This window comes from Microcebus murinus, chromosome 23 (assembly GCF_040939455.1).
Source record: "Microcebus murinus isolate Inina chromosome 23, M.murinus_Inina_mat1.0, whole genome shotgun sequence".
Lineage (NCBI taxonomy): Eukaryota > Metazoa > Chordata > Mammalia > Primates > Cheirogaleidae > Microcebus > Microcebus murinus.
In genome coordinates this window covers 27258762-27326718 of record NC_134126.1, presented here as the reverse complement: position 1 = coordinate 27326718, position 67957 = coordinate 27258762, and the positions used below count along the sequence as shown (strand labels likewise).

Genomic DNA, 67957 nt, shown 5'->3' with positions numbered 1-67957 from the left:
GGGGTGCAGAGGCCTTGGCCCCAGAGTGACCCAGCCCCTCCCCAGGATGCTGAGAGCTGTCACCTCATCCAAGCCCTACTGAAGTTCTACCTGAATACTGTTTTCAAACACTACTACAAGAGAACAGTGGAATTCAGGACGCTGAAGTCCTTCTCTACTCTGGCCAACAACTTTATCGCCATCAAGTCGCAACTGCGGCCCAGTGTGAGTAGAACAAAGCTGGGACCAGGAGCCATGGGCGATGGTGTGTTCTGAGACTGCGCCCCTCCGTTTATGCGGTCCTGGCTTAATTCCGCAACAGGGAGTCTCGGGTGTCGTGGGAAAGAGGCTGGGCCTGCTTCTATTCGTCGTCAGCTACGTGGCCCTTGGCAAGGTCCTGAACCTCTCTGGACTTCAGTTTTGTTTTCTGGGAAGTGGGGATGGTCACGGTCACTCCTGCCCAGCGGCGGGACTGCTGTGAGAATCAAAGGAGGCAGCCCCTGCCACAGCAGGGCGGGGGCTTGGCACTGGCTGCCCCAAGGAACTGGGGCAGTTCCTCTCCGGACTTCGGAGCCCCTCTGGCATCTCCGGGAAGGGTGAGGGGAAGGCTTGCCTCTGCTCTTCCCTAACACTTGGCGCAACTTTCCCGCCCCTGTCATCCAGCAGGAAAATGAGATGTTTCCCGTCACTGAGAGGGCACATGGGCGCTTCCTGCTGTTCCAGAGAGCATTCAGACGGGTAAGGCCAGGAGCCGAGAGCTCGCCCATCTAGCCCGAGCTGTCACATGGGGGCGCCTCGGAAACCTCATGCAGAATCGAATGCAGGGGACCCCACTAGCCTTGCCCCAAAGCCACCTGATTTGGCAGGAACACAGGCATATTTGCACCAATGGCCATATGCTTTGTACAAGCATCGCGGGCTAAGTGGTCGTGTTTCCTGCCAGCTTGCAAGTTAAAGTGCTATTATATTTCCCCCCAAGACGATTCACTATCGAAGACTCTCCCTGTGAGAGTGTTTTATGGGTACCTGGGCTGAGGAGCGGAAGTCAGAAGTGAGGGAGAAAGAAGGCAGACGCTCCACCCCCATACCATACCCATCTGCGGTATTTGCCATGATGTGCAAATGGTCTGGTTTGTGGAAAAAAAAAATTATGGGAAATTATGTCGCCTTTTCCCAAAGTAAGACAACAAAGAAAACCCAAATTTCATTCCCAGGACTCCTCCAAAAACATATGATTTTTGATCGCTTTTTTGAAGCAACAGATACATCGGCCTGTAAATAAATGGTGAAGACAGTAGCATCCGACAGGAAGGGGGCACCTGGGCTTATTTCCTCGTGGGCACGGGGGACGCAGGTGGTGGGCCACATGCGCCCCATGCCAGAGGCTGTGGCTCTGTTGTTAGGGCCACCGTATGCTGTCCCCATGCTCGTTGCCCTCTGCTACTCACTGGCCCATTGGTCCTCACCCCTGAAGCAGATAAGCATGTATAGATGGGGGACAGGTGATGGAGAGGCCAGTTCATTAAGGTCATCCCAAAGGCGACCCAGCCCATGATCTCGAGCCAGACTTGTTTTTTAGGGAACACTGTTCTCATAGTGAACATGTGTGGCCGCCAATTCTCCTTTCCTTTTAGCTGGACAGAGAGGCAGCTGTGACCAAAGCCTTTGGGGAAGTGGACATTCTCCTGACCTGGATGGAGAGATTCTACCGGCTCTGACGCCCGGACCCGCATCCTCTCCTCACCTGTTCCCTGTGTCATTTCAAATGGGCGTCCCTTCCCCGCTGCCCTCTGGGCACTCCACCCCCTTGGAACAGGCTTGTTATCAAAGACGTTGTTCTTCAAGCAGCCCCAGCGACAGTCCTGGAAGGCCCCTTTGGATGCTGTGAATGGTTTACAAGGTGGATTCCCGTATTTATTGCAACTCTATTTAATCATTGTCAGTGTTTGAAGTTATATTTATTTGTGAGACTGTAAGTTCCAAGAAGGCAGCAGAACACAGAGCCCCATGCTTCTATTTTAGCCCCCTGATCCTTGCCACAGTAGGGGGCAGTGGACGGGCACTCAGCAAATACTTAATAAACTGGGTTTTTTGCTCATCTTTGGATTGTGGAGGAATGATGGGGGATGCTGGGATGATGTAACATTGAATGTTAGGACATGGAAACCACACTGTCTTGTGACATCGGCAGGGATAGCACTGGGGTGGGGATGAGGGGCAGCAATTTGAAAAGTAAACGATGAAAGACAAAGTATAGGTTAAATGGCCCAGCAGGAAGCGGATTCCCACTAAACCTTTCGTTTCCTGCCCACGCTCACCAGCCCACCCACCGTCCCTTTCCCTTGGGTGCCCTCCTTTTCTCATTCTAGTCATTCTCCCCTTGTCGGCCACTGGAGAGGGAGCCAGTGTCAAGCTGGCATGGCTGATGGGGTCACTGTACCTGGACGCACTGTCCAATGTGTGACGGTGTTTCCCGCTAATAAAAGGCAACACAACTCAAGTCTGGCAGCCTTTCCTTTCTACTTCCGGGCAAATGCCCAGGGAGACTGTGTTGTCTGTCTGGCAAAGGCCTCCTTCCCAGTGGCAAGACTGGGCATTCTCCAGCCTCAGGCTCTGGCTGAACTTTGTAGCTGACATCAATCTAAAGCTATAATGGCCGACTAGGACCTTGCTCCAAAATCTTAAGCGAAAGCGTCTATGTAGGAAGTGAGATATTCTTCTTCTAGGGCATCGGTGCTATGGCAGAGCCCTGGCCCTCCAAAAAACCCGGATTGCACCCCTTCCCCACCTTGCTATATGTTGTCTGCAACTGGCAAAAAGATAAGGCATGCTTCTGAAAGCAGAGAGATGTAATGGTTTGGGATGGTTAAAAATAAACCAAAATTGAGTTAAGTGCAAAAATGTCAATGCCAGGCTGTGGAAGACGGATAAGGGGATGACCAAGATGATTCCTAAAAGAGGGGAGATGCCAAGGTCAGGGTACTTATGTGCATCAAGGGAGGGGGACAGAGTAAAGAGGGTTTATGGATGTATATGTATATCTCACTAACACTAACAAGCCTGGTTCTGAAAATTTACAATGCGTCATTACATCAGAATAGATTGCCCTTACCATAGAAACTTGGCAGAAGCTCACTAGCAAGTGCCAACTTTTGGATCAGGGCAAAGATGTTCCCAGGAGTGTTTTCATACCAGACCCCTGCCTGGCTCGTGGGGCTGGCCCACGTCCTCATGATGCAGACCGAGAGCCTTGTAGTTGTGCAAGGCCTGGGAAGGGTCCCCGAAGCCACAGCTATGCCTGTGCTCCAGCCTGTCGCCATGTGATCTAGAGCCAGGGCTGCAAAGACCCTGTGATGAAAGACATTGAGGAAACACTCTGCGAATCCCACAGCCTGTCAGATGGCTTGGAAAGGGAGCCAGTGGCCCTGGGACAAATGCTCTGCATGCCGAGAACCCCCACCCCACCTCCCGACAACCAGAGGGGGCTGCAGACGTGTGTAAGAGGAGCTGGAGGCACAGCCATGCTCAGGGCACAGAGACATGGGGGTGAGAGTTGAGATGGGGCACGGGATGTGATGAGGGCTCTGAGGACAAATGCAGCGGGTATCGGAAATCGGCAGAGAGACAAGAGTCATTGGCGTCACCGTCCGGGCTTGGGGGGCCATCCGGGGAGGTGAGTAAGGCAGGAATATTGATATAGTCATCTGAATCACTGTCCTCCGTCTTGGCATCAGGCCGGTGGTAGAAACTCACATATTCACAGCTGGTCTTCAAAGACGAGGCGTGGAGCCAGGGAGCTTCAGAGTCCTGGGAAAAACCAAAGAAGCGTCACTGGATCTGGGCTGGGTGATTTGTATCTCTCCTGGTGGATTTCCACAGTGGGCAATGGGGGGGGGGCATGGGCGTGGTGGCTGAGCTCCAGAAGATACAGAGGTGGCTGAGCTCCACCAAGCGGGCCAGCCCTGAGGGTGTTCAGCGTGGTGTCTCACCCTAGATAACTGGAAAATACTTCGATCTAACGTGGGCAGGAAATAGCTTAACTGGGGCTCAGACTACAACCATGCGTCTAAGCACAGGTCTGAAGGAGACCCAGCTGCCAGAGGAATATCCCCTCGGGGATAAGATGATGTGACTTATGGGATAAATATGCATCTTCTTAGGGAGTTATTCCAAAGCAGGGTGAGTCACCCTCTGCACCTCTGTAAGGGCTCAGAGAGGCCATGATGAGGCAGTGCATTCCAGGAAGGGGCTGGGTGGTGAAAGGGAGGAGGATGGCAGAGCACGTGGACACAGTGGCGTTCCTCTTCCCCAGACAGAAACTTCAGGGTCCTCCACCTTCAGGATGGTCAGTTCTCAGACGACAGGGCTGTGCCAATGACCCCAACATGGCTCAATGACTGTAACAACGTCCACTGAAGGCCACGGTGGGCCCCATCATGTATTTAAACACAAGCTCTGAGAACCGGGAGTCCGGCACCCTGAACGTCGTAGGCACTCAGTACGTACCCATTGAAAGGAGCTTTTACATTTTGTATTTTACCAAAGAGGGAGGCAGCAGCGGCTTGCTTAAAAAAAAATGTATCTTTCCATCAGCCAGGGAAATAAGAAGCCACAGAATAGAAAGGAAAAAGAAGAGAAAGTTGAAAAAAGAAGTAACAGTGAGAGTAAAGAAAACCGGAAAATATAGTCAGATGGAGCTGGTGAAAATGTCAGAGAGGATGGGGCTTAGTTAAGTAATGAATGAGAGAAGCTAACAAGCACGAGTGGGTACCACTCTACGTGATGATGTTGGACCACACGGTCAAGGAAGACCTGGATCCCGGAACAGCTCGAGCTGTCAGACTGAAGCAAACACACAGCACATAACAAGAGGGAGAAATGGCACACGAAGGTGGAGGAGAGACAGAGAAAAGAGAGATGATCAAGATGGAGTTTCCAGGGTGACAGGTGAGGGTCGTAATATCCGAGCTTCCTTTACAGGCCGAGGATGGGGAAGAGGATGAGGCAGAGGAAATCCTTGATGTATGATGTGATTTTTTTGTTTTGTTTTGTTAAATTACATGAATGTTGAACAAAAACGAGCAGGCCCTCTGTTGGCTTTTCACACTGTCCTCTACCATGTTTTAACTAATTTTTTTTTTGTCTGATAATAAAGATGGTTTTAGATTTGTTAAAACAAACAGAAATCTATCTTTCACTGTCAGTTGCAGTTCGTCATTTGAGATTAATGTATTTGGCTTAAAAAATGAAAATACTCCCTGTGAAGGCTAAAATAATCGGCCATTAAGTGTATGTACCATGTTGTACATTTGTTCCATCAAGTTGTTTTTTTTTTGCCTCTAACAGTGGGAATGAGAGTTTCAGGGAGGGAGGCAGGGTTCAGGCCCTGGTGAGGGTCTGTGGTCACAGGTGTGGTCACAGAGCATCCCAGAGAAAAGGGTGGTGGGAGGGAAAAGTAGACAGGCACCATGCCCAAGCTGGGGTGAACCTTCTCTAGCAGGGCTGGGGAAGGGCAGGCTCCACAGAACTGCTACTTGTTGCTGGGTGTCACTCTCCCCTCTTTAGCAAGGCAAATGATTGCCCAGACAGGGACTACATTTCCCAGCATCCCCTGAAGGGAGGTGTCGCTAGACGGCTAAGTTACCCGGTGGGATGCGAGTGGAAGTGATGCGTGGAAGTTCAAGGTCAGGACTTAAAGAAGCAGCTTTCTCTTTCTCTCTCCTGCTGGTGACTGAGTATTGACCATGGACCAGGCCAGACTCCAGGGGATGGTGGAGCAACAAGGCAGAAGGAATTTGGGTCCCTGGGTGACCACGTGGCTCAGGCCACCTCTTCCTGTCCCTCTGCGTCTGAGCGCCTATTTATTTGGGAGGAAAATGGGCTTCCATCGCGACAGCCCTGTCTTTTAGGGTCTGTCGCATTAGCTTAGTCCACACTCGAATTAAAACAGGGGTTTTGCCACACTTTCTGGTTCTTTAGGTAATCGTGTTTTAGCCACTGCGGGCTACTGTAGAGAACAGAACGCTTTCTCTTCTTAACTCAGGAAAACGAAGATGAACGGATAAGGGCTTTTCCCCCCATCCATCAATGGCTGTTGATAGAAACACGCCTTCCCTATGTCCATCATAGATTTCAAGACGAATCTCCCTCCCCCAAGGTGTCGAATCCCGTCTGTATCTCTGCCACATCATCCTCTCGCCCAGGCCTACCTGCCTCCTGAGATGGGCAAACTACCTCCTCTCATCCTAGACAGTTTACTAGAAAGTTCTCCCTCGTATGTGTGCAGGTGGAAACTGTCCCGGCAGCTTCCATCCCCTCAGGACCTCCTAGAAATCCGCTCTCTCCCACGGGAAGCCCTTCCCGCAATTGCAGAGTCGCCGTCCAGCGCGCTCCGCTAAGCTGCCGGCATCCAGCACCCGTTTGCCCCAGGACAACTGCTCGGCTACAAGCCACGCAGCCACGTCTCCCCGGGTTCCTGCTAGTCGGTCTCCGACGAGGGAGGGAACTGACACAACTTGTCGCCGGGCTCCCAGCCCAGGAGCGGCGGAGGAAGAGCCTGGAGCGGCCTGGAGCGCCCGGTGCACGCCCAGCGCGGGGCCGCCCCGTCGGGCGGCGGCTGTCAATCAGGGGCAGGCAGGGGCGAGGGGGGGAGGGGAGCTTACCTGCGGCGGCGCGGGGGGCGCGGGGGGCGCGGAGGTGCCGGGGCCTGGGACCGGGGCGTCCCCGTCGCCTAAGGGAACAGGAGCGCGGAGGTGAGGGCGTGGCCGAGGCCCGGGACCCCCGCACCCGGGCCCACCCCGCCCACCCCGCGTTCCCGGGGCCTGGGCGCTCACCCTCCGCGTCCGCGGGCCGAGCGCGCCGCGGGCAGGCGCTGTAGACGTTGTTTTGGGAGCGCGGCCGCCGCGCCGTGCCGGGCCGCTGCGCCAGGGGCCGCTGCGACGCCTCCAGGGCGCGCATCCTCAGGGCCAGGCGGCGCACTCGCCTGGAAAGGGCTTCGCGGCAAAGCCGCGGGGACAGAGGGGGAGAGGAACATGGCATCAGAGGCCCGTGGCGCCCCGGTCCCCCTCCCCGAACTAAAGGCTGCTCCCCTTCTTCAGGCTCGCCAGTGTCCCGTGTGGCGATGCTGCGTAAAAGCGTGCAGAATGTGCGAGGCACGGCCTTGCCTTCCAGCAAAGACCAGAGGGCCCTGGCCGGTCTTCTCCTCTCCCCATTTGCAGACCACCGACCCCCATCCACTTCCGCACACCCCAGGCTGCTCATCAGAACGCCCCTGGCTTTCCCCTGAAGCCCCAGCGGGGGTCTGAATGCTCTGGGCTCTTCGGGCAGCTCAGCTCTCATACCAAGGCCCGAGCCCAGGCGCTCACCTTTCCTCCTTTGAACGGCCCTTTTCACCAACAGCCCCAGAAGGACCAGCAGGAAAAGGCCCAGGGTGGTCGGGATGAGGATGTGAAACCCCGGGCCTTCCGTCCCGCCCGCTGAGCCACGGTTGGGTGCTCTGGGGAGAGAAGGAGAGGGAGAGAGGGGGGAAGAGAAGGTTAGCCAGGGAGGGAGGTTAAGGACGCACCAGCGTTGTTTGGAGGTGACTCACAGGCTTGTCCCTTTGTTAACAGAATTTGCCCCATTCCCTCCCTCAAAAAACGTGCCTATGGAATCAGGAAACTTGGGTTCAAATTCAGGTTCTGTCTTTTACTGGCCTGTGTGATCCTGAACAAGTCTCCTAACTTCTTTGGGCCTTATTTCCCCACAAATGGATAGTAAAACCTATTTCACAGAACTGTTATGAGGCTGACACAAAATAGCAGATATAAAGGATTAATGCACCCGGCCCATAGCAGGGTTCAATAAATACCGGGTCCCCCCAAAATGTTTGGTTTCTTCACAAGATTATCGCCAACATCGAACGAGCTAATTCCTTTCTCATCGTGCTGCCTCTGCCTAGAAGGTCTCCCTTCCATTGCATTTTCTCTGCATATTGAAATCTTACTTTGCTCAAAGTAAGGGACAATGCATACGTCCACTTTTCTTCCCCAACCACGGTAAACCAGAATCAATTTTTTCGTGCTCTATGTTCCCAGTTCTTCTGCTCGTGCCCTTACAAACCTCATCACAGTCAGACGTATGTTAGTAAGCCCAGGATATTGCATATTTTCATTTTTTCACATCTTCAGGAAATAGCACAGTGCTGGGAATATAGTGGAGACTTAGGAAATGTTTGTTGAAATTTTCCTGATACCTTCTCCACTGTTAGGTTGGTGTGATTTTCTGAACTAGGAATCAGGAGTCCTGGTTCTGTTTGAAACCACTAGCTCTCAGGACTTCAGTTTCCGCACTTACAGAACCCAAATGATGTTGGAGGTCCCTTTCCCCAATACATGTTTGTCTTTGCTTACACACCAATAATTCCTGCTATTTTATTTGGAGCCTGCTATGATGCTGCCCCCTAGTGGTTTATTTCAGTACTTCCTGAATTGCACTCCAGCCTTGGGACCAGCGCTGTCCAATAGAAATATGTGAGTCAGGTATGTAATTTTAAATTTCCTGGTAGCCACATTAAAAAAGTGAAAGGAAACAGGTGAAAGATAATTTTAATATTTAAGAGTTTAAGAGTTAATTTTGGCCGGGCGTGGTGGCTCATGCCTGTAATCCTAGCACTCTGGGAGGCCAAGGTGGGAGGATTGCTCAAGGTCAGGAGTTCGAGACCAGCCTGATCAAGAGTGAGACCCCATCTCTACTAAAAATAGAAAGAAATTAATTGGCCAATTAAAAATATACAGAAAACATTAGCCGGGCATGGTGGCGCATGCCTGTAGTCCCAGCTACTTGGAAGGCTGAGGCAGATGGATTCGTTGAGCCCAGGAGTTTGAGGTTGCTGTGAGCTAGGCTGATGCCACGGCACTCTAGCCTGGGCAATAGAGTGAGACTCTGTCTCTCTCTCAAAAAAAAGAGTTAATTTTACTTTTATCCTCACTTAATTCTTCCCTATAAAAAGAGATTCGAATGAATCTGAGTGAGTGAAAGACTCGGGTCTCACTTCTTTCTGCAGGGTCAGTGCTTGGGCGTGGACGAGTGCCTTCTTGCTAATGAGACTAATGAGTCAATGTGCTACACTCATAGGTCGTGTGTTTTGCAGAGGCCTTTTAGAGACAACGCTAAAGAGGCTCTCTAATGGTGGTCTCTAGGGGAAGATGTCAGTGGATCTCCCAATTGCAGCCTGCTTTGCCTGGGGTCTGGCCCACCCTGCGTGTGGACTCTTACCTCTGCCTGTGCAGCCTGGTGTGGTGGCCGTAGCCGGCCGTCCGCGGCCCGAGCAGCCTCTCCCGGGCTGAGATCTTCGAGGCTGCGGTGGATGGCGGGAGGGTTGGGGGCTTGGTAGCCGCTACTGAAGATGCTCTGGAAACTCGAGGGTGGCGGATGGTTAGGGTGGTGGGGGAGGGGCGGTGGGCTGGAGGGGCCTCCGTCCTTTGAGCCTGCGTGGTAACTAGAGGAAATAACAGGAGAAAGTGAACTTCCATGTATAAGCTCTAGTCTCCAGCAGGATTGAGTCACCGCCTCTTTCCCCAGTACACCCTTCCCTTTTATGCAGACTACCTCTGTTCTTGCAGTCTTCATGGCCTGAAACACCTAGTCAATTCCAGGCATATTTGCTTCCAATACCATTTCTTCCAGGAAGCCTTCCCTGACTTCCCAGGCAGAGGAGCTTGCCCTCCTCTGAGCAGGGGTTGGGGGAACCTTGTTTGTAGTTCTCTTCCCACTCTGCCTTGTGCTGTATGTACGTGCTTATCTATTCTCTCCCTTCCTACACCTGTCAGCCACGACCCTGGCTATAGGATCTGCTAGGTACACCATCCTTATTGGCCCCCAGCAGAGCCCCCTAGCATAATGATGTTCAATCAATGTGTCTACTTCGCAGGGCATATGGGAGGATGTGATGGAAATATTGCCTATCAAAATGTATTTAGAGCTGGAAAATGATATCTAAATGTAAAGGTATGTTAGAAGCAAGACTTGTCAGTAAAAAAAAAAATAAATAAATAAAAAATAAAAAAAAATAAATGTAAAGGTATGGTTAATATGATCGTCGTCAATCTTTCAGTTGCAAAATAGAGTTGTTAAGATCACTAGGCACCAGCAGGTACGAGACAGCCCTAGAGAGAGCAGGAGGCATGATGACCTCCCGCTGGGAAACGTCTGCCCAGTGTTGGTTTCCACATTCATTCATAAAAGAGCAAGATTTTGTGAATGGAGCACAAACTTCATTGCTTATGGCGCCACCTGGTGGTGATATGTATGTTCTGCGACCAGGGAGGTACCCTCTCTGGAAGGCAGGGAAATACACATCTGAGACTCGGCTCAGCTCTGCCAGCCACTGTGTGAACTGAACACGCCCTGTCCTCTATTCTCACCGTGTCACAGCATCTTCCCCGCCTCTCCCGCCCTCGCTGTGTGAACTGACCTTTGGATGTGAATTTGGAAGAACTGGCGTGTGTAGGCGCCTGGAACCAAGGCGGCACGTGCAGATGCAGAAACTTATAAAACCATTTTGGAGGCTCAGGCATTATCGGCTCCTCTTCCCAGAATGGCTCATACTCTACTGGAGGCAAGAGGAATATGTTGGTGGTTTGAGGGGAGACTGAGGCTTGAGGAAGGGACTGTTGGTGTAAGCTGAAGCTCGCTCAGCCGGGGTGGATGGCAGTGAGGGCAGGAGGGCAGGGGCCACCGAGAGGGGCAGAAAAGGAACTGAGCTGGAGGCTTCCCTGAAGGAAACACTCTTCCCCCCAGCCCAGTTGACATTCCCTGGAAAACCATCAGAGGCCGCTGGGATTCCCAGGGATAAGCAGACACTCGCCTGGGTTGAGTGCTGCATTGGTAGGGAGGTCAGCGGAGGAAAGGAGGAAGGCGGGTTCAGGGAAGGAAAGGATCAGACCATAAAGTAACTCACAAATGTGGCTTGCTATATGGGCGTCTTTCCTTTATATTCATCCCTGGTATTTCTCATGGGACAATTACATAGGACGATAATGTCCTTTTACTTCCAGTTTCCTCCCATCTCAGAGCCTCTCCTCGACCTCAAGCCCGGCCCGGAGCAGGGTGGGCACTACAAGGAGAGCACCCATCTTCTTCCTCTCATCCGCTTTGGATAGAAAATTCTGTGGACCATGAAATTAATTGACTATGAGGTTTCAACAAGGTGGATCCCAATTTGGGGGCCAATATGGCAACAGCGTAAGAGTCTGGGGACTGCTACAGTGACACGGCTGAGTGGACACGTTTTTTGGGGGGGAAGGCGCTGAGCCCGCCATCGGCTGAGGCACGTACCGCTGTGGACGTTCAGGGTGACTTTCTGGGTCTTCCCCCGGTCTGTGTTTGTGCCCGCCCCACAGGCGTAGTCTCCGCTGTCACTTTCGGCCAGCTCTGTCACCTCCACGAGGAACAGATTCTTGTCTGGGCACAGCTGCAGAGTGACCCGGCCCATGTATTCCTTCTTGGTGTAGCTGGTGCTGGACACCACGGTAGCACACATGCCGGTTCTACCTGTCTCCCGGCACAGATAGAGCCTCACTTTCGTTTTAGGAAGTGGACACTCGATGACAACGGATCCGCCCAGCACTCCCTCCACGTGGACTTCCGGGAGGATCTTCAGAGCCGCCGATACTGCAGGGAGAGGAAGTTAATGCAATGGAAGCTGCAGCGACAGCCATGTCCCACCCTCTTCTGCTTCCCCCCAGCTTCAGCCCTTTCTGCAACCCTAGCCCAGCCCCAAGAGCCCTAGCCTCAGCCCTACCTTCACTTGTCCCCTCAGCCTCAGCCTCAGCCTCTTCCTTTCCCCAACCCTACTCGCAATCTCGGGCCAGCTCTGCGTCCATCTGCAGTCCCATGCCCAAGCCCTAACCTAACATCAGCCCGTCACCAAACCCAAACCCGTGTGGACCCAGACACCAGCCCCCTGAGATGACAGTCAAAACGACAGCGCCCACTCCAAGGAGAGGTGATAGGTCTCGCGTGACCCCACACAGCACCTGGCCCCCGCGAGCCCTCAGCGTGGTGTGTGTGGGGGGCGCGTGGCACGGTCCTGCTGCGGCAGGCTTTCCTTCCCAAGTTGGCTTTGCTCACTTCTATCCCTCCGGCTGTTCATCTACAGTTCCATTTACTAACTCAGTCTGCAGGTATTCACTGGACGCCTGTCCTGTGATAGTGAGCTAGCGGCATCCCTCCCCGGCGGCGTGCATCACACTGTGGGCGATGCCAGCAGATGGCCACCGCGGCAGTGGATAATCCCGTGACAGGTGTGGCCGGGGCGCCTCGAGCGAGCAGGCACACCCGACCCCGCTGTAGCAGGTGGTGTAGTTGGAGAAAGGCTTTCTGGAGGGGGCGCGATATCGGAGTTGAGAGCTGCGGAGGGGGCTCACAGGCCAGCAGGGAGAGTGACACAGCTCGTCTCGGAGGCAGGGAGCAGAGGAGGGAAGCCTGGCAAGTCAGCGTGCGGGCGCGCGCATGCGCGGATGTGACACACCTCATGCTCCTGGGAAGGACGAGGAGCCGGGAGGGATAAACCATGTGGTTCCCGAGTCGCAGACATCAAAAAGCTCGTGCTTTGGGTGAGAGAAGGGGGTTCTAACAGACCTGAGCCAGCTACAGAAGAGGGTAAGGCCATGTTTGATCAATTGCCAACTAAGTGGGTCACAGTTAGTGTCTGCTTATTTCTGGGAAGAGGGTGCATAGGGCAGAGCGTGTGTGCATTGCCGTGGGGCTGGAGGGCTGGGGTGGAGGAGGAGAGAGTCCTCCAGACAGCAAGAACAGTCCCCAGGAAGGCTGGGACGTGGGAGAGCACATAGCATGTCCATGGGTGGAGAGACGATCGCAAACGTGCTGAGATTTATCCACAGACCACGCATCGAGAATAGCTGCAAGGGGTGCAGTCCCATGAGAGCCGAGGAAAGCTTCAAGAAAGGGGCGGCTTGAGGCTTTGGGATAAGGACGTTGTCGGTGGGGGGAAGAATGCTCGTGATGGTAAAGAGCTAGGAACAACCGTGGGAGCCGGGCGGGCCTAGGGGAGGGCGGAGAGGGGCTGGAGAGGGAGCACTTGCAGGAGCACGTCGAGATCTAAAAGTGGAGCTGGTAACAACGTGGTAGGGGGAGGCCAGGCGGAAACACGGCTCTGACACGGATACCAGCACTCGAAATCCCAGCGCTGCTTTCCGCCTGCCGGACACTGAGTCTGGTGGCAGCCTCACAAGTGGAAGTGGCAATGCAAGGGTGACCTGTTCACAAGTGTCAATCAAAGGCCAAAGACCCAATCATGGGGGTGGATGGGGGAATCACCTTGTGCGTCCAGACAGCCCGCACCCGCGTGGGAAGGTGAGCCCTGAGGGTGGTGGCGCATGGAGGTTTCTGAATGAGACTAACCCCGCCAGGGAAGGGGTGTGAGCGCTGCTTTCCCAAGAGCAAGGTGTTATCGAGAGAGCAAGGGCAAGACAGAGCAGAGATGGGGGCATCGCCTACGCAGACGCCTCCAGTGGCCTCAGTCTACTCAGGGTCGAGCTCTGGGTGGGTGCCTGGCTTGTCAATCCACATCCTCTGCAGAGCATGAGAGACTAAGATGCAATGACCTGGTCCTACCCTTAGGCATGGTGATAATTAAATCTGTCTAGGGTGGGGCCTAGGAGCCTGATTTTAAATGAGCGGTCTAGCTTCCCTTGCATTTCTGCAATCCTGGGCTGTAGAACTGCATTTACAAATGATCTGGCAGAAGAAAGGGAGGAGTGAGAGTAGGTATCTAAAGGAACCAGCCTGTTCAATATTAATATTTTAGAGAGCCTACTAAGTAAGTGACGTTAATGTCTAAATTGGTGACTTGGTTTTTAGGGGTAATGGTAAGGAAGAGGGAGATATGGGGTTTCAAGAGTCACTGTCTATATATAACTGGATGTAAATATATGTTTGGGACATAAAAAATCCTGTGATTTTCATAATGCAGAATAAGGTCAAGGTCCACAGGGCCTTGGCGGCTGGGGTTGCTGTGGAGATAGACTCTGGCTTGCATGTGGTGCTGATTTTCTAGAGGACCTCATCAACTCAGATCAGAGCAGAATCTTGCAAAGAGGAGAGGTGGCCTGAGATTTTTGTTTATCGAAAGGGGTGTGGCATTTTTTTTTTCCAAAAAAGGATGAGGAACATCCCACTCAGCTTCCCATATCCATATACAGCAAGCTGGGCCCGCCCAGGCTGCTGCTCCGGACAATGAATGAAGCGTCCACCTCCTTTCAGAGGCCGATCCCTCCCCGTGTCCTCAGTCTGTCCGTCCTGCTCACCTGTTTGAGAACTTCCCGTCTGCAGTGTTCCCTTTTGTCTCCCTGACCACTGGATGCTCCTCTCTCAGCATTGCCATAGCTTACACGCATGCTCCAGTACTGCCCCTTTTTTAAAGACCCCTCAGTGACCTTTTCCCTCCCCTCCACCTGACACCCCACCTCTCTGTTCTCTTTCTCAGAGTCGTCAAAATCACTAAATCAGACTCACTTCCACAGCTCCTAATTTCTCTTCAATCTGCTCCCATCAGAATTTTGTCTCCAACATTCCATTGGGATTGCTCTGGTCAAGTCCCCAAAGTTGCCCCGTTGCCACCTTCATTGGTCCCTTCTTCTGTCTCCACCCCACTCGCCCTGCCAGCAGCATCTGGCAGGATGGAGCCCTCCCACCTTGGGACACTGCCTGTCCCGGCTCCCCGGGCGCAGGCTCAGCGGGCTGCTGCCGGTCAGAGTCGGTCTTCCTTCTCCTTCTCTCCCACCTTGCGATGTTGGGCTAGCTCAGTGCCTGCGGCTTGGGCCCATTCCTGTCTCTGTCCTCCCTCCCTCTCCCGTCTCACTAGCTAATGTACTCCCGTGGGTTTTAATGCCAATTCTCTATAGATTTCACCAAAATGCGATGTCTAGTCTTATTTTACACACTCTGAGCTCCAGACTTGCCTCTCTGACCTCTCCACTTAAATATCTCAGATAGATTCCAAACTCGCATGCCCAGAAAAAACCCTTTTGATTTCTCTTCCCAAACCTGTGCCTTCACGTACTCTTCAATGGCACCATCATCCACCCACCTGCTGATGCCCAGAACTCAGCCCCATAATAAATTTTAGTGGGGGGTGTGTGCACACGCGTGTGCGTGCTGGGTCATGACGTGAATCGTATGTGTTAGGTGTTATTATGTATGCATGTATTATTATTGTGGATCCAGGTGAAAGGGTTCGGAAGCCCACACTGTGACATGCTTCCCTGCTTTATTATGGAGCCCCACATTGGGTCCCAGGCAGTGTGATCTACAGCTTGGGGACCAGGCCCTCCCCAACATTTGTAGGACCTGGGGCAGGAGTACAAATGAAGGCCCTGACATCATATGTCTAAATATTTTAAAAGTATAAATCAAGCTAATAAACTGTTGAATAAAATATACTTCACTCCCCTATCCTGACAATTGCACACACTCCTTGCATGTCTGCTCTAATACATAGCCACGCAGGGAAAAATGGCTCTAAGTTTCCTGGCCCCGGTCTCTGCTTGTCTCTCTTCTCTTTCCATCCCTGGCCCCTGCCCACACGAGGGGCCTGGTGTGTCCATGGTAGACACCCAGCTGGCAAATACTGTCTCTGGCTCCTTCCCAAATAGCCACCTGTGGCCATGTTTTATAGGCCAGGGGTCAGCCTCGAGAAGACCCAGGATAGAAGCTTGCACCATCGTTGAAAGTGGGCCCAGAGTCCACTGGACAAGGGATTCCAGTTCTAGAAGAGGGGGTGTGGGTGTGGGCCTGGGGTGTGTATATCCCCCTAAGCCTGCAGACTCCCTACCGTATGGGCGAGAGATGGATGGGGGCCAGGGCAGGGCCCCCTGTGGCCCAGCTGGAATGGTGGTGCTTCTCAGCACAGACTGAGGTGGTGCAACTCAGGGACCTTCACTCCTTTGAGTCTTCCACTTCCCACCCAGCCCCTGCTCAGGGCCAAGTGCAGATAACCACCCACTGGGCACGCCTATGTCCTACCTCCTATCACAGTGTCTGACATTTCAGTAACACTCTGCTCCTTTGGGCTTTTAGGACTTTTCAATCTCCAACTCAACAAATGTTTGAATTTCTTCCACACTCAAGACACCACAAAGAGGCCGGGCGCGGTGGCTCACGCCTGTAATCCTAGCTCTCTGGGAGGCCGAGGCGGGCGGATTGCTCGAGGTTGGGAGTTCGAAACCAGCCTGAGCAAGAGCGAGACCCTGTCTCTACTATAAATAGAAAGAAACTAATTGGCCAACTAATACATATAGAAAAAATTAGCCGGGCATGGTGGCACATGCCTGTAGTCCCAGCTACTTGGGAGGCTGAGACAGAAGGATCGCTTGAGCCCAGGAGTGTGAGGTTGCTGTGAGCTGGGCTGACGCCATGACACTCATTCTAGCCTAGGCAACAAAGCGAGACTCTGTCTCAAAAAAAAAAAAAAAAAAAAAAAAAAAGACACCACAAAGAACGCAAATATGAATAAGAAATCATTTTGACCCTCATTGAATAAACCAGGTTAAGATGGACACACATGGAGCCACCCCACCAGGCAGACTGTGATCAGCTATGGGGGCTCGGAGAGGGGGCTCTGGAAAGTCTACAAGAAGGAGGTGAAGTTCGAGATGCACTTTGAAGAACATATAAGAGGTGAAGGTGGGAGGAAGGATGTTCCCAGTAGCAACCAAAGGCACGGTGGCAATAGTGCGTGGCCTGCGTTCACAGAGGAGTCCTGTTTAGCTGGAGGTTAGGAAAGTTCCGGGGAGTGTGGTAGGCTCAGAGTGTAAAGGGGAATGCAGGGAGGAGTGTGTGCTGAATTCAGTAGGCAGTGGGAGCCATTGAAGGTTTGGGGGAAGGGCAGTCCTTTGATTAGAGTTAGGCTTTAGGAAGATTAACCTGGAGCTGCACGCAGGCTGAGGTAGAGGAAGTGGGAAAGCTAGTTGAGAGATGATTGTGTGATTTTTTTCCTTTTCGTTTCCTCTGTTACCTCCCTAGTAGAGACTGACGCTGCTTCTCATCCCAGTAAATGTGGATCTAGAAACTACATAAATAAATTGGCCATCGGTTGGATCAAGGTCTGGGTGAAAATAAATGGGAAGAGTTGACAAAAAGCCATTCTGGCTGATGTCAGAGATACTTCAGACAGATGGAATAGCTGGTTTGGATGGTGACCGGCGGGCAGTTTGAGGTAGGGTGTCAGGCAGGTCGTGTTTCAGATCTTGGTGGCATGCGGAAGCAGGGAAGCCCAGGAGACACTTGGAGATCGAGATATGGAATTCAGGAGATGGTTTAGGGCTACTGAACGGATGAAGGAGTTTTCATTTAGAGTTGAAAGTTGGAAATTCAGGATGGAAACAGGTCTACAGAAAGAGAACGCAGCGGTAAGAAGAAAGAACTATGGCGGCACCTGCTTCAGGACCCCACGTTGGTAGGCAAATGTGTCTGGGAGAGGTGACACCTTCATCCCTTAAGATTCGACACCTGCCTTGAGCAGGAGCGTGTCCGGAGTGGAGAGAGGGACATTAGCAGGGACAGGGAGGGCCTCCCTCCATGCCCCGGGCCAGGTATTGGTGCGCAGCCGAGTCCCTGCAGAAACCTCAGAGCTGGAGGTGCCCGGCAACTCCCCTCCCTGTGGCCAGTGCAGACCTCCCTAGAAGCCTGGCATGTTTCCCCGTGGCACTCACCTGGCAGGAAGTAAAGCGACCAAAGCCAGAGGCCCATGCTTCCGTCCAGAGCAAGGTCCCGTCCAGGAGCCCCCGGAGAAGGGGGGCAGAGACCCGCCGCTCGCCCAGCAATCCTTCTCAGCCCGGAGCGCCAACGAGCCTGCGTGGCCCCGAGAGGAACGAGGCTTGAAAATGAGGAAATGACAACCTGGCATGTTTGCTAGCTCGCCTTAAGCTAAAACAGAACACGGGCAAACCACAGCGGAAGTCAGGAGTTGAGAAAACATGTTGTGTTCAGTGAGAATGGGTCACCCGGTTCAAAGGGCCTCTAGGAAGTTCCTGAAGACTCTTAGCGACTTCCAGGCCTGAAGTTTCTTTGCCTTGGCACTTTTTCTCAGCGTGGCCTCCCACGCTGCATATTAATATATATATGTATATAATTATTTTTATTATTATCAGCTCCCCACCTGGGAAAGGCTACGGACAGAAGCTTGGCCCTGAAGTCAGGAGACACTAGATGGAGTCCTCGCCAGTCACCAGGGAACTCATATTCACAAATGTTTTACGTACCCTATGGGGTTACTGTATTTTGAGAAATTTACTACTTTTCTCTGAGCTGTGATTTCTGTATCTAGAACATAAACGAAGGTGGGAGTAGCTGATCCTTGGCCTCCCTCCTGCAGAACATCGATCTTCATCCCTGATCTCCCCGGCTGTCTCCGTAAGGGGCTGCCCTCCGCCAGGGGCCCAGGCCAGGAGTCGGGAATGGCAGGTCAGGCGGCAGCTCTGCCTGAAGTCACAGCAGCTGGGCAGTGCGGGACCTCAGGACCCTGAGGGATCCAGGGCGAGGCTCATTGCCTGGTGAAGGGGGACGTGTTGGGGCCACAGGGTGTCACGGAAAGAGCTTTGGATTCAAGTCAGGAGACCTGAGTTCTTGTCCTGGCTTGGCACCTGCCGGCTTTGGGCAGGCTCCCGTGGCCTCTGTTTTCCCATCAGTGAGCTAGGGATGGCCGCTGCCCTGCCGGCCTCGCCTGGCTCTCTAGAGAGAGAGCCCAGCAGAAACCACGTGCGTGGAGGGGCTACAGACCCTCTAACGTGGAGACGCACAGGCTGCTACTTAGCGGAGGATGTTTCCTTCCTGGGCCTCGGTTCCCGGGGCCCCGTGCCCAGGTGCCGCAGCCTCTGGTGCCCGTGCCGGGCTCAGGCTACTCCCACACTGTCTCTGGGGGGCTCTTGCTAACGGAGCGTCCGGGCTCCCCGCTGGTTGCATTGACCACTCCCCGCTCGCCCCCGCACGCCGGGTTTGTCACATGCTCTCCAAAACACACAACGACAACATCCGGGGCGGAAGTGGAGTGCGGGGCGCTGAGCAGGTGCAGAGGAAGCGAGTGTGGGGGCGGGTGGCCTGCCCTGTCCCCTCCCTCGCTGGGTCTCCCGGGGCCCAGGGCAGCTGTGGCTGTGATGTCTTGTGTCAGAGGGCAGGCTCGGGACCCTGTGGTGGGAGTGACTGTGGGCCAGAGGTTTCGGCTGGGATCGGCTTCACCCTCCCCTGCTCAGAGGGCTCTTCCCAGCGCCCTGCAGCTGTTGCACAGCTGGGCTCTGACATTCACTAGGCTCCAGGCCTGGGACGGCCTTGCAGAGAGCGGGTGGAGAGAGAGAGAGAGAATATGAAGGAATGAATGGGATATGTACGTGACTGGGTGTGTGAGTGTGGATACGTGTGAATTCTGGGTGTGTGATGTGTGAATGTGTGGCGTGTGACATGGGAGAGCATGGACGTGTGCGTGTGTCTTTGGAGGTCAGGGCTCGGCCGTGCCGAGGCGGGAGCCTGCCAGGCAGTGCAGAGGGTGTGTGGGAGGACCGCGGGCAGCTGAGATTTCCGTGAAACATGCAGCCCAAATGCACCCCTTGTTTTTTGTTTTGGTTTGTTTTTTGAGACAGAGTCTCACTTTTTTTGGGGGGGGCCAGGATCTCACTTTGTTGCTCAGGCTACAGTGAGTGCCATGGCGTCAGCCTAGCTCACAGCAACCTCACACTCCTGGGCTCAAGTGATCCTGCTGCCTCAGCCTCCCGAGTAGCTGGGACTACAAGCATGCACCACCATGCCTGGCTAATTTATATATATATATATATATATATTAGTTGGCCAATTAATTTATTTCTATTTATAGTAGAGACGGGGTCTCACTCTTGCTCAGGCTGGTTTCGAACTCCTGACCTTGAGCAATCTGCCCGCCTCGGCCTCCCAGAGTGCTAGGATTACAGGCGTGAGCCACCGCGCCCGGCCCGTTGGGTTGTTAAGAGCAAGAGTTAGAGGTCTGAGGACTGTTGGTAGGAGGTGAATGTTTGGAGTTGGAGTGGATCAGAACTTCGAGACCTGAGCCTGTCCAGTGTCTAGCTTCCAGGGTCACCTCAACTCAGGGGTTGAGGCCCAAGGAAGGGAAGGCTGACCCCTGGCAAAATTGTGAAATTTACCGTCCTTATTCTCTTTTCTCTTTTTTTCCTGTCTAGACTTGATTTCAGACTCACAGGGCTGCCTCAGTGCCCTGGCACGCCTGCTCGCAGGAGAATGTCCGATAGGCAGGGAACTCAATGGCAGCCAGAAGGGATAATCTTAGTGGGAAAAATTCAGAGCTCAGTGACAGGCAGGCGGAGGGAATAAGTAATCCCAGATACGCCAGGAAGTGTTCTGAATCCCTCAGGCGTCCTCGTTCACTCTCTTAGGCTCTGTCGTCCTCCCAGTTACAGACGGGCTGAGACGAGTGTTTCTCGGAAGGCTATTGTGAGGGTCACACGGGTCAGCGTCACGAGGGACGTAGCACACAGCCTGGAACACAGTCAGGGCGCGGTGGACGTCGGCCGTCGTCCCTGGGACGGAGGTTGTCACCATGCGTTGTTAGGTGACTGCATTACTCTGTGTCGGCCTCCATGCGGTCCAGTCCAAAGTTGAGCCTCCCCAAATGGAGGCCCTGCATCCTGGGGTGGCCCTCCCCACGACACACGCTGCCGTCCGCGGTGACGGACCGTGAGGGTCCCCTTTCCTGGTGACTCACCCTGAAGCCACCCTCCCCTCCAGGCGGAGCACCTGGCTCAGGCATCCTGCAGTTCCCTCCTTCCCGGACCTGCGGCCACAGGCTCCGGAGCAGCAGGGCCTCAGAAGCATCGACCTTCACGATCAGCCTGCTTATGACTTTCTTCTACAAGAAATGGCAGGACTTTGATGACTAAGATTTCTTTCCTGAACATGGCCACGTTCCTGTTGGTAGCTCTGAGATTAAAACCCCAAACACATGGGAATTTTGGATGGACTTTAATGTGATTTATCAGCAAACCCCGGGATTTTAGAATATTCATGTCCCTGTATCTAGGACAAAGATTTTTGACTCTAGGGGAGTGGATTGGCTATCCCTTGCCACTTTTTTTTTTTTTTTTTTTACCAGCCTTGGAAAAGAAGCTCTAGAACTCCTTGGCTCCTATGCCTGGATGATCTCCAAGGCTGCTTAGCTCCAAGGCTGGCTGGGGGCCACTCGTCTCAGTCTTACACCGTCTTTCTCCAAGTGCCCACTGTTCACTAAGATATGTAGCCTTTCTGCGATGATCTCTTGTTTTTTGAGACAGAGTCCCACTCTGTTGCCCAGGCTAGAGTGAGTGCCGTGGCGTCAGCCTAGCTCACAGCAACCTCAGACTCCTGGGCTCAAGTGATCCTTCTGCTTCAGCCTCCCTAGTAGCTGGGACTACAGGCATGTGCCACCATGCCCGGCTAATTTTTTCTATATTAGTTGGCCAATTAATTTCTTTCGATTTATACTAGAGACGGGGTCTCGCTCTTGCTCAGGCTGGTTTCGAACTCCTGACCTTGAACAATCCGCCTGCCTCGGCCTCCCAGAGTGCTAGGATTACAGGCGTGAGCCACCGCGCCCGGCCTATCTCTTGTTATTTTTATCGCGCAAACTCCCTAGTAGAGTTAATCATTTTAGGGAGGCCAGGCGTGGAGTGGAAAATTCAACTTGTTTATCCGCCTTGGGGACCAACTTCATAGACCAAAGCATGGTCAGTTCCTCTCTCTCTGCTGTTGAATAGTCTTAGGAGAGTTATTCTGTCATGAGTCTTTGGAAAAGTCTTGAGCAAACTAGAGATCCTTTTTTAAGCTTTATAAAACAAAATCAATGGCTACAAACGTATTCCTAACCACAGTTGGGCCTTATTAATCTATGGTCATATCGTTACATAATGGGCTTTTAAAGAGGAAAAAAAATCGAGATAATTTAAGAACTTGGCGAAGATTTCCTTGCCCTCAGATGTTTAAGTAGTTCCCTGAATACTTGCTGGCCACTGATCATTGTTATCCGTCTATCATCGTCAGTACTGCAGTTGCTAGTTACTCCCCGGTACTGGCTGAAGAACGTCCACCTGAAATTCATGTCCACCTGGAACCTGTGGACCAGCTTCCCAAGGGTTTCTTACTGCATAAGGAGCAGGTGGACTTTGGGCAGTACATTATTACACTTCCTTATATCCGTCAGGAATAACGTAAGATTGCCTGTGCTGTCAGTAACATCTCTTGGCTGTCGATTCTAGGGACTGGGGCAGGCTACACGAGCTCAGGATTGGCTTGCTGGTCACCAGCCTTCCTAGGAAGTTGCATCTTAATCCTCTACGACAGGCGCCGCCCTTTGGTTGGTCAGAGAGCAGCTTCCTGGGGGGTAAAACAGTGGTAGGTCCTGACACACCTTGTAATTCTGCTTCTTCTGGCCGGGCGCGGTGGCTCACGCCTGTAATCCTAGCACTCTGGGAGGCTGAGGCGGGCAGATTGCTCAAGGTCAGGAGTTCGAAACCAGCCTGAGCAAGAGTGAGACCCTGTCTCTACTAAAAAAAAAAATAGAAATTAATTGGCCAACTAAAAATATATAGAAAAAATTAGCCATGCATGATGGTGCATGCCTATAGTCCCAGCTACTCGGGAGGCTGAGGCAGGAGGATTGCTTCAGCCCAGGAGTTTGAGGTTGCTGTGAGCTAGGCTGACGCCATGGCACTCTAGCCCGGGCAACAGAGTGAGACTCTGTCTCAAAATAAAATAAAATAAAAATAATTCTCCTTCTCCTGCTGTCATTCCAAGAGAAGCTAGACACACCTCGCCATCACAGAGAAGAGAGAAATAAACATTCCTGATGACCGTCTCTGCTGGCTGGGGAGGAGCCCAGGCTCTGACCATGTCATGCCTGGGATTGGGAGTGGGCACTGCAGTCGGCGGGCTGGAGGGGAGACCGGAGGAGGACTGAAGTCTGAGTTCCAGGCAGGGGCAGGCTCGGGAAGCACATGGCAACCAAGGAGTTATATTCAAGGCTCAGGTGGGACCGAAGGTTCAAGTCAGGCAGGTTGGCAGCCTGGGGAGACCTCTCTCCCAGAGAGAACTGTCCACGCACAGGCCCTGCGGAACAGACTCAAGATAAGATAGGGGAGCAAGCTGCCAGTGGGCAGTTTGGACATTCCTTATAGGATGTGACATGGTTTAGTGCCAGAACCTAAAAACGATCTCAATGGACAAGGGGGTCCTTTGTCTAATAATCCCTGTCCACAAAAGAGACTTTGGATTCAACTAGTCTAAAACCTAAGTTATCATTTAACCAGATTCTAGTTGGTAATCTTGTAGAAAGAGTTTATTCATTTGGTTACCTCCGTTTTGATTAGCGGCCTCTTGATCTTGGAGGGTACCGCAGAAAAGTATGAGATCAGGGTTAAGTGTTCCACTTATGCTTTACCAAGATTATTATTCTTTTTTAATGCTCAAGAAGAGTACTGGCTGGCTGGGCGCGGTAGCCCACGCCTGTAATCCCAGCACTCTGGGAGGCTGAGGCGGGAGGACTGCTTGTGCTCACGAGTTCAAGACCAGCCCCAGCAAGAGCCAGACCCTGTCTCCGCTAAAATAGAAAAATTAGCCGGGCGTGGTGATGCATGCCTGTAGTCCCAGCTCCTCAAAAGCTGAGGCAAGAGGATCGCTTGAGCCCAGGAATTTGAGGTTGCAGTGAGCTATAGTGATGCCACTGCACTCTACCCAGGGTGACAGAGTGAGACTGTCTCAAAAAAAGAGCACTGGTTACAGCTATTTTCAGTTTATTCCACTATTCCTCTACAAATAGTCTTAATTATGTTCTATGGCAAAGAACTTTCACTGGAATGGACACAAACTCTTCCCCTATCGAAGGTAACCGTGGTTCCACCTTTAGGCACTCTCCCAGCCCCCTCTGCCCAGCCTGGGAGGTGGGGGGACCCTTTGGTTTACAGACACATCCTGGGGTGCCTAGAAGTGGGACCAAAGCAAAGTGCTCGGAGAGAGCTGTCTGGGAGACAGAGTTATGGGGAACAAATGCAGCCTGAGCCTCCTTGGTGGCAATCATTGTCTTTAATTATTCATTAAATCACATTTCTGATTCGTTAGCAGATGCCAGCTTGTAGGTGCTGGTTGAAAGACAGAACTCAGAGGGAAAAAGACATCAAACTTTAGCTCTTTGGAGAGAACAGCCCCTTCCTGGCACCATCAAACACCTTCTTTTCTTCCCTTCTACTTGGAACTTGTCAAATATGAGGGGTCATGAGGGTTTGGCCGTTCTTTAGTCTTAGGTCCATGTGAATGGCAGGAAGGGAAGAAGGGTGGTCTTCCCTGGAGTGGGGCCTGGGAGAGATCAGTCTTCATTTCATTTTTCCCTTCTCCCTCCTCCTTCTTCTATTGTAAGACTCTGCCTCCAAGGGGGCAGGGGCTCTCGTGGAGAGTCCTCCGGCCAAGAGGACAGGAGGATGCTATATCTGGCTTATCTCACTGGGCACCCTTGAGAAAAATGTTTCACCTCCCGGGACCTCAGTTGTCTCACCTGTGAAATGGTAGGAATGTGGGCATATAACTACTCGTGTGGGTGCCCGTCGTACGGGACCCCTAATGCCTTAGGGCTCCAGGTAGTTGACGATGTCTCCCAAGAAGGGCAGAGGGGAGCACACCTGGTGAGGATTTCAGGCCTCGGTGAGCAAAAATACCCTGAGAGAGAGTTCTTTCCGTGATGCTTACAGAAATGCTGTAGCGGGGTTTGTGGCGTGTCTGTCTCAGCATCTAGCAGGGCACCTGGGTTCTATTAAGTATTCAAACACGTCTTTTGAATGAAGGAAAGAAGAAGAGAGAAAGGAAGGGTGGGTGGGATGGAGTGGAGGGGAAAATCCCATTGACATCCCATAATAAGGGTGCAGGGAGGCTCTAAATTTCTCTTCTTTGTGAAATCAGCTCCTCTGGGGGAAGCCTCTTGCTTTAGGGAGGCCCCACGAGGACCTTATCCTCTGCAACTTGGGGTCTCCCACTAGAAATCAGCTGCAGGTGGGACTCCTCCCACCACCCACCCCCAACAGGGACAATCGGGCCAGGCTTGGAGGGACCAGCACGCCTCTGAGGACAGGTGGGAAAAGCCCAGGTGGGTCAGAGTGCAGGCAGTGGAGTCCCCTGGAGTGAGGGCCCCAGGATCACGGTGATTCTGCAGGTGATTGGCACAGGTGGAAGGAAGGAGAGGCAGCGGGCGGCCTAGACCTCCACCGGCTTGTCCTGGGCCTCGGTGGCCACGTTGCTGGCCTGGAGCAGGAAGGCGGAGTAGGCCATCTCAGCTTCCTCCTTGGACGACTAGGGGCAACAGGAGAGAGGTCAGTGCTGGGGGCGTTGGCTCAGTGGGTGGAGCCGGGAGGGAGGGACTCACTCAGCATCCTGAACTCATGACCGTGGCCCGACCACCACACGCCTGCGTGGCCCACTGGCCTCAGCCCAGCCCCCGCACTCACCGTGAGCGACAGATTGTGAGAAGTGGAAAGTCGCAGCCTCTAAAAATATCCCCCCTCTGTCTCACTACCTCCTTCCAACAGGCGGAGTGGAACCACCTCTGTCGCCTGGGCCTGTCCCCAGGAACTGTGCCCACGCGGAGCACGGGCAAGGTGGCCTGGCCTAGGCCGGTGTCAGCTGGGGCGGTCTATGCTTCTCTTTCCTACCCACCCAGAGAGGGACCTTTCAGCACTGCGAGTCCCCAAAGGCCGTCTCCAGGACCAGCTCATTCGCCTAACTGCGCTACATGCCTGGCCCTCTGCTGTTTCCGGGGAAAGTGGGTGCGGCACAGAACATTGACCAAACGCCAACCCCTGGGCCTGCGGGCGGCGCGAGAGGGTAACATATAGCTCAGAGGCAGGTCTGGTTGGATTTCAAGTCACCTGGCCCTCGGTCCAGGCGGGCAGGGGCTTCCAGTGACTGTCAAACCGCCCGCCGTGAGCAAATGTCTTTCTTTCCGGCCCAGGCCAAAGGCTGGCCCTGAGCTAACCCTCAATCGAGGATGGGTGGCTGGGGGTCCAGGGTCCCCCAACTCGGGAAGAGCACCCGCTTAATCGCCAGCACGTTTCATCTTCCCACCTGTGACTGCGTCTTTCATGTGCTCGCCTTCCTCACTCCCCAGTCTCGCTCCTTCCTGCAGACTCACAGCCTGTAAATGCAACTAACTCTCCTCCTTCCTCAGCCTCACCCGCACGTCCACACCCCACAATCGGCAAGATACGCCTCTCCCTCAAAAAGTCCCCCTGAAGTCTATTAGATACCACCACCTTCCCTGTTCTGGGATCAGCCCCTGTGTTGAGGTAGTTCTTTCTGGTGTCTGACTGCAGTCCCTCATGCTGCATTTTTTGCCACACAGTGGGGCCCCCTTTTCCCTCCTCATCCTCACCCTTTTTGCCTTCTTGGGTTCTCCGGTCTCTGTGGTGCTCTCATTGGTCGTGCTCAGCTCTGTGTAAAGAGAGGGGGGTTGTTAGCCCTTGATAGGGGATAGGAGGCTTCCTATTCCCACCCTAGTAGTGGGGTCAGGTCCAGTTCCTGCTTTCCCAGGGACGAAGCATTCCCTTGAGTGGGGGACGTACCATCTTTCCCTTCGAGGGACGTCTCCTGGGTGACCGGAGAGGCTCCCATGTTGTCATTGGCTCCAAATTCCCTGGAATTCTCGAAGTCTGACATGCTAATGTTTGTCCTGTAGCTTGCGATGGAGACCCGGTCTGTCGGGGAGGAAGAGGAGTTGGTGTAGGGCCAGAGCCCCGGGCCTGGGAGACCAGGCGGTGCCCTCCTCTCACGGGGCGGCTGAGGCCAGCGGGCCTCTGGTAGCTCCCTCGACTCTGCCCAGGCAGAGGGAAAGGGCCTGTCTCCTCCCCAGGCCCTTGTCCTGGGTAACCGAGACACGATAATCCCTGACCTTAGTTTAGCCCTTCATTTGGTCCTCACGTCAGCTCTGTGAGGTGGTTATTATCATTCCTGCCTTGAGCCCTGGGGAAACTGAGGCATGTAACAGGGACGCGCCAAAGTCACACAGCCAGGGACTTATCAGACTAGGTCGAAGGAAGCCCTGGTCTTGCGAATCCTGGTCTGCTCGTCCTGGCAGTCCTGCCCCTGACCTTTCACCCTGAGCGAGCGGAAGGGACGGCAGCACCGAATTTAAGTGTTGGGTGTGTGTGGGTTTGGCATTCCTCACGCTGCTTTTTCTCAGAATGCTTGGTTTTGAAAAGAGGACGGCAGCCTCCTCTGAGGGCGGCTGGGCGGGGACTGCGGGCTCGGGCTTGGGGCAGGAGGTGGGGACTTACCCACGTTCTTCCTGTGCCGGGCTCTGGCCACCCCGACAGCCACAGCGCCCAGCGCCAGCACCAGGCCCAGGGGCACCAGGGTGGACAGCAGCACCTTGGAACTCCCGCCTTGCCCCTCGGAGCTGGAAGGAGGAGCAAGTGAGTTAATCAGTGGACCGGAGCGCTGGCGCCCCCAGGATGCGCTTGGCTACCTTCCCTCCCCGGTTCGCCCACTGTGTCCTCCTGATCCAGCTCCCTAGCTCTGTTCTTCTAAGGAGCCTGCCAGACACGGCGAAGGCCAGGACCCGGCCTGCGCTGCGCTGCGGGCTTGGAACGTTGCGCTGAACTGCAAATGCCACCGCGGCCCCGGGAGAAGGGCAGCAGGTGCCACGGCACCCTCCGCTGCACAAGCAGAGCAGTAAGGGCTCCCTCCCCCGCTGTCCAACAGGTGCACAGGCCTCCCTCCTTGGGCCTGGTGGCCCAGCCCCGGGTCCTCAGCCTCCGGGGCGTTCTCCGAGCGGGCAACCCCGAATCCGTCCTCACCCGCTGGCATCCGCAGATGCTCTGCTCCCCTCGGCTTGGTCTTCCACATCCTCCACCACTCTTTCCTCGGCAAAAAGCCTGGGACCCTGGACGGCTCTGTTCTCAGTCTCGCTGGCACTGGCCTCTAACAGGTCCTCACCGGGAGGGACGTTGGCGTTCTCTGGGCTGCCGCTGCGGGACCCTGGAGCAGAGCGGGGCGGGGGCTGGGTCACGGGCCTTTCTCCGCCTTCTTACTCCTTGAGGTTAAGGAGTCTAAGGAGTAGATTTCACTGGGAATCACGGGGGCAGGATTAGATTTCAAGGCTGTTGGGGTGGAAGCCAGGATGACAGAAACCGAGCGGGGAGGACCTTCTCCAGCGTGCCACGGAGGCTCTCTGCCCCGTTACTGCCAAATGCATTCCCACCGTCCAGGCTCTGTGCCATAGATCCAGCCGTGCGTGAAGGCTGACCCATCACGCAGGGCTGGGGAGATTTTTCCAAGCTTTGAAACCCTGCCCCAGGCATCCCGACTGCAGCGCTGGGTGTGACAGTGCTGTCCCTCATAGTAGCCTGGCAGCACCCCCCGCACCCCCCGCCCCACAAAGAGAGCCATACCAGAGAGATCCGGACACAATAGCATTTCCAGGGGGACTAAAAATATCATCATTAGGCCGGGTGAGGTGGCTCCCGCCTGTAATCCTAGCACTCTGGGAGGCCGAGGCAGGAGGATCGCTCAAGGTCAGGGGTTTGAGATCAGCCTGAGCAAGAGCGAGACCCCGTCTCTACTAAAAATAGACAGAAATTAGCTGGACAACTAAAAAATATATAGAAAAAATTAGCCGGGCACAGTGGCGCATGCCTGTAGTCCCAGATACTCAGGAGGCTGAGGCAGGAGGATCGCTTGAGCCCAGGAGTTTGAGGTTGCTGTGGGCTAGGCTGATGCCACGGCACTCTAGCCTGGGCAACAGAGTGAGACTCTGTATCAAAAAAATAAAAAATAAACAAAAATACAAAAATAAATACAAAATAGAATACAAAAAATCCAAAAATTTAAAATACAGAATAAAAATAAACAAAAATAAAAAATAAACAAAAATAAAAATAATACAAAATAAAATACAAAAAATACAAAATAAAAAATAAAAATAAACAAAAATAAAAATAAAAAAATAAACAAAAAATAAAAATATCCTCATTATGGACAAAACATTTCATGTAACATTTTTAAAAGGCTTGAAATGCAAGCTTACTGGATGTGGTTGCCTTCATTTTCCTGAGCAGACCTTGTAAGTGAAGGTAGGTATCTGGCTCTCTTCTGAGAGCAGGCTTTGGCAGAGGGAGGGAGGATGAATATATTGCATATCACAGTGACTCTGAAAGTTCTATAAATAGAAGAATCTTTCTAGATCTAGAGGGGACTTCAGTCTGGTTTGAAAGGACAACTATGGGACTTGTCTTCATGCTGAGGCTCAACAGCAAACTATTTTGACTTAGTTCGTGTATTCATTTGGGATGCCCTTTTTGGAAGGCTCAGTGACACTTTGTGGGGCTAAAATCTCCCCCTCCCTCTTACTTCCGGCCTCTTATAGCCGAACCAAGGGCCAGCCCTGGTCTGAGGTCCCGTGGGGCACTGGCCTGGCCGTCAGAGACTCACCCTGTACCTTCTCCTCAACTGCCACGTAGACAGCGGCAGTCTCTCCATACAGCTGGCCCTCCTTCACGCCACACCAGTACCAGCCCTCGTCCGCCTTGGTGACCTGGTTCAGGGTTAGGGAGATGACCTTGCTGTTCTGGTCGCAGTTCACAAAGGCTTGGCTGGGTCCTTCGTCTTGGGTGGGCAGGGCCTGGCAGCCGCTGTTGCTCCACTTGCACCAGTATTTTTCGTGGGAGTAGAATTTGCACGGGAAGTGGCAGGGCAGCTTGAGGGACCCTCCCAGCACAGCAGTGACATTCTCTGGTACCTTGAGGTTCGGTTTTCCTGGAGCAGGGAGGGAAGAAGAAATAGACACAGAAGTTGGCACCTGGAGATGCTGTAGGGAAGATGCTGCGACTCTAGTGGGCACCTTTGCCCATATTTCCTCTTTGGAGAGCACTGCAAATAAATGCATTATGCTGAATACCTAAGAAATGGAGGTATGCACTTAAGGGATAATTATTGTTGATAACCTCCGTGGTCAATCCAGAACCTATCACAGAACAAGAGCCCTGCACATCGACTTCCGTTTGCTTCCATTCCTCTTCCTTCTCCTCTAGACTCGAGCTACCTTCAATGCTCGACTTCAGCTAATGCAAAAGAGGCCAACGTTTTTGCTCGTAGGAGGTGCTATGTGTGGTGTGCTCATTGGAAGAGCATGGGGTGCTTCTTACAGGTATGGAAGAGTGACCTCTGGCCAGGTGGGCTCCTTCCTGAGGCCCTGTGCCATCAGCAAGGTTGTGGGTGACAGGGGAGGGGAGGGCGGTGGGCCGGGGCTGTGCTGCTGGCTGGGGAGGTCCATGAGGCTTTCTCCCGTCCCTCTGGCCCCAAGTCAGCTCCTACCTTCAATAACCTTGAGCTCCATAGAGGTCCTCCAGCGAATGTCGCGGTTGGTCAGACACCAGTAGAAGCCGGCGTCCTTGGCGGTGAGCTGGTTGAGGATGACGGTGTAGGTGCCATTGCCCGGCTCCTCGTGCAGCACCAGCCGGCCCTTGTACTGCTCCTTCACCAGCCCCTGGCTCTCCACCAGCAGGGGGCAGCGGCCGCTGCTCTCCGCCCCGTCCCAGCGGCACCAGTACTTGCTCGCGCTGCCTTCCTTCGGGTTGTAGGGGCAGAGCACAGACACGGAGCCTCCTGTCACGCCCTTCACCACGGAGGGGCTCTGGGGAATCGTGGTCTCTGGAAGCACAGACACAGGTGGGATGGAAGGGCGGCGACACTGGGACAACCTGAGCAGCGGCTTCCCCGGATCTCAGCCAGGGTGGGCAGCGAATCACCTCAGCATACTCAGAAAATGAAAAAGAACTTCCTTCCTTTCCTTCCTTTCCTTCCTTCCCTTCCTTCCCTTCCTTCCCTTCCTTCCCTTCCTTCCCTTCCTTCCCTTCCTTCCCTTCCTTCCCTTCCCTCCCTTCCCTCCCTTCCCTCCCTTCCCTCCCTTCCCTCCCTTCCTTCCTTCCTTCCTTCCTTCCTTCCTTCCTTCCTTCCTTCCTTCCTTCCTTCCTTCCTTCCTTCCTTCCTTCCTTCCTTCCTTCTCTCTCTCTCTCTCTCTCTCTCTCTCTCTCTCTCTCTTTCTCTCTCTTTCTTTCTCTTTTAGTTGTTTGGCTAAGTTCTTTCTGTTTATAGTAGAGACAGGATCTCGCTCTTGCTCAGGCTGGTCTCGAACCCCTGAGCTCAGGCGATCCTCCCGCCTCGGCCTCCCAGAGTGCTAGGATTATAAACACGAGCCACTGCGCCCGGCCAAAAATGAACTTTCCTACTGTCACACCAGGACCAGAGTCCAGTGACCTCCACCATCTACCTGGGTACCTCGTTCCTTCTCTTCACCTTATTCTGGGCAGAAAATGGAAGGCGTGTAAGGAGAGAGTGTGAGCTCTTCTCCATTGGCTTCTTACAAAATCACCCTCTACATCGGTTTTTGTCTGTGTATTAGCTCGTCCTACTCCAATAGCCAGACACATGTTTCCAAATGAAGGAAACACATTTAGAATGCTGTGATTTAAAATAGAAACTATGTGACACAGAGAAGTTTTATTGTTGCAGACTTGCCACAGACATAGGCTTTGGGGGAAAAAAATCATGGAGGACCCTGAGGGGCATCTCAGAGAGATGGACAGCCGTCCCCAAGCAGCTAGAACTGAGGTTGAGAGAGAACCCAGGGACACTGAGGGTGCACGGGACTGTGGTGGGGACCAAGAGCCAGCTGTAGAGACCCTGTGCAGGGAACGCGAGCCCCGCACAGAAAAGTCACAGGGACGGACACTTTGGACTGCAAGTCCTGGTCTGCTGCTTCTCCTGAAGGCAGCTCCATGCGGAGTGCTCCAGTGGGGAAAGGAGCAGGGACTTCATTATGCCACCGTGTCCCGGCTCACCAGAGCAGAGCTGAGTGAGCCAGTTGTGTGGAGGGAAAAATAATCCTAAGAGAGGTGGGCGTGCAAAAAATGCCTTTCCCCCGAGCAAGACGAGGCACCCATCTTGCTCAGGGCCGCGGGAAGGGACAGAGGCCGCCATGGCACTGAAACCCGCACACTCTACCGAGTCTCGCCTCAAGCGGGAGCTTCACTCTCCTCTTATGAAGCAGGGACAGCCGTCAGAGGGCCCTTAGGAGCTACCACGAGGCAGAGGCTGATTTTCCTCTCTCTCCTCTCCGGCCGCCTGGGCTGCATCCAGCTCAGGGCTCGTGGGGAGCGGGCACTGTCGACTGACTGATGGACGTTAGTGGACAGACCCAGGGAGCTGAGCGAGCCTCCCCCCTGCTGGGCGGCCCCACCCTTGCCCTCTCCCCTGTCTCACCCTCGTTGACGAAGAGCTGCCACGCCTGGATGGGCCAGCCGTCCTGCAGCACCCCGTCGGAGTGGGCTCCGCACACGTAGCGCCCGGCGTCCTCCTTCCTCAGGCCTGTGATCAGCACATTGAAGAGCCTGCCCTGGTCCCTGGGGGTGAGCAGGATCCTGCCCTCAAAGGACGAATCCCTCTGGCCCAGGGTGTTGATGACCACATCGCAGGATTCCCCCTTGGTTACCCGGCACAGGAATTTGGCCACATTGGCCGCCTCGGGGCCCGGGGCACAGTCAAAGGACACTGAGCCCCTCAGGTCCCCATAAACCAGCTCAGGCACGGGCTCAAGCACTTGGAGGTCAACGTTCTTCATTTCCGCTGTGGGACCCTCCCCGACCTTGCAGGTGTACTTCCCAGCATCGCTGAGCCTGAGCTGCTTGATGATGACGCTGAATGTTGATTGATCAGTGCCCTGAATCGGAAGGCTTATTCTGCCACCATATTCGCTGCTCACATAATTGGTGTCGATGACGGTCACGCAGTGCTGGCCTCTCCACTTGCACAAGGACCTCTTCAGGTGACCATTCGTGGACGTCAAAGGGCATTTGATGGTCACTGTTCTGCCCACGTCTACTGTGTAGACATCAGTGTCTTTTAGGAGCCCAGGATCTGCAGGACGGGGAGCAGGGGGCCAAGTTGTGATTCCATTCTCTTACAACATAGAGCTATTTGCTATTCCCAGCAGGAGTCTGGCTGGGCCTACACCTGGAACACCCTCTCTCCCGGAAGGACACTCTCAGAATATGTCTTCCAAGGTCCTGCTTGACCACCGCCTCCTCCTCCATGAAAACTTCCCCCAGCTGGTGCCAATCTCGCCCTCCTCTGTGCTCTCTCAATGCTTACGCCCGCTTCACGTGCTACATGCCATGTAGCTACAGTTAATGTTGTTCTCCATGGACTGGAGGTCCCCTGAGGGCAGAGACACGTTTTTCTCATGTGGGACGCCCTTGCTGTGACAAGCACAATGCCTATATGCAGGAGGTTCCCAAATTAATGTGTGTTGAAATGAATAGAACGAATGTAAGTGCAGGGTGGTGGATCTCCATGTATTGCAATAGAATCTTCTGAAAGTTACAAGTCCAAACACGGAATGGGCTGCCTTGCTATGCATGAGTTTCTGCTACACAGCGTGTAATCAGAGGCTGCATACCCTACCCGTCGAACACAGTGGTCTTCTGGACGCCCAAATAGAATGAACCCTAAGCTCTCTTCAGCTCTTAAGATTCTGTGGTTTTAAGAATCTCCATCACCACCTGAATGACCGACCTCTTCATTTAGTCCACAGACAATCGTATGCACACCCCAAAGGAGCAAAACGTATCTTTGGGAGTCCCTCCAAATTTCCTCCCTTAAGACTGCCTTCTCTTTTATGTCGCCCACGACTATCTAAAATGCCCTCATTGCTAAATCCTTGTCAGAAAGAGCTTTTCCCCTTTTCTCCTTCTTCAATTAGAGCAGGCCTCTTCACTGACCCATCCTGGTCAGACCTTTGGGATCCTGGTCTTTGGTCAAGAACTGATCATCTAATTCATGCCGACAGGGCTGATGGACTAAAAAGATGTGCATTTTTAAAGATGCCTTCTGGTAGCCCAAGCCTTGATCTAAAGGTTTCGCATGAATGGCAGTAATTTACGGATCCCTAGAAGTGTCTCCCTGCCTTTTCTGTCTCCTTAGGCTCCTAGACCTCACTTCCTACGTGCAACAAACACGGGAGAAGTTGTCCTCCCGATATCCTCTCCAGAAAGCCCTAAGAAGAAAGACCTAGAAAGGTTTACCCACTACCTCCTCTTCTAAGACTTGTTCCCATGTCCTATTTTAAAAAGTCTTTGCCTGGGGAGGGAGGAGCCACCTTCTGACCCCTTGCCAGGACACCCTTCCCGGTCGGGAAGTTCTGCCTCAAGCCCTCCCGTGCACCCGAGACGATTCCTTCTACCTTTTCCCCCCAAAAGCCAGGGAGCCTGGATCCTTACCCTGGCTGACCTCCAGGCTGACATCAAAGGACAGGCCTCGGCTGTTGAGGCCCAGGCCACACTTGTAGCGCCCGGAGTCATTCCGGAACAGCTGGGCGATGTCCACCACAAATGTGCCGTTCTCCGGGAAGTTGGTGAGGCGGGCTCTGCCCACGTAGTTGCTGGAGACGTAGCCCTCAGAGGAGATGAGCGTCGTGCAGGGGCCGCTGGCCCCCTGCCGGCACCAGTACTTCCGGGTGTGCCGGTTGACAGAGGTGGGTGGGTAGAAGCACGTGATGGACACGGATTTACCTTCCACACCTCTCACCTGCTGGGGACCGAATATGGGACTCTTCGTGGAGACGGCTGTGGGGAGCAGAAGACAGAGGCTTTCTGAGGCCCTTGGGAGGCAAAGCCTGCCGAGGACTATTTCCTATGTACTGCAGCCAGAACATGGCTGTGACTGAGTAAAATGATTACTCTAATCACCATTAAATTCAAATTGCAATTCACTAATCATAAACATTTTAAGAATGATGGAATGACAAACTCACGACATCCCTTGTTTCTTTAAAAAAAAATAGCCAGTTTTTTTAGGGTGTTACTTGTTATCTCCTTATATTTCTAAAAACACTTTGTAGAGATGGCTTTCATTTTTTTCCCCCCAGATAAAAATATTAAGAGCAAGGAAGGATGAGTGATTTCCCCCAAATTCCATAGCAAGTCATAGAGATGCTTGGTTGGAGGTCAAGGGCTTTTTATTTTTGTAGAGATGAGGTCTCACTCTGTCACCCAGGCTGGAGTGTAGTGGCATCATCACAGCTCACTGCAGCCTCAAACTCCTGGGCTCAAACAATCCTCCTGACTCAGCCTCCCGAGTAGCTGGGACTATAGACACATCACGATGCCTAGCTAATTTTTCTATTTTTAGAATGAGACTGGATCTCATTCTTGCTCAGGCTGGTCTAGTTTTTTTTTTTTTCAGAGACAGGGTCTCACTATATTGCCCAGGCTATGTTTTTTTTGTTTTTTTGTTGTTTTTTTTTGAGACAGAGTCTCGCTTTGTTGCCCAGGCTAGAGTGAGTGCCATGGCGTCAGCCTAGCTCACGGCAACCTCAAACTCCTGGGCTCAAGCGATCCTCCTGCCTCAGCCTCCCGAGTAGCTGGGACTACAGGCATGTGCCACCATGCCCGGCTAATTTTTTCTATGTATATTAGTTGGCCAATGAATTTCTTTCTATTTATAGTAGACACGGGGTCTCGCTCTTGCTCAGTGTGGTTTCCAACTCCTGACCTTGAGCAATCCGCCCGCCTCGGCCTCCCAGAGTGCTAGGATTACAGGCGTGAGCCACCGCGCCCGGCCCCAGGCTACGTTTTTATTTCCAGAGAAGACCCTTCTTCAGGCCCCTGGCCTTGCGATTAGAAATCACCTTTCCTGTCCCTGACTCCCAACGCTCACCCATCTATTTTCAGACATGGCCTTTCTGCGTCGTCTCTGTGTAACTCCTGCTCAAGGGAGCATGTGCTCTGAGAGGGACATCCTTTGGGAGGGGTCTGATTCCAGTGTCCCCAGGGAGCCGGACCCTGGCGGGGGCTGGCATGGGGGGTAGAGTCCCGCGGAGTTGGCACCGGCAGACGCACCTGGAAAGGCAGCCAGCAGGCAGGCGAGCAAGAAGGGTGTCATTGCTGGTGGCTTCTGAGGGGGCTGTGCCGCCCAGGCTGACTTCTCGTGGGATGCTGAAAGACAATGACCACAAGGCATTGAAGCTGCTCTGTCTTCTAAGACTAGCTGACCTTAGAGCTTCTGTGACATCCGTTTGGCTTTGCATCTCCAGCGACTGACAGAAATCCTGTTGAGCGAATCAGTGGCTCCAGGTCTCCCACAGCGGCTCAGCGTCCCACCGTCCTACAGCGCTTACTGCTCCCCAGTAGCCATAGCTGTGGGGTCCTTTGGGACAGGGACATCAGTGTCGTTTGTTCTACATCCCTGCCTGGGGGCACGGTCCCAGATACACTGTAAGACCTCGGAAGCGGCTCTCTGGATGATGGGGTTACTACCCGCATGTGGCCCCATCTTCCTGTTTCAGCTTCTCTCCCTGCACCCCTGCCGTCCTATACCCTTCCCTGCACGCCTGCCCTGCCTACACCCTTCCCTGCACCCCTGCCGTCCTACACCCTTCCCTGCACCCCTGCCGTCCCTACACCCTTCCCTGCACCCCTGCCCTCCCTACACCCTTCCCTGCACCCCTGCCCTGCCTACACCCTTCCCTGCACCCCTGCCCTCCTTACACCCTTCCCTGCACCCCTGCCTTTCCTACACCCCTGGAGCAGCTGACATATTTCATGGTGTGTTCAGATGGGGAAACTGAGACCCACAGAGGAGGTCTAATTTTTTTTTCCCATGAAATTCTTACGTCTTGCACAGGAGGTCTAATGATCATTAAGGTTGTAAGTGTGATGAGAACGGTCATAGCCCCACCAATTGCTCTCTTACCTTGTCCCAGGCACCGTGTCAAATAATTTACATGTGTTATCTCCTTTGAACTTGATACCAACCCTATGAGGTGGGTATTCTTATCCACATTTTGCATCAGAAGAAAGGAGAGCTTAAAGGTTAAGTACTTTCCTCAACGTCACACAGGGGTGTCACACAGGGGTCGAGTGTGTGGCGTTGGGGGTGGGCAGGGTGGGGGCAGGGGAAGATGCGAGCCCAGCTTTGTCTGATTCCAAAGTCTAGCTCTCAACTTTCCCACTGTGCCGTGCCCACCTCCACCACGACAGAATGTTCACTCCTTAGGCTTGCTCCTGCCACCTGCGGACCCCTGCTTCTTATCAAAGCCCTGTTGTTTACCCTATTTCATCTGAGCCTTCCCTTGAAATAAGATAGATGGCTATAATCGCAACCACTTTTATGGATAAGAAAACTGCGATCTTGAGACATTTTGAGATAACCTTGGCTAAACGGCAGGCCCCGGGTTTCCCAGCGACTTCCATTACGGGGTCAAGGTTAAAAACATAGGTGCCATATAGTCTTCAGAGTCCTGCCTGCTGAGGCCGCTGGGGACTCTAAGATAAGACCCCTCAGAGGGCGCAGCCCAGGTGGAGTTTGTCACCTCCCTGGACACAGCTCAGAGCTGGGGTGGCTTGAAGGTCCCAGGGTGGGACCTGACAGCCACTGTCATCAGAGCCCAAACCACAGCCTAGAGGGGTCCCCACTTTCCCACCGACTTTGGACTTTGACACACTTTAAACTTCGGAGTAGACTTGACAAAGAGAGTGTTAACCTGCCTAAGCCCTGGGCAGTAATGAGGCCTTAAAGATAAGGACTGCAGGCATGCTCCTGCTCCCAGAGCCTGGCTGGCCAGCCCGAGCCAAGGGCAATAGCAATGTGATGTTTATCTTGGTGATTTCTTTTCCGCAGGGGGATTTCCCAGCAAAGAACCTTTTATTTCCTTGTGGAGATAAAGGTATTCTGTTCTCCAGTTCTTTGGAAGTGTGAGTGGAGGGGTAGGGACAGATATGGGTGTCAGATGGCAACTTCCAGGCTCTCTTGAGTCTGGGTAATTGCCCAAGTTTTTTCTCACCGGGACAATGATTAACCCTGGAGTGGGGCCTTAGCCAGATGCCAGTCAGCCCCAACTTGCGTGTGCTCAGGGGACCCTAGATGGCGTATCACCTGAGTGGGCCCCGCAGGCCACGGTGGGAGACGCTCTCAGGCCGGAGCAGCTCTCAGCAGGCTGGGAAGCCTGTCTTCTCTGCAGCAGTTGGCACAGGCTGGCTGCAAAGTCCCGGGGAGTCTACCGCTGGCCATTTGTGCTGGCCCTGGGTGGGTGCAGTCACAGGTGGGAGGACAAAACGCCACCTGCTTTGAAGAGCTCAAACCAGCAGTGGCTATCCTTGGTTCTTGTCCCTGTCCTCTCTTCTAGATAAGCAAGCTTCCTAACATTTCTGTGAGACAGGAGGGGGTCCTCCCATGGGTTGAACTGGGGGGGCGCAGCCCCATCTCTGGATTGGTAAGTGACTGTCCCTGCTTTACAGAGTCAGATGCCAGGTTTTCCAAAGTGAGAATCCTGACTTTGATCCCAGACTTCTTCTCATTGTGTGGCATGTTTGACTGGCTCTGCACGTCCACACAGAGGGGGCACATGTACATGGACCCGTTACTCTTTGCACAGTCTCAAGCCAGGGACAAGAGCATCAGCGTGCATAGCTGGAAGGGCCAATCTGGCAGAAGGTGGCCTTGGGAAGAACGTGCATAGTCCGGTCCCAGGGGAGGCGATGGGCAGAAGAGGACCCCCACGATCTCAGGAACTCTCCTTTGCCCAAAGCTAAAACTTGAAGCACAGTTTCTCTGGTAGCAGCTGAAAGGACCTTGTGCTTTGAACATCATTAGAGATCCCTTCCTCCCAAGACCAGACTTTCTCCTAAACCCAAGGATTTAAGTCTCAGGGGGAATGGGGGGAGGTTCCAGTTCCAAGTTGGCTGGAGCTTGATTTGAAAGATTTACTTAAGGAAGGCGGGAAAGATCATAACATTTTGGGGGCAGCTGCTATGTGCCAGATGCTTTGCTAGGTTCCTTTTTTTTTTTTTTTGTATGACTTCATTCCATTAGGACAGCAACCCAAGAGGTAGATGTTATTGTCCTCATGTTACAGGTGGGAAGTCTAAGGGTTGGAGAGATGCTTGACCCCAAGACCCACAGCACAATCAGAGTTTGAGATCACTACCCCATTATCTCTGTTGGATGAGCAGAGGGGCCTGTTCTATTGGGTTATATATGTGCTAGTATGCCATGCATGAAGGCACCTTTTCTGGTTCTTAAAGTAGTTGTTTTTTCACTTGTGAGGCTGAGATGTGCTAGATCATCCTCAGTTTACTATATTTATAGCATATATCCCCATGGTCATGGATTGGGCAGGGGTGTAGGCTGTATTGGAGAATAGAGTTTGTCTTCCTATAAAATTAATTTAACTAGCTCCTCTTCAACTGAAGTGACTATGCTTTAGCTCTCACGGCCTGGAGTCCAGACCTTTATCCATCCAATCTCAGGTTTCTTCCTTTTTCAGAGGAAGAAGGGTTTCCTGGACCCCGGTCTTGGCTTGGCTTCTGGTGAGCCATGTGGCCTGGTAACCTTGCAGCCATTCTGGTCTTTTTATCTCCTTAGCACCAGGAGAAGGTGAGTTGGTCAGCCCCCAGGGGCTTCAGAGGGGACAGAGAGCATTCGCTAAGGGGACTTGAAGCTAAGTTAGCAGTTTCCGATGGTCTTATGAGCATGAACTTGGAGGAGCAGGAAGATCTGGCCTGGCTGGGGAGGGGGTTTTCTTTGGCCTGGACAGAACGGCCCCTTCCCCTACTTCTGGGAGAGGCACTGCCCGACTCCACTGGGGACTGTCATTCTCATCTCCCGTGGGTGGAGGGTCCGAACATAGACTAGAGTAAGCCTAGAGCAAGCTTGGAAAGAGTTGCATGAAGAGGAGCCTTGAGGATGGAAGAGAACCTGGGGTCCTGCTCTGCCCTGGGCTACACGGAGAGCTCTACCACTTGGGCAGGGTATGCTGGCTTAACTGCCGTGTCTGTAAAATGGGCATAACAGTCCCTGACTCTCCTAGCTTGAAGAGCTAATGCAGCAAGAGGGACTATGGAGGGAGATAATGGGACAGTGTATATGGAAACTCCTTAAGTAGCATAAAGTGATTCTCAACTTTTCAACTGAGCGGTTACTCTCAAGCGCAGCAGGGTAGGGGTCTGTGCCCTTCACTGAGAGTGGCACGGGGTATTGACTCTATCAGCTCTCTCACTGGGCGGCTGTGTGTCTGGGGGCAAGTCACTCAAACTCTCTGACACCTGCAGTGCCTCTTCTGTAAACTGGAGATAATTGTGCCCAGTGTAGAGGTGAAATGAAACAACATAAGTACAGGCCTCGGTATGGTGTCAGAGGAATGTTAGTTCCTTTGCCCTTCCCTCTCTAAAATCAACAGTCTTCCCTTTTGTTCCTATCACAGAGGGGAGAAGAGAAGCCTGCTTGCAGGGTGTCCTTTGCAGACTGGGGGTGAGCTCTTCAGGTGGGACCGCGGCTGGGAGGAGGCACTCACCTGTGCTGGGTCAGAAGAACACACATCGAGTTCTTTCCGAGTGCTTTACATGTGCTTAACCTTCACAGCCAGCCTATGAGGTAGGAGAGCATGGGCAGCCCCATTTCACAGGTGCGATCATTGAGGTTCAGAGAGGTAAGAAATTTGCCCAAGGGTGCACAGCTGCTAAAGGGCTGATACGGGATTCTGGATCAAGGGCATAGGCTCACAGCCACTGCGCCGTCCCTCAGAAGGTCTTGCCGGGAGAGGAAATATTAGCTGCTATGTATGAGCGCCTACCATGCACAGGGCATGTTACCTTCGCGTATCCTATAACCAGGCATGTCAATGCCAAAGCCGCTTTCTACTCCATCACACTGTGCCAATGCCAGTGACCTGGGGACTTCAGCCCACCCAGGGAGAGGGCAAGACATAGATGAGGGTCTCTGTTGGGCACTGTGCATGAGTAATAATGATTTTTTTTTAAGTTAGATCATTTTTTAGGTGACACCAAAATGTCCTCGTGACCATATCAAAATAGCTGTATCCAAATGTCATTCACACTCACTGCGTCACTTTGCACCACTCACATTAACTCAGAGAGTCCTGGTTTCCTCGACTATAGAATGTTATCATGATGCGTGCCCTGCCTACCTCCCGGGTTTGTCTCAGGTGGGAATGCGATGACACCGGGGAAGCCCGGGGTTAGTGCATTTACGGCACGGAAGCCTGTGGGATCCCACTTTTATAAACTAAAACCACAGAGGTCCAGAGGCGCTAGGGGACAGGCAGAGCGAGTTGTTTTCGTGACTCCTGGTTCCGTGTTCCTCCCACTCCATCACCCCTTCCAGGGGCAGGGAGAAGGACGGATATAGAATTCCAGATCTGGCTTTGGGAAGACCCTCTACTTCCTGCCACAGATAGCTCCCTTCTACCCAAAGCCCCTGTCCAGGTGATAAGGAACCTGTAATTCCCCTGGGGAGGGGAGGGACTGGTGGCAAAGGCCGCCTGCAAAGCCTGAGCAGCTTGGGTGGCTCTAGACGCCGTGACAACTGCATGAAGGGGCTGGGGGACCGGGGATGGAGCTTGACCAGCTGCTGCCCTTGTGCAGGACGGTCCCCCAGCTGGCTTGGGATGCTGCCGGGATGGGCAAGGGGAGGGGAGCACCATGTCTGAGGCTTCCTGGCTGCATAGCTGGGAGAAGCATCTGGACTTGGGGACGCTGCTTGTGCCTGGGTGGCTCTGCCCACCTTTCCCGGTGACCCTGCGAGAACCTCATTTTTCCTGCCTGTAGCGTGGGCAGGATGACACGATGATACACATTTACGTATCAGGTGGCAGGAATCTGCTGCAGCAAAGCCGGGTTGAAATTGGAAAGGATTTCAGAGCCTTTCAGAAGCCCAGAAAAAGGGGCTGAACATGCCCTCGCCAGGAAGCGGGGGGAGAGGAAACCCCCAAAGACTGGAAGGGGACTTGCTGCGTGCAGCCCCTTTTGTGCATCCTCTGAATCCAGCCTGTCTGGTGCTCGATACATCCTTGAGTAATTGGGCTAACGTGAAAATACCGAATCATTCCTATCCCACTTTAGAGTTTGCAAAGCTGTTTGACACATGTTTCCTCATGGCAGTTATTTATGTCCCTGTCTTACAGATCAAGAAATGGTCTCAGATTTAGGCGGCTTGGCTAAGGCCACACAGTTAATGAACTGTGGAGGAGTTAGGGCATTTGGGGACCAAGCCTAAAGAGACGGGCTACATAGGCTGAGCCCAGACGTTCCTTCCCACTGCTGGCATTCCGCAGAAAGGGCAGGGGCTTCCACGCACCGTGTGCTTCCCTGTCCCACCGGGGTCCCACCGCACACGGTCACAGGCCTGCCCCCCGGCCCTCCTCACCCCACTCTCTGCGAGACGGGCAGCTGTGAATGTGGGCGACTGCCTGAGCCACCATCCCGGACCGTTCCCAGGCAGCATCCCGTCCGCCCGTGGATCCCAGAGCAGTCACACTTACTTTAGCCACTTCCTTCTCTCCCGTTGATCCAGTTTCAGGGGCGTCCAGTCCGTCACCCCTGCCTCTCGGGACGCTGCCAGCAGGGCACTGGATGCCGCTGCCAAAACTGAAACTCTGTTCAGTGCTTGACCCACACCTGGGCTCTTAAAGGGCCACTCTCCCACAGGCAGCGTGGCCAGCCAGTGGCACGTGACTCTCCCAGGCCTCCTGCTTTCCTTTCATTTTGGCTTTCCTGGCTGGCTCCGTTTGCTCTCCTTTGACCTTGGGAAGACTCTGTTACTTGGGAATCCTCCATCATGGCAGCTGCAGGGGGCAGGACAGAGTGTCAACAGGGAAGGTCCTGTCCTGTCGCTTTCTAACTGCAAGACCCTAGGCAAGTCACCTTCGCTTTTTTTTTAAATCTGGAAAAAGGGGATAGTAATGTCAAATCTGCAGGTAGGGGACATAGCCAGATACTGGATGCAAAAACGCCTGGCCCAATGCTTGATACGAAGTTGACGGCATTCGACTGGGCACGGGTGGCACCAATGGCTCTCTTAGTTAGTCCTTGGTCTCACGTCCTTGTCACCTGGGAACCCCTCCAACCCCCTAGGATATTTAGCCTGGACTAGGCCCACCGTTTACACTCCTTCTGCAAACCCCTTTTTATCAGCCCCAGAGTTTCCAGAAACCAACAGGCAGAGCTTCCAAGAACTGGGGGGACCGTGGCTCTTCCCTTTTCACTCCCTGGAGTAATTAAAGACTCTGGTGCTTCCGGGCTCCCCCCAAAAGGGCCAACCTCAGAGTCTTATTGGGGCCCAGGCTCGGCCCCACAGCCAGGAGGGCACCCACCTGCTGAGCTGGGGTCGCGACCTCTTTCCTACCTGGTTAGTCCATGGTGGTCTCCCAGGACGGGACCAGGTTGGGACGCCCAGGCGCTCTGCAAAGGATCGTGGCAGTCCTGTGTTGCACAAGCGAAGCCCACCCCAACACGCGTGTAAACACACACACACACACACACACACACACACCGCTTCCCTCACTACACCCCTGCCCTAGCCCACCTGTGCGGGCCGGCCCCAGGCCCTCCCTGCAGAGTCCGACAGGCAAATCCCAGAAGAGGAAGGAGAAAAGGAGAAGTGGAGCCCTGGAGAAACACGGGGCGCTCAGAGCCCGGGTCTTAATTTGCGTGCTCACTCGCTCACTCGTGGGTGTTGATCCACGATGACAGATTTGGATGGCAAAGAAAGAAGCCATGTTTTCTATTAGGTAGCTTAATTTCAGCCCTTAAACCCATCATCTGACTGATGTAAGAAAAACCACGACTAACTGGGCACTTCTAGGCAAACTCAGTCCGAACTCAGTGGTAGCTCAGTGACTCCACTTGGGATTTAAAATTCGGTCTCATTCTGGGTTTTCCTTCCTTTTGGACCCTCCCTGTTCTCCTCTCGTGCTTGTGGCAAGGCTTGGGAGAGTGGGCACGGGTGAGGGGTGGCCAACGTCACTGTTGGGGCAGTGAGCAGGAGCGGCCCATTGCTTTGGTCTTGCTTTGTCACGCTGTTGTGTTGGCCCCGCACTCCAGAAGGAAACAGTTCTGTCTACTGAGATGTACGCCTTGCCCTGCCTGGTCAGAGGTCCACTCTGAACCCTCCCTGTCCGTGCTGCTGGCTTCCTTTGGGTGGGAATTCCAGGCCCTCGGCCCTCCCTTGCCTTGCTTGTGGGTGCAGGGTAAGTGAGGCCCATCTGCGTCCTCCTGAGGCTGGTGGCAGATCCCGAGTAGTAGAGCCACGTTTACCCAGCACCCCTCGTAGCCGCCTGTGCTCCAGTGGTCTCATATAATCGAGGGTACAGTGGATGTGAGCAGGACCGGGGACCACCAGGTTCACAGGGGGTTCGCCTGTGGACCGAGTTCTAGACAGGACAGGCAAGGTGCAGGCCCTCGGGGCGCTGGAATTTCCAGGCCCATCTGGAAGCTTCTATCGGCGTCCATCCTCTGCACCGGACTCTGCCCCGTGGTGGTGGCCGGGAGCATGGCGGGACTCAGCAACAGCTAAGCTCGTCCTCTTCCTCGCCTGCAGTCTTTCCCCTCTTCCCTTCCGGGGCGGATATGGAGGGCAGACCGAGAGGTGCAGGGACAGGGATGGCTCGAGCCTGGCTCTGCCAGAAGGGTTCCCTTCTTACACCTCTCTCCACTTGAACTCAATGGTCAAGATATTTGTAGGGCTTGTTTCCTTATTTCTCAGTAATCTGCTTTCCCCAGAGCAAGGAGTAATCTGTGTCTAGTTGTCTAGGCTGGGAGGCCCACTGAATACTGGCAGAGAAACGCGACGAGCAGAGGCTCGCGGGGAGGGCGGGAAGCTCGCCCGTTAAATCGGGACTCCCCGCTCGGCCTCAGCGGGGTGGATGGGGGTGATCTCCTTCCTGCTTCATCGTGACGTGACGTGGGTAGTTTGCTAGATCATGTCCTGGCGCCTGTCTGCAGTGGACTCCGAACTGTCTTGGTGTCAGACACACATGCATATAAACACACACACACACACACACACACACACACACACACACACACACCAGGTTCCCGAAGCCCACCCAGCCCACTGACCCAGCTTGGGAGAAGGGAAAAATGAGAAGCAGAACCCAGGCCAAGAGCCACAAAAAAAAAGTCCCACGTCCCATTTTGGGCTCAGCCACACGCTGGAGGCGTGATCGGAGTCACCACCTTCCCCTCTTCCACTGCGGCTTCCTGTTTGCAACCCACTGGCCCTAAAGCAGCCCCTGTATCTCTGCCCTGTGGGGAGGAGGGACTGGCCCAGAGGGTCTGTGACCCAGAGCTTAGTGACAGCAGGAATCGTGCCTTCCACCTGCTCGGAAGTCCTCCCTGCCTTTCAATAAGCAATAAGACAATAAAATATATAATAAAAACAGCAGCTTCTCATTTGACGTTCGTGGCTCTGGGACTCGGTATGAGTCAGTGCAGGCAAATTCGGAGTGACTGGTTTGGGGTCAGAACAGTCGTGTCCTGGCCCTGGTTCTGCTCTAAGTCGCCGCCAAGCGACCTTTGCCAAGTCACTTACTCCTTCAGGCCCGCGGCCTTTCTACCTGTTAATTGAGACCGCAGGGCCCGGTGGCTCCCTGCTCTTCCAGTTCTAAGAGTCTGTGTTTCGCTGGGCACTGTACTAGTCTCCCGTGGCTTTGGTAACCAGTTATTGCAACTTTGGTGGCTTGAAACAATAGCAATGTATTCTCTCTCAGTTCTAGAGGCCGGAAGTTTGAAATTCAGGTGTGTCAGCAGGGCCACCCTCCCTATGAGGGCCTTGGGGAATAATCTGTCCCTTGCCTCTTCAAGCTCCAGGTTGGTGCTGGCGTTTCCTGGCATCCTTTGGCTTGTGGCGGCATCACTCCCGTCTCCGCCCCCGTGATCATATGGCCTTCTGTGTGTGTCTCAAATATCACTCGGTCTCTCTCTTATAAGGACACTTGTGATGGCATTTAGGGCTCACCCAGATAACCCAGGATGAGGCCCTCATCTCGAATCCTGAATTTGATCACATCTATAAAGGCCCTTTTGCAAATAAGCTTACATATTTACAGGTTCCAGGGATGAGGATATAGACAAATCTTTGGGGGGTTATTTTGCAGCCTACCACGGGCCCCTGCTATGACCATGAGTAGTTCAGGATCCAGGGAGACTTGAGCCATGCAAGATGTGCGTCCCTTGTCCCCAAGGGCATATGGTCTATTTGAGGAGTCATCACCCGCATACGATATTGTCAGGGAAAAATGCAAGCCAGGAGGTCCCAAGCATGGAGAAGCAGTGCAGCCTGTGGAAAGAGCACAAGCTCTGGAGCTAGACCACCCTGGGTTTTCAGCCAAGCCTTGCCACCTGCTAGCCAGAGGACCTTGGACAAATTATTTAATGTCTCCAGGGAAAATTATTCTTACCGCATAGGTATGCCATAAAGATTAAGTATAGTGTGTGCAGTGGCTGGCATCTAACAGAATCTTATGATTCAGCATCAAATGAATGGGACAGCAAGGCTTTTGGAACCGAGAGTGACTCTCCACTGAACCATGAAGATCTGAAGGCAGAGAAGTGAAATGACTTGCCCGAGTTTGCACAGTGACACAGTGGTGGCACAGATGGGTCTAGAGCCAACGTGTTCTAGCACTGGGCATTTTCCTCTACTTCCCAAAGCCATTCATCTCAGGATGAATCTTTTGGATTATGTTTCCACAGACAGCAAGCGACTTCCACTTACACCCTCGGCTGACCCAGAGATGGCTGGAGAGGACCAAGGCCATCAGCTCACACAGGCTGGCGTCACGAGCCTGCTGCTCCGTGGCCAGGGGCTGACGCGATCATCAGTTGAGAAGGGGAGGCCATGCAGCCCTTTGCACTTGCCACTGCCCACTGGGCATCCCTTGGCATGGATGGCTCCTGTGAGTGTGGCTTTTGCCAGGTAATGAGATAAGAGTGGACAGAAACGCTGTTGACTGCCAGTTCCCTGATGCCGCGTGCATATCTCCAGCTGCGTCAATGTTTAACCCTTGTCTGGAGTCAATGTTTAATCCCAGGCCAGCCGGCCAGTCCTGTGATCCTGCATTCCCCATCCACCCTAGAATATAGAGCTATGTTAGGATCAATCACTGGAAAATAAAATGGTGACAGTGAATCTTCCAAAGCTAAATATCATCTACCCCGCCATCCCCCAAGGATGTTGGCTGTTTGGAATTATTCATGCCTGTCCCCAGCAGCAGATAGTGATGTAGTGCTTCCTGACCCTGGCTCTTCCTGTTCCAGTCCTGCCTTTGGGGCTGGGGGAAGAGAGCATGGGTGGGGACCGCTGCCTTTGGTGCTCAGCTGGCCACGAGGGTGTTGCTCGTGGGCACCATGATCCCAGACTGGGTGCTGTTGGGAATCCACTAGAGAGTTGGAACCGGAAGGGTCTGGCTGGCCAGGCTCAGGCAGGTTTTGTGGGAGTTTCTAAGTCCAGACTTACGTTCAGAGGCCTAGGTGAGTCTCCCTGCTGGAGGAGAATTAATTATAAAGACTCCATGTTTGCCTGACTATTGGGCGGTTCCATCGGGGCTCCCCAGGGTCCTTGCTGAGGAGCTCGAGGCACAGCATCTACGACCTGGCAGCATCAAGCCAATGCCACGAGCAACCTTAATGAGATAGAAGGGGAAGGATGCTCAGGTGGGTGGTTGGGTGAGGGAAGAGGGAAGCGGGCTGCTGCCACAGTAGTGGCTCTGATCTTTGGGCAGGGCTGGAGAGAGGGCGACTTACTGACCACAGGTATGCAAGTGAGCCTCTTTCTCTTTATCTTTCCCACATGAACACACTGGGCCACCTTGCCTCCCTGTGTCACTGCCCCGATGTTCAGGCCCTCACCTGTTTTCCTAGCTCAGCGGACTCCCAGTCTGCTGAAGAGTGAACTCAGCCATTTCTTCTTGGGCTTCCAGTGGGGGTTGGAGGGGTGCTGGCCCCCTTTCATCATGTTGGCTGGGGGGGGGAGTGAAGGCAGAGCCCCCCGAGACTGTGCGTCTTGCCCTGACAAGGCTGTCCCGGGGAGAGGGCTTGGGGAGCTGAACAAGAAAGGCCCTGGCGGTGGAAAGTCCCCTCTCCCAATTTCCCTTTGGGCCTCGTCCCCAGGCCTCACAGAGCTTTTATTCTCTGGCTCTGAGAGGCAGGGACAAATGAGCAAACCTTTTCTCAGGCTACCAAACCGCCATCCTGCCCTGTCTTACCTCCACACCCTGGCTAGGGAGGAGCGGAACGAGGAAGAGTTTTGGAGTAGACATCCAAAATCAACAGGTGGAGTGTCAGGTGACAGGGCCCAGCCCCTCTCATAAGCCATTGGGGTCCTTCTGGAGACTGGACGTTTCCTTGTTCCTGCTCTGAATCTGATCTGAGTCTGGCCCTCGGCCCAAGGCTGCCTGGCCGGCAGCCGTTGAAAACACAGCCCCTGTGATCCCCTGTAGCCTGTGCCCATAGGGGCCTCAATGTTCTCAGCTGTAGAATGGGAGTCTGTTTCTTTCCGATGAACTGCCATGAGCGTTTAATTTTCTGTACTACCCTGTTGGAAGTGGGGGAGTGTGCCGCAGAATAAAAAGTTTAGACCAGTTGCATTGACTAATCGGTCTGACCGTCCCATGCCAGGCCCTAAAGAAGCACACCCCCTAACTCTCTTTTCTTCAACTCTTGTCTGAAGTGAAGTGTACCGTCTTTAGACAAATCGTGGGGCATCTTGGAAAATGCCTTTGGGCATGGTAGCCCTGGCTGTCTTCCTCTTCCCTAAAATTCTCAGGGTTGGGAGGTCAGGAATTTGCAACTCAGGGAAAGAAGTAGGATTTGTTTGACCCTCCGTGCTCACAGCAGAGCCGGTAGACCCGGGCAGAAGCAGCAAACGCGTGAGGAGCAGGAACAAGGCCAGAGGCCGGAAGAGGCAGGACACAGAAGAGGCCAGGTTCTGCCCAGCGAATGTGTCTTTAACGCAACGCGAGCAGGAGGCAGATGGCGGCCTGCTGGCCCAGGGACTCAGGGCTGGTGATTTTCACATGCACACAGAGATGTGGCATGGGGCCCTCCCCTGCAGCTGCCACCTCCCTGCTGCCCACCTGTGTTTCACCTGGCTTCTTGGAGAGTGGGCAGTGTCGTGACAGGTCGCCCTCTGCTGACGGTGAAGGGAGCAGGCTGGCCTGGGAGGGCCAGTGTCTGTAAACCAAGCCAAGTCTCCTAAAGAGAAATGGACAGCGTGGTGGCACTGGACCCTGCCTGCAGGGCCACCCACAGAGAGTCTGTTTCCTTCTGCATGGAATGTCCATTCTCCATTCCACGTTTGCCGAGCTCTCAGCTCTGGGATGTCCGCACCAGCGGGGCACAGTCCCATACCCCAAGTCTACACGGCAAAAATCCACATGGGGTATTTCCATGAAGGTAACTTCCTTTTAGGGTGTGACTGAGGCTGTTATTAACTTGGTTCTGTATTTCTGAGACCACACCGGGTATTGCAGGTGAGGAAGAAACCCCAACGTGTTAGTGGAGAGCAGTGAGAAGTTAGCTTAGGGTCAACATTTGCTCTGAGTGACATGAGCTAGATAGATGTGCCCACAAATACAGATCTGGGCTCTCCTTGTATAAATGTCAGCAAGGACCTCAGGCCTGGTGCCTGAAGCTTTGGCTCTCAGTTCCGGCTCCCTGAACTTTTTTTTTTTTTTTTTTTTTTTACACTTCACTAGGCCAGGACAGGAATAAGCTAGCTAGGTGACTAAAGAGAATGAATTCCTGGAAATGATTATGAAACCTTCCATGCACAAGCCTAAGAGAGAGAAAACAAACAAGTCTTTAGAGCTTTAAAGAGGAAAGCATCTGACCAGCTACCCAGGACAAGCAAGGGGCAAGGCAGGGCGGCACAGCGACCAGGGTGTAGCTGTGCAGGTGGACCACTTTGCATTCACCTCCCAGCTTGCCTTTTCCCTAGCAATGTAACTACTTAATTTCTCTGGGCCTCAGTTTTCTCATCTGTAAAATGGGAATTATCATACCTGCTTTACAGAAATGTTGCATCAAGTGAGATAAAGAATGCGAAAATACCCAGAGCAGTGCCTGCTGTGTGGAGACACATTAACAAGCAGTAGCAGCGTTAATAAGGAGGAGGGCAAGGAGAACTGAAGGGTGGTGCCTGAAGGAACACAGGAAATTTCACTGCAAAATATGACCCCTTGGTATAAAGAGTATTTTGAATTAAAGACCTTTAGAGAACAACAGATCTTAGAAGGGGTTTTCCCTCTTTCTTCATTACGAAAAACCAGACCCACCAAAAGGAACAAGAAGATCCTTTTGAATGGATCCTTTTGAATCCTCTCTAGAAGATCCTTAAGAATGCAACCAGACCTAGCCCAGCCCATTTTAAGATAATACCTGTGTCTCAGGTTAATTTAGTTTCCGAAGACAATCACTTACAAGTCAATCTGTTTTCCCCCATCCATTCCTTCTCCCACGTATGCATTTATCCTCCCTAATAACCATTTATTGCCCCTCAACAGGATAACCTATATTCCTCCTCTCCCCCTCCCCTTTAAAATGAGGGGATATACATTTCTGGACTCTACTGGGAAACGGCGTAATGACTCTGTGGTTCCTGGGCAGGGTAAATAAATCTCTCTCTTTTCTTAATGTGCCGTATTGTGGGTTGATCTTTCCGTGAACTCCACATGCCGTAACCCGAGAATCTGCTCGATCGTATGAAAATCAGTGGCTGCTCTGTGTCCTGGATTAGAAATCCCCGTGGAGACTTCCCTGATTCTAGCCTAGTGGTGGACGTTTCCCTGCTCCTCATCTCAGTGCTGTGGGCATCGTGCTAGCCGGGGACAGAAAATGACAAAACAAAAGCACTGACACTACCAACTGGTGGAGTCGGCCTCCTTGGCCTGTTTTGCCTCCGGCCTTTAAGTCACCCCAGGAGGGGTCCCACTCCCTGCATCAGTTAGGCCATAAAGGAAAGCTGTAAACACTCGGGGCTGCCCCACTTCCTTCCCTGCAAAGCCCTTACCCAGATCTTATCTCTGCCCCTCCAAACTCTTGGCCCTGAGACTCTGCTCAGGCCCTTTGAACTTTGTCTCCTCCCACTGGCGGATCTCGGCGTTCCCTATAACACCCTTGCCCGTGGAACCATTCCTGGCTCTAGCCACTGGGCCAACACCCTTGCTGTGCTGGTCGCCTCCTCCTTCCCCTCCTTCCCTCCAGATGGGGTAGTCAGACAGGACGTTCTAGCTGCTAAATTCCAGACAGAAAGCACTAGAGCAGTTCAGAGGAAAGAGAGGTCCCTGAGAGGGGTGGTCGGGGAAGCGCTGGAGGAAGAGGGGGATCTGATCCTTCAGATCAGAGCGGAGGTGGGAGAGTCAGGCATGGCTTATAGCGTAGTGCAGGGCTTGGCAGGTCATGGCTCAAGAGCCCAATCCAGCCTGCCTCCTGTTTTTGTAAATAAAGTTTGTTGGAATGCGGGCACGGTCGTTTGTTTATGGATTGCACCCGGCTGCTTTGTGCCACAAGGGCAGGACTGAGCATGGCCGCAGAAACTGTAGGACCCGTCAAACTTAAAATATCTACCATCTGGCCCTTTAAAGAAAAGCCTGGCCTGAGTCACACACCTCTCAGGGCCCACTTCCTCATTGGTTGCATGGGACAGTGGTGTCTGTCCTACCCTCCTTAAAGGTTTTTTGGGCAGGTCACTGAGAGAGTGGGCATGGAAACCACTCGGAGGGATGACTATGCTATCATTGATTTTGGACAATCAGTTTTGCTCTGATACGTCGCTTAGCAATAGTGACGCGGAAAAGGCCCCAGGCCAAGGTCCTGAGCTCTCTTTTCTAGTCCTCACTCTGCTATTACTAACTGGATTAACCGAGTGACTTTAAGCAAGTGACTACCCCCACCCCTGGGCCTCAGTTAACTCACTTCTAGACTGACGATTTTAGACTAATGTCCAAAAATCTATTAGCTCTGAAATTCTACGATTCCACTTGGCCAGATGTGTGCAACTTCCCTGCTTTTCCAAAACAGCAGCCCTGAAGCCTGCGGCTCCTTGATTTTCCTGCTACAGTGTCTTGGTTCGGGACCAGATAGGAAGAGATATTACCGAAGGATTTCTGACGCTGCTGATGGCTTAGAAGGTGGGGCTGAGGCCTTCTGGAAATGTCTACCTGACAATCCTCCAATTGATATTGGAGCCTTTCTTTCCCTTCCACCTGCATTGCTCAAATGCTGGTGCATCCAAATACGGAGTCCAGACAGCTGCCGACACATCTGGCGAAAGGAAAGAGCAGATGTGATCCCTGAAAAGACAGTGGGGCCTGCGACAGAGCAAGGTCCCCAACAGGCATGAGGTTACGTGGTTATGAGGCAGAATCCACATAAAACTCCTCTCTTTCGTCCCCTACCCCATCCCCAAAGCCCTTTTCCAGCTTCATCCACAGTCCTTGATATGAAGGATTTTTATAAGCAGTTGAACAAGAGGAACTTTATGAAGAAGAGGAGACTCTACGGAAAATACCCTTCTCCTAGGAAGATCCTCCAGGAAAATCCCAGAAAATCTTGACTAGGTCAAAAGGTCTACAGTATAAGGAGCATGGGGCCAAATGGGGAGGGACGTTGTGAGGCAGCGTTCCTCCGTGTGGTCTGGAGGTAGAAACCACCCGCCCCTGAGGTCATCTAGAGAACTCCCAAATGCAGGGCCAGATGCCCGAATGATTCAGAGCTCTAGCGTGGGCAAAATCCGCAGGGGCCACTGGGCTGTGCCCTCCCAGTCGCCAATCAGCCACAGATATTGACTGGGACCCTACTGAGCTGGAAGTTCTCTGGGGACATACTGAGATGGATAAAACACAATTACTGTCGTAAAGAAGCTTAGAATCTACTTGAGAAGGCGAGACATCATACACGGATATAATGACATGTGAGCAGCAGGCCGAGTACTAACATGTCAGGAAGGGAGGTGCCCAGCAAGGGCTGGGAGTGGTGGTAGAGAATTTGTCCTTGTCCACACTGATTGGAAGCCTCTTCTATTTTCAAACATTCAGAAATGGAAATTCCACACTTTGCCTAGGTGACCTCTTCCAGGGTTTAACAAACCCTTTCCTGAAGCCTTCTTCAAGTCACACTGTCGCCTTTGGCCATGGACAATGCTTGAGCATCTTGGGCCCAAGCATGGTCAGCCTTTGCTTCCCCGGGTGGAGCTCCAGCTGCCTCAGCTCCTCCTCGTGCAGGTGGAGGAAGGATGCTGAGAAGAGGCTGGGGGTCTTGGAGGTCTTTGGTCCTGGTCCTCCTTCCGTGGTGACTGGGTGGTTTATCTTTCCATTTCTCGGGGCCCCAGGTCTCTCTCCGGGACAGTCAGGCTGGCTTGGGCAGCAGGAGAGCCATCCTGGAGCATCTTCCTTTCCACGGGGGGCAGCTGGTCTGCTTGGAGACTTGGCTCCAGGAACGGTGTCATCTGAATCAGGGTGACCCGTGGTGCTCTTCCTGCCTCCTGAGCTGCAGAGACACAGGGGCTGTGAGGGTTCTGAGCATGGACAGCACTGAATTTCATTCCCTGGGAACCACATTTGAGAACTTCCTGACACAGAAGACTGGCAAGCGCCAGCCTGGCCAAGTGACTGGGCCGGAGCACTGACGTTAAGAGTACTTAAACCTGGGCACATGGCTATCGGATAATTTCAGCAGGGCCATAAACAAGGTGCAAATGCAAGGCGTGACCCTACCTCTGGGCCCCTCACTCCTGCTCTCTGCTGCTGGATTGCTCACGTGGCTGCAGTGCCTGTGGTTAGCATGTACCTTGTAACCCTTCAAAAGCTTCTCCTTAAGCTTTCGGATGCCTCTGAGTCCTAAGTACAGAGATGATCTTCCCATTTTATTGATTAAGAAACCAAGAGTGGTTAAATGGCTCAGACCAGAATATAGCCCTTCTACATTCAAGAGTCCTGAAATGACTTTACCCCCACCCAGTTTTGAGGGTGTCAGGTGGGAAGAAGCACTCCTCTCCCTGGCCTTGGGGCTACTCCACTCACAGGTCCTCCTGCTCCGGAGCTTCCTCTGCAACAGAACCAGAGCCGCAAGCATGAATGGGGCCAGCATGGTAGAGACTGGAGTCAGGATGCGAGGGCTGCTCTTCTCTGGTAAAGCACTGGAGTGGGGACGGAAAGAGCACAGGAGAGAAGAGGCTGGAGCCAGCTAGATGACAGAGGGTCATCTGGGCCCCTGCCCCTCATTTTACAGGTGAAGAAGCTGAGGCCAAGGCAAGTTGGCTGCCCCGGTTCCCACAGCTAGTTAGTAGTGGAGCTGGGACTAGAACCTCTGTCTTCAGGTTCCAAGCCTGAATCCTTTCCCCTCCTCCACCCGCCAGAGCGGGGGCCCCACTGCCTGCATGCCACAGTGAGAACGAGGACTGAGCGGGAGTTGGGGACGCCAGCCTCGGCATTTGTCTCTGCCACAATCTTTCCTTGTGGCTTCAGCGGGCCACCTCCCCTCTCTGGAGCCTCTGGTCTTCATCTTAAAAATTAGGAAGTCCTAAGGTTCCAGCCTAAATATTCTGTCATTGTACTGCTTATATTTCACTGGAAAACCATGTGACAATACTCAGGGGGTATTCTCACAGCACGGGCCCTCAAGGGAGGGGTGGGGTCTGATGTGTATGTCACTGTCCGGCAGGTACAAAGGGAGAGGAGTGACCAGAAGAGAGGGGACAAGATATGGGTCCCCAACTGGGAGGAGGGGCTTGGGGGTTACCTCTTCACGGATGACTCTTTGCCGGGGGGTCTCAGGGGGCCTGCTGCGGGGGCCTGGCTCGGTGTCGCTTGGGGACCACTGTCTCCAGCCGCAGCGTCTAGGTCCCCTTCTGTGCTTCCCTCCACAGACGCGGTCTCTATGCTGGTGGCTCCCAAGGTCCACACTCCTGCAGCTGGGGTTGTTCCTTCAGTCCAGCCCAGGAATGGTTGCTTAGAAACCGGCGTCGTTTCTTGCGGTATTTCCCAGGGCAGTTTTTCGGAGACCAGGGCTGGTGGCCTGCTGGTTCCTATGACCTTTCTGGCCACATCCACGGATATCCTGGCCCTCTCTGTTTCCACCCTCGGCCTGTCTGCCTGGGTGGTTGTCATCTCCCTCCTGTCCTTGCTGACAATAGCCCTGTTTGTCATTGAGCTTCTCGTGCGCCACATCCAAACACCGTCTGTTGTGTTGGACACGCTGCTGGTGTTTGAAGCTGGACTCTCTGGAACAGGAACTGTTGCCGTGACAGAAGCCTCCACCCAGACACCTGTCCCTGGAGCTGCTGTCCCTGTCGTTCCTGGGGTTTGTCTCCCCTTAGCTGAGGCTGTGGCTGTGCTGCCTCCTGGAGTTGGAGCACCTCTGTCCCATCCTGTCCCCCGTCCTTCTGTGGTCTGGGTGGGTACTGGGGTCCATCTATCGGCGGCTGGAGATGCTGTTCCAGAAGGTCCTGGGGGGAGGTCCCCAGCAGCTGGAGTGGCCGTGGGGAGGGAGCTGGAAGGACCTGTGTGAACGGCAGAGGGAAGCCACGTGGGAAGGCACCCAGGTTGCTTACTGGATTTGGCAAAGGACGCTGGGTTTAAAATCTTTGCCAGATGGAATGCAACCTCACTAGGAGATGCAATCTTCGGTCGATATGTTGGATAAAATTAAAAGTTTGGCCACACCTGTAATCTCAGCAACTTGGGAATCTGAGGCAGGAGGATCATTTGAGCCCAGGAATTCAAGGCTGCAATGAGCTATGATGACAGAGCCCAGGTGACAGAGCAAGACCCCATCTCAAATAAAATACAAAAATAAAATAAAGTAAAATATAATAAATATTGGGGAACCCAGCTGTATTCTCTAGCCTGCTGCAAACATTGACATCTCCCATCCCCTTCTCCCATGCCCACATATTCTCTAGCCAGCTGTCCAGGATCCACAAGCTGCCCCTGTCCCTAGAGCCCCATGGCCCAGCAGGCAATGGTCTTCCAAAAAGAAAAAAAAAAAAGAAACATTCCAGCTCCAGTAAGCAGCCAATGGCAGCAGATGGTTGGAGAGCTGCGTGGAATAAAGCTAACCTGCCCTCAGGCTGCCTCCTAGCACGACGTCTCTTCTGTAGAGTGGCCTTCCACAGCTGGGGTGCCCTTCCTGCACTCTGGCTGCCTGACTCTGGATCAGCTCTCTGGAACCTGCCGCACAGGACCCGGGCCTGGCCGCTGAGCATCTCTGCTGAGAGTCTCAGCAAGGGCCTGTGTTAGGAACAGGCTAGTTGCAATTCTTCTCTCTTGCTTGTCACGGCTCCTCTGCAGTGCCACCCGCTTGTCTGCATGTCTGAACGTAGAGCCATCAGGACCCTAAGAAGCCACACTAGCCAATTCACTGCCTCCTTGCAACTATCTCCAAATACGCATTCCACACACTGGGGCGGGCGGATTATGTGCATTCAGTTGGGAAGTTTATCCCAATACCTCCCTTCCTTCTGAAGGTAGCTTCCCTTTGACGTGAACGCCTACTGCTTAAAGTCTTTGCCTTGTCCCCCGCTTTTCATCATCCCTCCCCTAATGTTTAAAGCCCTCTTGGTTCTCTGAACCTTCCCTTGCACCTTCCCCTTCCCAGCATTCACTTCCACGAGCGGAGCTCATCAGATGTCAGCCCGTACCTGCAGAGACGGTCAGATTCATGCTGAAGAACAGCATGGTGCTTCCGTCCCCAATGCCGCAGTGGTAGCACCCCACGTCATCCAGGGACAGCTGGGACAGCCGGACCACAAAGAAGCCCCTCTGTGGGAAGTCCGCTAGAGCCACCCGGCCGTGATAGCGGTAGTGAGTGTAGCGGCTGCTGGACACGATGGTGCGGCAGGTCCACCTTGGGGGGCCCAGGCGGCACCAGTACTTCCTCTGGCGCCTGTTGACCGAGGAGGGGGCATAATGGCACTGGATGGTGACAGCTCCCCCGGGCTTCCCAGACACCAGCCTCGGGCCCTTCAGTGCATTTGCAACTGCAGGCAGAGGAAACAGTCAAAGGAGAGGGAAGGGTGAGTGCAGTCACCATAACAAGCTCTGAACTCTGCCAGAATTAGGGGTCAGGTTAGAAAGTCCCACTGTAGAAGTAGAAATGGCAGAGCTTGGCCACTGGGGAAGCGGGAGTCTCCCCGAGACGTGGAATGGCACCATACCCAAAGCCCCATATGAAGGATGAAAATGCAGCAATCATTTTACCGACTGTTCAGCTAGCACTTAGCTGAATGTGCTAGGTGTTCTCATACCAGTCCATCCAGAGCCTGGGTTCATTCCAATGTGCTCCAATGCAGATGTTTAGAAAAAGATGTCACCTGGCCGGGCTCAGTGGCTCACGCCTGTAATCCTAGCACTCTGGTAGGCAGAGGCGGGAGGATCACTCAAGGTCAGGAGTTCAAAACCAGCCTGAGCAAGAGCGAGACCCCATCTCTACTATAAATAGAAAGAAATTAATTGGTCAACTAAAAATATATAGAAAAAATTAGCCGGGCATGGTGGTGCATGCCTGTAGTCCCAGCTGCTCGGGAGGCTGAGGCAGGAAGATCACTTGAGCCAGGAGTTTGAGGTTGCTGTGAGCTAGGCTGACACCAGGGCACTCTAGCCCGGGCAACAGAGTGAGACTCTGTCTCAAAAAAAATTAAAGAAATAAAAATAAAAAATAAAATAAAAAAGATGTCACCTAAGCTCATGCAAGAGGGCTGAGGCTACATGCGACAGGAGGGCTCTGGTTTGCACAGAATGCAAAGGAGAGATGCTAACAGTGAGAACGTATCCATGTGCTTTTCCTCTGCTGAGGACAGGGTGCCTTGAAGCACAAGAATCCTGCTGTGCTTGGTGGGGATGTGTCCGGACCAGTGGTTGCAAAATTTTTCACACTGGCCACTTTTCTGTAGAAACAGAAACCAAGTGCCACTGTAAGAGCACAGCTGAGCAGTATTGTGAACGTGTCTGCTCTGGCAAGAGGCATAGACAACTCACGGTGGAACCACAGCATGCGGCCAGCTTCCTGAACGACTTAACATTTGATAGAGCACAAGCAGAACAACGTTTATTCTTTCTCTCACTGCCTCTTCGAACTTTCTCTGTGGACTTCCCTGCTCCTTAAGGAAATCTCAGGCACAAGCTTGCATAGATCAATGGTAGTTTCTCTTGGATAATAAAAAGCCCGGGCTAGTCTAAAATTATACACCCGTCACGGTCTGATGAAAGATCGCAACTCCAATCTCTTGCACAACAGAAGTTTTTCCCTTCTCCCAGCTGGGCGTGGAGCCTGTCACAGGGGAGGGGGACATGTTGGGCTCTCTTGCTGTGCTGTATGCCTTCCTCTGCTCAAAGCTGCTGTTTGGGACCCCCCACCCCCACCCCGGGGTTAGGCATGGAGGGGAGAGAGGAGCGCGAATGAAACAGTTGTGGTCTTCCCTTGGTGTTTTCTGAGTATGGCAAATGTCCAAATATGTCTCTTTTTTTGCCTCCCAGGTATATTTTTGGTGGCCTCTGGCTGCAACTCCGTCCTTGTGAGAACTGCCTGTCCTTCTGCTGGTCTTTCACGGCTACCACCAAGCCTGTGACTTCTGGCTATCTGCCCTTCCTTTTATGGTCACAGTACCCTCTGGGGGGCCTTCTTGGGGGGGGCCTCCCATTTGGTCACCAGAAGCATACCTGTGTCCTGATGTCAGAAGAAACCTGGGACCAGGTGGAGCTTGTGGAGTGACTTTCCAGAAAATTCCTTCTCCCACTTGGCTTAAAGAGAAGGAAAAGCAATCCCTCCTGTCCCCTGGTGACTCTTCCCCTTCCCCCATTTGGCCTGAGCAGCTGCCCGATGGACTGTTGCTGGAGCCAGCTTTACGGTCTCTTTCTCCAGTCCTGTAGAGGCGGTTCAACATGCTGCTTTAGGATGTGGGTGCCTGGCCCCTATGGATTTGTTTCATCTTTAGGGCCTCTGAGATGAGGCCCTAAAGACATAGGAAAGTTCCAGAAAGTTCAGCTTCATATCTTATTGCCAGGAACATCTAAATAATTTGTGGGTCCCAGTACAAAATTAAAAGGCAGGACCCCTTATTCAAAAGGCATTAAGAATTTCAAGATGGCATCAGCAGAGCACGAAGCCAAGCTCCTTCTGAGTGTGGGGTGCCATGTGACTGCACAAGTCACATGCCCATGAAGCCTGTCCTGCCGATGACAGGTGTCTTAAGGTCTAATTATAGCAAAAGCAGAGGTCATAAAAGCTATGAACACCTCAATATTCAAGGTGGGTTTAATTAAACAACACACCCCAAGCCATGCCACCGATGATAAAGGTTCATGTAATTTATCATTAAAAGTCAAGAATATTCACAATTACAAATAAGGGCCATCTCAGGACAAGAGTGATGCCCTGATGAAGTACCCACACCCCAGATTTCAGGGATTCTTGGGATCTACATGTGGCACATTTGAGAGGAGCACTGTTTCATGAGTCAGCAGGATGGGGCCGTCTGACTTCACAGTAGAAAGCTGCTTCAGAATCCTTAATCGACTCTCGCAATGCACGTAATGTTTTTTTATTAACATCAAAGTCAAGAACCAATACCTTAAGGACATGTTTGGCAGGTTACTGATCAGTAGCTCTTCATTCTATACAAGCATTAAGGTTTTGGAATTTTATACGAACCACCAGTGAGAACTGAAGACGAGGCCGGCGTTTTAGGATCATTTTAGGGCTCACCTGGGGGACCTGAAGCCAATTCTCTGCCCTTCCGTGCAGGTGGGTGGCTGTCCCTGGCTCCCATCTCCCACCATGGCTCCCACTAGGCAGATGCAAGGGCTGCCCGCAGCGGGGGAGGCTGGCTTGGTGTGAGCCAGTGCAAGAGGCCTGTGGCAGGAGGAGGGGAGGGGAGGGGGGGGCTGCACCTGCCAAGGAACTCTCCCGCCAGCACAGGGGTGAGGACGGTGTTCTGGAGGGGAGAGAGCCATCCAGCAGCCATCTGAGATGGGGTCCTCCGTGTGCAGGGGACAAAGAAGAACCTGCAGCAGAGGGAGGAGGCGGGTCATCAGGGGGCTGTCCGTGTGTCCACAAAGCCACCCACAAGAGGAAGAGGCAAAGAGCCAGCTCGAAACCCCTGCAAGGCCAGAGAGCTCCAGGCCTTTGGCCAAGCGAGAGCTGTCTGCCCTCCCGCCACTCCTCCCTCCCGCTGCCAAGGCCCTGCTGAGCTGCCTGGACGGGGAGGAGGGGCTAGGAGAGGAGAAGAGAGAAGGCACCAACCACACCCCTTCCTGGACTGCAGGCCTTGGGAGGAAGAGGAGCTATATCTTTGAATGGAGATTAAAATGCTGACCAAAATATTTAACGGGACACTTAAAATGATCAAATTGTCCAGGCACGGCAGCTCATGCCTGTGATCCCACCACTTAGGGAGGCCGAGGTGGTAGGATCACTTGAGGCCAGGACTCAAGACCAGCCTGGACAACACAGTAAGATCCCATCTCTACAACAAATTAAAAAATTAGCTGGGTGTGGTGGTGCACACCTGTAATCCCAGCTCTCCAGGAGGCTGAGGCGGGAGGATTACTTGAGCCCAGGAGTCCAGGATGCAGTGAGCTTTGACAGTACCACTGCATTCCAGCTGGGGTGACAGACTGAGACCCTGTCTCCAAATGAAAATAATCATAGAACATTCGAGACTTAAAGCAATTAATTTAGGACTATTAGCTATATATCAGTAGAAAAAACATGGGCCTGCCTGCGTTTTCATTTGGGGGCAGGGAAGCCTGCTCTTGCTGAAAAATTTTAAAGGGGGTAGTGGGAGATAAAAATAAAGAGGTGGCGTGATTATATCAGACTGAATGCTTATTCAAATATTGGCTACTTTTGAGTCATTGAAACTCTGATTTATTTATAAGGCAGATACAGTTGGTAGTCCTTTTTTGGTATTATCATGGCATTTTCATTCATTCATTCATTCATTTATCCAATAATTGTTAAGCATCTACTTGGGACTAGGTTCTAGGTACTGGACACTCTAGGTGCATACTCGCTATATTCCTCAATGGCTCCCCATTACCATCAGAATAAATTCCAGCTACCACAGCTTGGAGATGGGGCCTTTTGTCATCTGAGCCTGGTCTATACCCCGCCAGCTTCACCAACCAGCCAGCGAGGAGCTTTAGGGCAGGGATCTTGTCTTTCATGTGTCTGTCCCCAGCGCCTGGCACACAGTGAGCCCCTCGTTAATGTATGTTGAATAAGTAAGTAAATTAGTGAATGTAATTTTTACAGGCTCATATAGTTTCTTTGTAGACTGTGAACTCTAAGATTAGAGCAGCATCTTCATCTTCATGTCCCTAGTGCGGGGCCTGGCACTTGTTTCTAGAATGAGGGGTAAGGAAGCACTGCTCCTTCTGTCTTTTGCATGCCCTGGAGCCCTTATCTTGAAAATGCAGCTGGCTGGACGCGCGGTGGCTCACGCCTGTAATCCTAGCACTCTGGGAGGCCGAGGCGGGTGGATTGCTCAAGGTCAGGAGTTCGAAACCAGCCTGAGTGAGACCCCGTCTCTACTAAAAATAGAAAGAAACTAATTGACCAACTAAAAATATATATATACAAAAAATTAGCCGGGCATGGTGGCACATGCCTGTAGTCCCAGCTACTCAGGAGGCTGAGGCAGGAGGATCGCTTGAGCCCAGGAGTTTGAGGTTGCTGTGAGCCAGGCTGATGCCACGGCACTCACTCTAGCCTGGGCAACAAAGTGAGACTCTATCTCAAAAAAAAAAAAAAGAAAAGAAAAGAAAATGCAGCTGACTTTCTGTTAACAACTTAAATGGAAGAGAGCAGAGGCATGGGGAACATCAAAAGAAAGAATATTCTAGAAATCATCAAGTCAGGCCTGTGGCCTCTCATGTGAGCTCTCTCACCTCCTTCATCCCCCTGGGCCCCGATCTGACTCCCTGGAGCCACTGCCTGGCCTTGGATGCCAGCAGAGACAGCCATGGACATGCCCAGTGCCACCGTGGTGCCCACCAGGAATCTCTGCAGCCTGGAAGACTCAGGTCCTGTTTTGCAAGCTCTGCATGCGGGCTGGGTGTGGGACTCACCTTGCAGCAGGCACAGTATGAGGAGGAGGAGCACTTTCCATCCTGCCTTCTGGTTGGCAACCTGCAAAAAACACTGTATGTGAAAAGAGGCCCAAGAGAAACTGGGGTGAGTGACAGTGGGACCTGGGTGGGCACCTTCTCACTCTGGGACCTCAGTTTGCTCAGCACGGGGGCTGGGCTGGATAAACCTGAGAGCAAGACAAGCACTGCCCTCCCCGAGGAAGCATGCCTTCATCCTCACACTCCTAAGCATTGCACACTGGGCCTGGGGCACTCCTGCCAAGGTTAAAATTCCCCTTGCCCTGAGGTTCCTGTGTTCAGAAGAGGTGAGATTCCCTCTGTAGGATTCCAGCCCTGGCACCCGCTCGCCAGCCTGGAGCTTTGAATCTGGGGGGAGCACAGTGCAGGGGAGAGACCGCACGTTGGCAAGTCCAAACCTATTTGGAATTGTGGGACCTTGGAAAGTTAGTCTCGGGGATTCATTTCCTCTCCAGGGGAAGGAGGGAAGCGGGATGGGGTTGCCGCTGCACAGCTTAAGTGGGATTGTGGTACAAGCCCCTGGCATTGTGCCTGGTGACACAGGGCAGTCCCCATCCCCCTCTCTCCTCTCCCCTTCCTCTTTGCAGGAGGGGCCTTGCTTCCTTCAAGGGACGCTTTCTGTTTCACTGTTAGTGAGCCTCCCGTCAGTAACTAGGAGTTAAAAATTAAATCTCAGGCCACGTAGATGTCTGCACTCGTGTCCTATTCTGTTTCTTCCCCACAGCTTCTGGAAAATTCTCCTGTCTCCAGTCCACGCCACCCTTCCCCTTGCTCTGGTCTCTCCCCCTGGCCTGGGGAGCTCCTTGAGGACAGGACTTTGGGTCTCATCCCTCCCCCTTCAGGGTCTAGCACATTGTAGACGTGCAATGCACAACAGTGTGAACAGAAACCCACTTCTCCTTGAATGGACACCACACTGATCACTACTCAATGGTCTTTTACTGATTGCTAATTAAAAAGAGAGATTGTATATCAAGCTTCTCTTGGGGGATTGCTTTTTGATTGATTAAAAATCTATTCTTTTCATCTATTTACTGCCTGAAGTCCCTGGGACCTATAGATTTTTTTTTTTTTTTAAAGAAAGCAAACTGAAGTTAGCCATGGTGTTTCCCTTCCTGTTCTAGTATATGTCACTAAGATTAAGGACAGGCACTAACAGTCAGTGGTTTGGCCCCTGGGCAGGACACCCCTTGCTCCCCTAACTAGACTAAGCCTCGCAGAGCCACCGGCCAGTTTGGGACGTAGGCAGGAGGGACTCAAAGGGGGAGAAAAGGGAATGGAGGAAAAAAGAAGGCAGCGAGGGTAGGAGAAGGGGGAGAGGGAAGGAGGGGTAGGAGGAGAGAGAGAGCAGAGAGGAGAGGAAGGTCAAGAATCGGTGGGGTGGCCCAGTAGCTGTGAGTCGTCCCAGCAGCTTGGCTCTGCCCAGCCTTTGCTGCTCTATCCAGTGCCAGCCCAAGAGTGGCCAGATTTTGCAAAGCCCACAGGCTTCTCACGCCTCCTCCTGTATCTTTCCTCTCGCCAGTCCCCGTGGGCACTACCGTGGCCACCTCAGCCCTCTCCCTGCCTTCCCGAGCTTCTGGCTGCCTGCCCTCCCCGGGAGTCTCTCCCTGGGTGTGACCTGTGCCTAATCGATAGTTTGATCAACGATCACCAAGTCCACGCTAACTCTGGGGCCGGCACCCAGATTCCCAGTGGATCGATTTTTCTAAAGTGCGAAGTGCTGACGCCCAGCACATGCTGGGGCCAAAGTCTCGGCACACACGCTGCCCGGTTCCTCGGAAGCCCGGCGGGCGGCAATCTCTGGGCTTCGGGAGAAAGAGCCGCCTCCAGGGGCAATGAGGAAGCACAGAGTGTGAGATAAACGGTCTCCAGAAGAGTTATCAGCCTTGATTGGAGGCTGGAAGGACAACATTCAACGGAAGCTCTCCAAGTCACCCTCCCTTGCCAACGGCTTTCAGAAATCCTCTCTCCAGCCAGAGACAGGGAGCCCCGAGTCGGTAGCTTGGGGGCCGCAGGCCTCGGCTGCAGTGCCGTGCATTTCAGGGCATGCGGCCACCTGGGAGAACTCTCTAGCGCCTCTGGTCCTGCCAGGACAGGTGTCCACCCCGTCTTCAGCACGGGCTGGTGTACGACTCCCCAGATTCCCACCGCCCCTCCGAGCCCAACTTCTCTCCTACTCCCCCTGTCCCCACCCCACGTCCTGGGCAGCAGACAACAAGGGAAGGGGTCAGTGTGGTTTAGAGGGAAGGACACAGAACCAGAAAGGAGCCAGGAGGGTCTGCTTGGCCTGAGGCTGACACAGTAACCTTGACCCATGCTCCTTTTCCCTCCACTAGAAAAGGAGAGCTTTGCCCGTGTGAACTCCATGTTCCTTCTCTTCCTAGCGTGTATTCATTCTACACCACCCATGGCTCCTAAGAGCTCATGCGCCCTGGAGGGTGTGAGCAGACGCTGCAGCCTGAACTCCGGGGTCCTTACCTGGCCTCCTGGGAAGGAGCCCACCTGCTCTGGAAAGGACACGTGGGGTCACGTTTGACAGCGGTTGCTGCAACTCACCCCCTGCCACACACACACACGCTCAGAGGCAAGACCCCAAACTCCGGAAGAAAGCCTCATCTCACCTTTCGTTCTCTGGGCTTTTGGTGGGCGTCTCCATCCATCTCAGCCTAGAAATGAGATCCACGGGGACTTTTCTTTTTATCCCTATGAGACGCGGGGGTTTAGATGCCTTCTTGGTGCTCTTCTTTAAACCTGGAGACTGGGAAGTCAATATGGCACATTGCAACGCAGCTGGAGCTGGCACTAGAAATCGGGGTGCTAGGTATAGCTCTGCCACCTGCCTCAAGTCACTTCTCCCCGGGTTTGAGTACTTACAGGAAGAAGCCAGTGCTAGTCCCTTGTCGTTCCTGCTGTCACTTATTCCTGCAGGACTTTTCCAGGGGTGGTGATAGCAGCTTGAAGGAAAACACACGGATCCACGTCCTCCCTCCTCTCATGGCCTCTCCAGTCCAGGGTCCCAGACTTTTTAGGATGTCCCAGCTCAGCCGGCCCATTCGGGCATCTTCTGGACAAGTGACGCAACAACCTGGGCAGGAAAGAAGGGAAACTTCGAAATTTAGAAGAGGAATTCCCCAGCCGTCTGGCTGGCAGCTGGTGCCCTCCTGCTGACCTTGCCCCTCCAACTACCATGGAAAAGCAATCTGGGCAGTTTGGATCACTAACTTCTGTTCTGCTGCATGGCCTGGTGGTTACTAATTCACGTCCTAGACAAAGCACAATACCGTAAACGAGACGATCTTCAGGGAAGAGAATGCTGACAAGTGTGGATCATGCAGATAGATGACACACTTCAAAAATACCCCAGTATTTCCCTTTGGAAAATAGTTTATGGATGGGTTTTTTTTTTCCTTGTAAAAGATCTGATCTTCCTGCCCTCTGTTGGCCTTAAGCTGACTTTAAAATGGCGGGCACAGCCCAAGCACTCAACAACTAAGGGGTTCAAGGGAATGGGGGTGCAGCAGGCTGTAATTAAGGGTCCTCACCGGGACCTCTAACAGACAATATGGCACCCTTGGGCCAATTAGAAGGGACACCTCTTCCTTAAGAATAGATTCTGCTGGTATGTTGTTGCACAATTTGAACAACCATAGATGGCAACCTGTATTCTTCTTGCATTCTCCCTTCCAGGTTTGAAGACCGGTTAGGGGTAGCAAATGAGTCACTGAAAGCAATGGGAGAGCAAGAGAAACAGCTCTGTGAGATGCTTGGAGTTTGGTTGGGATGAGGCAGTCTGTGCATGCGTGTGTGCTGGTAACCATGTGCACAGCTGAGTGTGCTGCTATTCCAGTACTTGGTAAACAGCTTCAGTCCTAGAACTCTAGATCTTCACCCTCACCTCGAGCCTCCCATATTAGTTAAAATATATCTACAATGTGAACAGCGTCCTCTTAGGATGTGGCATCCTTGAGCAGTGCACAACCTGAAGAACCATACATGGTGGCCCTGCCTTCAGAGGTTCGTCCCCAGAATTGAGTGATCCTCGTGCAGGTGGCAGAGAGGTGGCTAATGCCTGGCTATAGATTCTCCCCTCCCAGCTCCTCGGGGAGCAATATAACATCATGTTTGATCACATAGATTCTGGAGTCAGGCTGCCCTTCCATTAAGTTAATATCCCCTACTCTACTTTTTACTAGGAAAGTGATATGGGTCAGATTATCTGTTCTCTTTAAACCTTGGTTTCCTAATCTGTTATACAGGAGATAATAGCACCTGCCTTATAAAGTTATTAAGTGGATTAAATGCAATAATCTATGTAACTCAAAGTGCCTACATGCCATTAATTCTCAGTAAACATCAGCTAATAATATAATTAGCTCAGCATATAGCAACAGGGAGGTGTCCTAAATGATCAAACCCTCAAAAAAAAAAAAAACAAAAAAAAAAACCATTGAGTGTTTTTATCTATTCAGGGATCTTTCTTTCTTTCTTTCTTTCTTTCTTTCTTTCTTTCTTTCTTTCTTTCTTTCTTTCTTTCCTTCCTTCCTTCCTTCCTTCCTTCCTTCCTTCTTCTTCTTCTTCTTCTTCTTCTTTCTTTCTTTCTTTCTTTCTTTCTTTCTTTCTTTCTTTCTTTCTTTCTTTCTTTCTTTCCCTTTCTTTCTTCCCATCATTTTGACATTTGAAGATTAAAAATAAACCCATTTTGTCTAAGAACACTTCTGAATTAAATTTGTATTTTCAAGTAAATATTTGTCAAATTTTCATCGTTTTATAAACACAGCAGTCCCTTGCATCCTTGAGGGTATGTTATTCTATTTTTATCTACTTTTGAACACTTTGCAGACTTTTCCATACTTGCAGACATAAATCATAGCGAAGTACACTGAGCTGTAACACACTGGGGCCGGCTTCTGGACCACTGACCTAGAGCCATGATGTTCCCTCTCTGAAGCTTTATGGGGAAGAAAAGCTCCACACTGGCTATTTCTCTTGGAGGTATACCTGAATTTTCTTGCCCAGCTCATAGCCACAGGGGGGCTCTTCTACATTGATTTATGACACTGTAACTGGATTTTTGGTCCCAGACTGCAGAATCAGGCTAAATAATACATTGAACAAATGTCAAAATCTGGGAAGAGCTTTATCCACTCCATGCACCACCCTAATTCCCCAATCCCAGTTTTAACAAAGGACTTTATCTGCCAAACACACATGAGGGTGAAAATCAGCAAACAGAAAGCCAACCAAAACAAGGAAAGCTACTTGTGCCATAAAACAATCCACATTGATTTCCTCCCTCTCCTAAACGTGTTTTCTAACGTACAAGGAAGGGCAGTGGACAGAGGTGTTTTCTGTTCCCAGGTGGCTCGCCCGATCGTTTCCTCTTCCTTGGTAGTCAAGGTTCAACCTCCTGCTTTATGCATTATTGCAGGGTTTTTTTTTTGTTCACTGTGCCCACTTTGTAAGCCTTTTCTGGCCTTGTCATCTGCTGGGGAGGCACATTGTCTCTCCCCAATCTCAGGCCAGAATATTACGTATTGAAAAAAATCATTGCTTAAAAACACCTGCATTACTCCAAGTCCTTGATCACTTTCTTAGAAATTCACCAAGGAAGGTGAACTATGAGACTTGCCACTCCTCCAAATGACAACAAAGAAAATATCTGTATAGCACAAATAATCATTTTATAATGGCATTTAGCAGGCTTTTACGACCTCAACCACCATTTACCTGATAGCAAAGCTTACAAAGCTCAATCCGCAAACACAGAAGGCATTTCAAAGGCAGTTGGTTAAGTGCCAAGAAGGTTTAAGTTCATGTACAGGTTGCTGGTGAAAGCACAGGGTGGAGAATCCCAGGAGATCCTTGCACAGATGGGAGCTGAGACCTTAGCTGTAGCCCGTGTCAGGATGTGGGTAGGAAGACATGATCAGCAGCCCTTGGCATAATCTTTCTAGAGTGAGTTGGGTCTGGCGT

The 67957-nt window shown here is 52.7% G+C and overlaps 4 protein-coding genes across 7 annotated transcripts in view; 1 reads left to right on the top strand and 3 right to left on the bottom strand.

The window, feature by feature from the left end:
- IL24 (interleukin 24) overlaps positions 1-2078 on the top strand; it is a 5537-nt gene extending 3459 nt beyond the window's left edge. For 2 of the 3 annotated variants that reach the window (XM_075996899.1, XM_012760602.3), the window contains exons 4-6: positions 46-204; positions 643-717; positions 1614-2078. In XM_075996899.1, coding sequence (XP_075853014.1) covers positions 46-204; positions 643-717; positions 1614-1697 — 318 coding nt within the window. In that variant the 3' untranslated portion in view covers positions 1698-2078. The remainder of the gene's footprint in view (positions 1-45; positions 205-642; positions 718-1613) is intronic. The other variant, XM_075996900.1, reaches the window with a different exon arrangement.
- On the bottom strand, positions 1922-14378 carry FCMR (Fc mu receptor). Its single transcript, XM_075997001.1, has 10 exons — positions 14373-14378; positions 13061-13238; positions 12298-12369; positions 11296-11631; positions 10433-10567; positions 9235-9457; positions 7344-7474; positions 6813-6971; positions 6642-6709; positions 1922-3786 (listed from the first exon to the last, which is right to left on the bottom strand). The coding sequence occupies exons 1-10, from the start codon at positions 14376-14378 to the stop codon at positions 3505-3507; spliced, it is 1590 nt and encodes a 529-aa protein (XP_075853116.1). The 3' UTR covers positions 1922-3504.
- Positions 14379-24053: 9675 nt separating this feature from the next.
- Positions 24054-42500, bottom strand: PIGR (polymeric immunoglobulin receptor). 2 transcript variants are annotated; one of them, XM_012760568.2, is made up of 12 exons: positions 42362-42500; positions 40376-40448; positions 35925-36020; positions 34305-34649; positions 32290-32943; positions 30343-30678; positions 29461-29784; positions 27828-28008; positions 27306-27427; positions 26595-26726; positions 26405-26463; positions 24054-25326 (listed from the first exon to the last, which is right to left on the bottom strand). In XM_012760568.2, exons 3-12 carry the CDS (start codon positions 35965-35967, stop codon positions 25231-25233), a joined length of 2292 nt encoding a protein of 763 aa, XP_012616022.2. In that variant the 5' UTR covers positions 35968-36020; positions 40376-40448; positions 42362-42500; the 3' UTR covers positions 24054-25230. The 2 variants fall into 2 exon arrangements, with proteins under 2 accessions (XP_012616022.2, XP_012616014.2); XM_012760560.3 differs by lacking the exon at positions 40376-40448.
- Positions 42501-52346: 9846 nt separating this feature from the next.
- FCAMR (Fc alpha and mu receptor) lies at positions 52347-65104 on the bottom strand. Its single transcript, XM_012760592.3, has 8 exons — positions 64859-65104; positions 64606-64742; positions 61946-62006; positions 59765-59878; positions 56518-56856; positions 54618-55377; positions 53900-54015; positions 52347-53366 (listed from the first exon to the last, which is right to left on the bottom strand). Exons 2-8 carry the CDS (start codon positions 64642-64644, stop codon positions 53182-53184), a joined length of 1614 nt encoding a protein of 537 aa, XP_012616046.3. The 5' UTR covers positions 64645-64742; positions 64859-65104; the 3' UTR covers positions 52347-53181.
- Between the last annotated feature and the right edge of the window lie 2853 nt (positions 65105-67957).

What these genes read in the sequence shown, in the direction of transcription:
- FCMR (XM_075997001.1), bottom strand. An exon ending in ACCTGCTACAGCGGGGTCGG is followed by an intron (nt 11,632 to 12,297) that starts GTGTGCCTGCTC and finishes CTCTCCCTGCAG; the next exon opens with TATCGGCGGCTCTGAAGATC. An exon ending in CACCCTGAACGTCCACAGCG is followed by an intron (nt 10,568 to 11,295) that starts GTACGTGCCTCA and finishes TGCCTCCAGTAG; the next exon opens with AGTATGAGCCATTCTGGGAA.
- PIGR (XM_012760568.2), bottom strand. Translation starts at nt 35,967, where the DNA reads ATGACACCCTTCTTGCTCGCCTGCCTGCTGGCTGCCTTTCCAG. An exon ending in GCAGCTCTTCGTCAACGAGG is followed by an intron (nt 30,679 to 32,289) that starts GTGAGACAGGGG and finishes CTGTGCTTCCAG; the next exon opens with AGACCACGATTCCCCAGAGC. An exon ending in GTCCCTCGAAGGGAAAGATG is followed by an intron (nt 26,464 to 26,594) that starts GTACGTCCCCCA and finishes CTCTTTACACAG; the next exon opens with AGCTGAGCACGACCAATGAG.
- FCAMR (XM_012760592.3), bottom strand. Translation starts at nt 64,644, where the DNA reads ATGGATGGAGACGCCCACCAAAAGCCCAGAGAACGAAAG. An exon ending in GCGGGAGAGTTCCTTGGCAG is followed by an intron (nt 56,857 to 59,764) that starts GTGCAGCCCCCC and finishes CTCTGCCTGCAG; the next exon opens with TTGCAAATGCACTGAAGGGC. An exon ending in AAAGAGTCATCCGTGAAGAG is followed by an intron (nt 54,016 to 54,617) that starts GTAACCCCCAAG and finishes TCCCCACTCCAG; the next exon opens with TGCTTTACCAGAGAAGAGCA.